This window comes from Dipteris shenzhenensis, chromosome 31 (assembly GCF_047967505.1).
Source record: "Dipteris shenzhenensis isolate YYH24624 ecotype China chromosome 31, Dip_SZ_1.0, whole genome shotgun sequence".
Taxonomy (NCBI): Eukaryota; Viridiplantae; Streptophyta; class Polypodiopsida; order Gleicheniales; family Dipteridaceae; genus Dipteris; species Dipteris shenzhenensis.
In genome coordinates, this window is record NC_141626.1 from 922501 (window position 1) to 975514 (window position 53014).

The 53014-nt window shown below is 40.7% G+C and overlaps 2 protein-coding genes and 1 non-coding gene across 7 annotated transcripts; 1 reads left to right on the plus strand and 2 right to left on the minus strand.

Moving 5' to 3' along the window:
- Positions 1-14496: 14496 nt before the first annotated feature.
- LOC147880876 (co-chaperone protein p23-2-like) lies at positions 14497-16100 on the minus strand. Of its 5 annotated transcripts, none has more exons than XR_015540447.1 (6): positions 15976-16100; positions 15605-15791; positions 15325-15493; positions 15097-15163; positions 14946-14988; positions 14497-14808 (listed from the first exon to the last, which is right to left on the minus strand). XR_015540447.1 is itself a non-coding variant. In XM_087369723.1 (6 exons), exons 1-6 carry the CDS (start codon positions 15978-15980, stop codon positions 14780-14782), a joined length of 429 nt encoding a protein of 142 aa, XP_087225849.1. In that variant the 5' UTR covers positions 15981-16100; the 3' UTR covers positions 14497-14779. The 5 variants fall into 5 exon arrangements, 3 of the variants coding, with proteins under 3 accessions (XP_087225849.1, XP_087225848.1, XP_087225847.1); XR_015540446.1 differs by having other exon boundaries at positions 14937-14988; XM_087369723.1 differs by having other exon boundaries at positions 14937-14988; positions 15126-15163; positions 15325-15442.
- Positions 16101-34807: 18707 nt separating this feature from the next.
- On the plus strand, positions 34808-44020 carry LOC147880877 (Sec23/Sec24 protein transport family protein). The gene is made up of 5 exons (XM_087369724.1): positions 34808-35395; positions 36097-37917; positions 38109-38225; positions 43200-43271; positions 43484-44020. Exons 1-5 carry the CDS (start codon positions 34865-34867, stop codon positions 43619-43621), a joined length of 2679 nt encoding a protein of 892 aa, XP_087225850.1. The 5' UTR covers positions 34808-34864; the 3' UTR covers positions 43622-44020.
- An 8376-nt stretch (positions 44021-52396) lies between these two features.
- LOC147880878 (U6 spliceosomal RNA) lies at positions 52397-52498 on the minus strand. Its single transcript, XR_015540515.1, has one exon. It is a non-coding gene; the product is annotated as a U6 spliceosomal RNA (small nuclear RNA).
- Positions 52499-53014: the final 516 nt, after the last annotated feature.

Below are 53014 nucleotides of genomic sequence, written 5' to 3' on the forward strand. Positions count from 1 at the left end.
ATCGTATCTTTTCATTAATCTCAAGAGCCCTCAAATATTATTAGATTCAAATCTATTTCTTCCCTTCATAAATCTAATAATCACACCCATCTCAAATGAAATATTCCAAAATCTCTTATCTTTTCCAATCAGCTCAATTACTCCATAACGGAACCAAAGTATATTGCAGGTGAGTCTATTAATCTTGCAGAATATGAAGATTTGATGGTATAAGCAAACATATATAATTCAGAAAGGGAGTAGAAGGTGCACCAAATCTGTGTAATCATCCTTCTCCAACTCCCTCATATATTCAACTAGGGGAAAAAGTGAACAAGGATATATATATGATCTCCAAAAAAAATAAAATTAATGTGAATCACTAAGCTTCCTCAAAATATCCAAGTGTATGGTGTACCCATACCTAGGAAGGTCTCCCTGCAAAAAATCCCAGTGTTATCCAAAGGTTGTATACAAAAAAACTAATGTTATAGGTTTACATAAATGTATTTATTCATCTTGCCAGTAGTATTTAGTGTGCCATTATAATAGTCATAAACCTTCGTCTGCAAATCTGTTTGAGAAGTGTGCCAACTCACCTGCATCCATCCACGAAAAGGGCAAGTTAGAACGAGAACTTTTTAATGTGAGACTGTAGGCCTCCATGCTAGCACACAGTTGCTATCCATGTCACCCAACTTGATTTGCATTTATTCTCATTATGGCACTTGAACTTCAAGAATATTTAATAAATGTCAGTAAGAATACTCAGTAAATGGCGGTAAAACCTTCAGTAGATGGTCATAAACTTATATGAAATTAATGCCCGGTCATCAGAGAAGAAGTGCTATAGGTTAGTTTATAACTTTACACAAAGGGGAGATACGCTTATCTACTGCGCCTATTGCATGCATGGAAGTGAGCTCGCTGGCTCTCAGGCCCGTCATCGCTCCTTCTTGAATGACAGGGGTGAACTATTACAGTTCCCGGTCCACGTATTACTGGACTTCCAATAGGTGTCATTCGCTATAATGTCCCAGACCGCGGGTCTCCTACATATTTCCTTCGTTCTCTCGAGGTCTCACCCTTATCCATCCTCGAAGTCACTGAATATATGCAACAGTACGTTACACTGGGATTCTTGAGCAACGATCTACTGAAACAAAATCACGTTGCTAAGAACAATATCACGCAAAGCTACATAACTTGGTCTGTCAGGCTTTATATTTCGATCACATAGCTTCGCGAGAATAATTCATGGAGGGCTTTCAACTAATTCGTGGTCCAATATCACTTTTAGTACAGTCACGGGGCCCTGAATTCCATCGATGCAGTTAGAAAGCTCCCTTAATCATATCACCTAGTCTACGTGAAGAGCGCACTGTAAATTTATATTCCTGTGATATATCACAAGCGTAACATTTACTACCTATCTCTGGTCGTGATACGATTAATCACCCAGGCTCTCGAAAAGTAGGATGTTATCCTCAGTATTTAGTCGTGGCGCACTGTTAACACATCAATAGCGCGGGTTGGCTCAGCTTTTGGTTATCCTAGGGCATGTTTATCGCCCTCAACCAACACAGAGCTGCCTTCCAAATGGTGTTACACAGTGCTTGTCGTTGAACGACTTAAAGAGGAGTACATTCTACATCATTTCAATGTTGAAATGAGCAAGAGTTAGCTCAAAGCACACTTCCTGTAAAAGACGTAAAAGATCAGGTCCAGCATGGAAAGAACATACGTTGATCGTCTTCAACATGCTCTAGGATACCTCTATTCGTGAAGTGTATCAAAATAATAGCGCATCTTCTATTATAACCCGAAATAGCAGAGATCTCTATCCCCTCAGTAAGCGATTCACGTAAAGGTCTAATAGATCTCTCCCCTCTTTGCACCGACAAACTACACTATTTCGTAGTAGCTACTGGTATGGACGAAGGACGCTTCGTTCCTCCTACTCTTATGGGGGGTATCTAATGTTGCTAACGGGAGGCGCGAGTCACCTTATGCATCGCCATGGCTCCTATATCAACGAATGAGTCCAGGCAATTACATACCTGTGAGATAGCCATTCCGCGATCCATGTGTTGAGTACGTTGCTTCAGCGTGTTTGTTGTGGGAACTCGAGTCCCCAAAGCCATTCACTAGCTCCTTACATTAAGACTCTCCTGCCTTCTCACTCCTTTACTTCCTTGGGTATAGTGTCTCTTGTGTTTTGAGCTTACCAGCGATATGACTACCTTGGATGCTCTCTTCTCTTGGAGTTTGTGGGAGTCTTGTTCCTTTCGAGAATTCGTGGCAGTACTTGGCCCTCATTACTGAGGGCTGCAGTACAGCCGCCTCCCATTCTGACCAAATCTTTGGCCCCAATATCCTCCTTTCATCTAGTATTTGGCACAATTAATCTTCTGCCGTATTTTTATCCTCACATTGGTCAATTGGTTGGTACTTCCGAATAACCAGTTGGAGCCATCGAATATCCAAGCCCTCGTTTTAATCCTTTGTATACATCTTTCCAACATTAGATAGTCGTTGGATTACTTGCAATTCCTTTTCTCTCTATCCCATAACTCTATCCCTATAGTAATACTACTCCATCCAAAGAGTATTTAATCATTATATTATCCCTTGTAAGAAATCCAACTTCCCCGGTCATTTTCATCTGGAATCCCGATTATAAGTATGTGTATTTCTTATGGTAATATTCTTGTTTTATTGAAAACAAATCACTCTCAATATTTTCAGTATGTCTATGCTTTCCAATATCATTTATACTTCGCCTTGGTATCTACTAGTCATATATTGCCAATGTAGACATCCCAATAATTGTTTCAGTGTTTATTACATCAAATAACTATGAGATGGTGTCCTTGAAATGGAAAAGCCTATATCTTACCTTCCTAAATGTTTATCGACACTTTATAAATTAGAAGGGAGTGTGTGTGTGTGTGACCCACACACACACACTTTTTTTTTTGTGAAACCAGTAACTATATTATTAACTTGAGATCAATGTACATGATATTAGACTCCAAAAGAGAGCCTAATGGAAGAACTCAAAAACAGTCAGAAAACACTTCAAGGCTAGTCGCATCCAAGTCCCTCACAGCATAGCTATCATGTAAAGATTGCTTGAGGGACATTCTGAAGAAAACATATGCCTGAGGAAACTTGTATCCCATCCTAGAGTACAATCTCTGTGTCCAAATAGTCCAGAGTACCCAAAAGTGAGTCCAGTGAAAGAAAAGGAGGAATGGAGACATCTGGGATGAGAAGCATCCAAACATCTAGAATAGTTTCCCAAATCTGATAGAGGGAAACCGAAGCCGCAGCAAATGAGAAACATGAGTGATCAATAACCGAGAGTGCGGACAAGACCATAACAAATGGGGAACTATCTCACGGTGATAAGAACAATGGGGGCAGGAAGAGGAAGCAATGCGACATGCTGCCAATTTCACCCCAATGGAAAAAGCTCCCACTATACATCTCTAAAAGAAAAGCCTCTATTTCAATGGCAATTTGGCTTTCCAAATTTTCTTGAGTCATGATTGCCACCAAGATAGAGGCCTATCCAAATTCCAAAGATTGTTGGCATGCTTATCAATCCATGGTGGTGGAAGAAGAAATCTGTAAACCATCGAGGAGGCCAGATTATGCATTGAAAGCGAACAAGTAGTAGGGGATAAGGAAGTCAAATTCTAGTCCAGCAATCTGTCCTGTACAAACAGTGGAGGCACAGGAACAAATGGCTGCAACATAGTTGTAAGTGTCTCCAAATGGCTGATGATGCACACCCAAGGGGAATGTCCTGCAAGCCTGTGGGAATGAAAGCACATAACCATGTTGATCAACAACATCTCCGATAAATCTTATGCCTAGTTTCATAAGATTATATGCTTTGATAGGCGCCTGTAAAGTAAGAGGCGATTCAAACACCTTGCTCCAATGGATACTTTCCAAGCGAAAAGAATTACCATGATTGGAAGAAGCACCTGTCGATTTAGCATAAGAGAGAATTCTCTTCCAATCATGAATAAAAGCAGTAGAGACAGGACAACCAGGAATTTTCCCTTGAAATGTGGTCATGATTGCTTCCCAGTGATCTATAATCCAATGCCCATATGCATGGGACGTCATGTTTCCACACATAGCTGCTAACATAATAGCCCATGGCTATTTTTGCTGAAAAAAATCAGCAATCATAGTGCTTTTTCTATACTAGTGCTTTTTCTTGCCAGCATATGAAACTGAAGATTGAGAATATTCAGGCCCCCATGAGTCTTAGGAGAGCAAACAGCCTGCATGGGAAGAAGTCGCAATGCCTTTTTGTGAGATATGCTTTTCCAAAATATCTCCATAGCCTGGGACATATAGGAAGCCAAATGCTTAAAAGACCAGGGAAGAAGAGGCAAATAAAATTGCACGTATGCCATAATGATAGACTGGACTATCCGAAGTCAAACATGTAGAGGCCAAGTGGACAAATGCCAGTATTCCAGCTTATTGTTGATCTTTTGAAGCACCCATTTGAGCTGTTGTTGAGGGGTAATATTCTAGCCAATGGGATATCCTAGATGCCTCACAAGAGTGTGGGGAGGGAGGATGTGGCCAGGCCAGAGAAGTGCATGCCAATCGGCTTCTTTTAATGCTAAAAGATTGGATTTCTAAAAGTTAATATGCAGTCCAGCAGCTATGCCAAAATCATTCAAAGTATGCATCAAGTGAGAGAGGTCAGTTTGAGAATTCTTGGGCATGAAATATGAATCATCAGCATATGCCTGTGCTAGAAACAACTATGCCCCTGGAATTTGCAAGCCATGAAGCTGCCCTGTAGTTGTAAGATGGTCCATATGCAATAATAATGGATGAGTAGCAATGGCATATAGTGGCAAACTAAGAGGGCAACCTTGTCTCACTGAGCGGGTCATAGTCCATGCTCTTGACAACCCACCACCAAGCAAACATTGCGCAGTGGCATGAGAATAGAGCCAGTAAATAAAGTGGACTAGCCAAGGGCCAAATCCCAATTTGTGCATAGTCTGAGAAATAAAATCCCAATGGACAGTATCAAATGCTTTGGCAATGTCGACTTGCAGAATGAGAACATCTTGTCACACACACACACACACAAACACACACACACACACATACATACATACATACATGCATGCATGCATGCATGCATGCATGCATACATACATACATACATACATACATACATATATATATATATATATGTATGTATGTATGTATGTATATATAGTTATATTTGTAGATCTATAGATATGGATATATAAATATATGTAATTTTAATGATGTTCGATTTACACTCATTTAGTCTTTCAATGTATTCTTCTCATTTGCTGCTCAAGCTTTGATAAGTTTTGTTTGGTTACCTAACTTATTAAGTGCTCTTATTGGCACCTTTCCTAGATTTACGTATTAATGAAAGTCGATTAGTACATTTTTTCATAGAATTTGACTTTTTAGGAATGTGTGTCTAACATTGATTGGTTAAGGATAATAGTTGGTCAAGAGTGTCATATGTATATATATGTTTACGTCGGCATTTGCAGTTTTAGTTCTTTCTTAGATAAATATTTAACTAAATAAATATAGAGAGTTAGATTTTTGAATATATATATATATATATATATGGACATATAGATACTTATTTGTATATATAAAGATAGATATTTTATAGACATATATATTTGTCCTTTGTGTAGGTTTAGTTTTTCTAGTTGCACGCGCACACACACACACACACACACACGCGCACGCACAAACACACACACACCCACACACACACACACACACACATATAAAATAAAACTAGATTTGGTCTTTCTTTTATTTGTTAACGTTCTTTTCCTTGATTTTACGGTATAGTTTGTGTGTCTTGTTCATCAAAAAGTATTTGATTATAGCACATAGCCATGATTTAACATGAGCAACTAGTGGATTGGAATTTTAATCATTTCCTAAGAAAGAGAGGTGCTGTGATATTGGGAAATGCATCTTAACTAGTGATGACAAATACACTCTTCGACAAATTCTACTTCGCATTGGACTGGGTACTTTCGATGACACATACAAATGGGCATACCTAGTAATATTTCATTGCAATGTCAAAACACATGACAAGACGAAAATCAAATGGATGTACACTAGACATAACATAGTGAATTGTGAATTTTCGATTAACTTAGTTGTGACATGGATAACAGCTGGGGGGGATGCACTCTAAACCTTCCTTCCATGCATTGTTCTAACAAAATGTTATGTTGGATGGTGGCAGGTTAGTATCTCTTGTTCAATTAATATGAAAAAGCTCAAAAAGTTCGACAAGTAGACTGGGGTATTTATATCATCAATATTATTTCGATTGAAACTAGATTTATTTCGACGAGTATACTGGGGTATTTATATCATCAATATTACTTCGATTGATAACTAGATTTTGGGGAAATTTTTGTAATGACATATTAGAAAAACAATTTATCATTCGATGCAAATACCGCATGACAATGGTTTGCATGTCTTGTAAATGCACATGCACACATTATATAGTGTGTGTGTGTGTGTGCGTGCGTGCGTGTGTGTGTGTGTGTAGTAGACATTTACAACACCCCTTTCCATAGTGAAGAGTAGACAAATTTGGAGAAGGAAAGAGAAATGTTTAATAGATAAACATTGCAATAAACATCCCAAAAAAATGAGTAGCATCATTAAAGGATGAACAATTTCTAAAAAAGGAAATGTGAGCAGTAGAGCTTTGATAAGTCATTGGCAGCATCACTTTTATTGAAGAGGGGAGTTTGCCTACTTGCCACCATCCAACAAGAAAAACATAGTGAGAACCAATTTAAACTTTAGTTGGGAAGACAGGTGTCATAAACACCCCTCCCTTGTTATCAGAGTCATAATAAAAATCAAATACTTGACAACAAACTTATAAAGCTTAATGAAAATTAATGTGTTATAAGGAAAGAGTCTAGAAGAAAGGGATCATACTAGGAAACATTAGAAAAAAGATCATAAGTTTGAAGAGGGTAAAAAATGATATTTAAGAGAGAGCAAATAACAACATTTTGGACAAGAAGGTTGGATGTTACAACTAAAAATAGCTAAAATAAGTAACACTTTTAGGGGGAGTTTTAAAGATAAGCAAGAAATGTTGAAGATGGGAGAGTAGAAAAAATAGCTTAAAGGAAAAAAATAAAGAGTTAGTTAGTCAAAAAAATTAGTTTAAAGGAAAAATTAAAGGGTAAGTTAGTCAAAACATTAGTGGTTAAAAGAATAGTAAGCAAAAGAGAGAAAAATAGTTGGAAAATAAAGATACGTGGGCGAGGGGGAAATCAAGGTAAAGTTTAGTTAAAAAAGGGGGACACGTGCTTTTATGAAGGGGGGGCAGAAAAAGGAGCCAAAGGCAACAGTATTGAATGGACCTATAAGTCCATTGTTGCAGAAATAGAGAGAACCACTGAGGAGAAGTGCAAGGAACAGGAACTGAGTCGAGGTGCACGAAAGTCGAAGTTGGGGGCGCGAGGGTCAGCCAAAAGCTAGGTCACTGAGGTGTGGGGAGGTAGCAACACAGAGAGGTCAAGAATGCGGCAGGACAGGGTACTAAGGAGATAAAAGGAACCTGGTCACCAAGGACGAAGAGAAGAGGGTGGAGAAAAGGGGTAAGTAAGAGGGCTTTAAATATAGGTATGGAGTAAGGGGAGAAGGGGAGAAGTCGGGTGGAGTACATGAGGTGAAGGTGAGTCATCCATCGGTGGGGAAATCAAGGCGTTAGGTAAATTAGCAGGCACGGAAGATGAGGCACAGCATTGGGAGCCACGAGATCCAAGCCACGTGGAGGGGAGGGGGTCTAGTTATGTGAGTAGAGATGTGGGGGGTAAGATCAAAGGTGTGGTTGGGAAGGTAGAGAGAGAGAGAGAGAGAGAGAGAGAGAGAGAGAGGGAGGGAGGGAGGGAGGAAGGGAGGGAGGGAGAGGGAGGGAAGAAGGGAGAGAGAGGGGAGAGAGAGAGAGAGAGAGATAGCGTAGAGAGATGAAGAGAGAGAGAGAGAGAGAAAGCGAGAATAAGAGAGAGGGTGAGAGAGGGAGAGAGAGAGAGAGAGAGAGAGAGAGAGAGAGAGAGAGAGAGAGAGAGAGAGAGAGAGAGAGAGAGAGAGGGAGAGTAGGGGGGTTTGGGGGGGGGGAAGTTTGGTTATTTAGTTTAGTTAGTGTAGTTAGGTAGAAGTGTAGTCAGTTTGGCGAGGGAAGTTAGGGAAGCAAGGGTGGTTCGGAGGTTTGGTTAGGTAGTTAATGTAGTTAGGAAAAAAGGTGTAAATAGTTTAGGAAAATGGGGGGCGAAAATTAAAAAAGGGGGGCAAAAAAGAGGAAGCTATTAGGGAATAAGTAGTAAAAAAGGTTTTATAAAATACGCGGAAGGGTGAGGAGATTTAAGAAAGGAAAATTTTATGAAAAGAACCAAAGAGTTTGGAAGTTTAGGAAGATTTAAAAAAAAAGGGGGGGGGGGGGGGGGGAGAGAAGAGAAGGGGGGTTGTTTTGGGTCTAAGGGCTTGAAGGAGATAAATTAAGGGAAAACTTTAGAAGTTTAATATAACTTTAGATTTAGATATTAGAACATGGAACTAATAGAAAAAAGGGGGGAAATGGGAGAGTAAGTGTAAATTAAAAAAGAATTAATAAAAAGAAAAATTAGGGAGAATGGATACAAGAAAATTAGGAGAAAATTTAGAAATTTTTTAATTAATAAAGTTAAAAAAAGGGGGATGAGGGGAGTAGAAAAGGCAAAAATTTAAGGGAAATAAAGGATAGAAGTTAAGGGAAAATGTTAACGGGAACATTAATGATTAAAAAGGGGGGGGGGGGAAGGGGGGGAAATAAAGTAAATTTAAAGGAAACATGAATAGGAAGTGTGTGTGAGTGTGTGTGTGTGTGTGTTTGGGGGGGGGGATTATTTTTGCTACAATTTTATATGGAATTATCTGATAAATTAGGAAAAAGAGTTACCTAATTGAAAAAGAGTCGGTAAATGAAGGAGTTACCTAATTGAAAGAAACGCATGATACTACTTAATGGCATTACCTGAAAAGGACATTTAGAAACACAAACAAAAAAGAGAAATATGTGTCTTCATTTGCCTTCCCATCATCTTTGCTCTTTGTTCTCTTGCCATCATCTTTTGAATTCTCCTTGTCCTCCACTACCTAGAGGCTTGACAAACAAGAAGAGATAAATATGTCCCCATTAAAACTTTTTTGCACAATAGCAACTTGCCTATAAAATTTTTATCATGCCATTGTCTCCACAGAGCTCCTACAGTTCCAATTTCACATTTTTGGGCACACTCATTGTATGCCACCATTGGCTATCAAATTCTACCATCCCCATCCCTTGAAGACCTAAGTCACAATATTTGAAGTATCACTTTCTTGTCACGATGGATAATGGTAAACAAAGAACTTAGTCACAATTTTGAAGCATTGAAGTTGAGTAATGGGCAGATAGGTTTTAAGCAGTGAGTAGAGTCATAGCACGATTGACACCCTGATTTATTATTGATTTTTGGAGAAGCTACTGCTAACATTCTCACAGTCATGATTAGTGTGGAATACACTTCTGTGCTACTATAGATTATCAATCAAACCGAAAAATCTGGTGCTACAAATTTCTCTATAGGCTGACATGAATTAATGCCGTGAATGTTCAAGCCAAGTGAAAATTTGAGCACTGGGGCTACTCTTAAGTTGTGCACGTCTGTAATTTAGGTGATTGCAAGGTCCAAAACTTAATGTAGCTTTATATGTTATAGGACGAGTATAGGACTCAATCTACCTCATGCACTTTGTGTACAATAGTTTGAGTGTTGGCTAGTCTTTTAGTGTAGATAGTGGCTATCTTGGTCCACAGGTTAGGTTAGTTTGCACCACTATCAATTTTGTATGATACTAGATTCGTGCTGCATAGAGGGGCAGCAAAGCTTTGGTTCTCATAGACTATCTTCATTGACTCTCGAGTGGGTTGCGATTTGGAAAGGTTTGCTATACCACTGGACAAAGAGTGAGGCACTAGACAAAGAGTGAGGCAGCAAATCTTCTTCGTTATCTTTGGCAGTAAGCTATGAAGGTCTTTGACTGTTGAGCCCACAGCTCAAGAATATTCACTCAAGAAAAAAAAATTTGGTTAGAATGTGCACAATTATGAGTGAGGGGTGCAAAGTTAAGATGAGAGATGGCTAGATGAAACCTAACCCCTCAATGACATGTGGAAAAAATACAAAGGGTCTTAATTCCACGTACGGAGTGGGTAGTTCAATATCAAGGTATATGAAGCCTTTATGGAGAAGACCTCCAATACCTTGGATCCTTTTAACGGGGTCTCTTTGAGTGGCTAGGTGGTTGAGGATTCAAGCATCCTTTGTACATAGCTCCACCAGTGAGTGCCACATGTCCATGTATTTGAACATGGTTTCAGAGCTATAATAGCTTTGACTATCCTTGAGTGGAGGTGCGAGTGAAAGCATGCCACCACATGGCAGTAGCAAGGTAGATGTAGGGGTGCTTCCAAAAAGGCATGACACAAGGTAAGAGATTACAAAAGTGGGCACATGCAAAAGTAGCCAATCAAAAGTTGTTGAAGCATGGCAGATAGCAGTGCAGATGCATAGCAAGGATTGGTGTCAACCAATGAAAGAGGCAGTAGATGAAGTGTGAAATACAAATGCAAGTCCTCCAAGAGAAGCCATGCAAGGAGTAAATGTGCTAATTAATCTGACAGCATGCAAAGAGGAGATTCACACAAGGTCAAGCCAATGATGAATTGGAGCCCACTGATCGCAAAGGAAGCACATAAGGAAAGAAGTCAATGGCAATTAGAACACAACTCATGATTGAGGGGGCTATGAGAATGTGCACCATCATGAGTGAGTGCATGAAAGTGGAACCTCACCCTCAATGGCATGTAGCAAAAATGTGAATGGGCTTAATACCACATACGAAGTGGGTAGCCCAAAATCAAGGTATATAAAGTCTTGATGCAGAGGACCTCCAATAGCTCGGATCCTTTTAAGGGTATGAGGTCTCTTGGAATGACTAGGTGGCTGAGGGTTGGGGCATCCTCAATACAAAACTCCACAAGTGAATACCACATGTCCACATATTTTAACACGTTTGGATTTCTTGCATATCTCTTTCCCTCATGGATAATGATCCACGTGAACACTTCACCATGCTAGCACAACACCTTGGTGAAATAAGAGAATACCATGGCCTTACTATTGTATCTATTGTGCACAAGCATTATAAATAATAATAAAATTACACCTTCTAAAGCTTTAGTAACCAAGGAATGGGCGACATTGTGGACTTGCAAGATTGTAGCCCTTACTAAGGGATTTCCCATTCCTAGGTAGAGTGGAAAATGCAAAATTGTAGATACTTTATGGTCTTCTTGTAGGTTTTAGATCTCAAAGAATTGCAAACCTTGAAAGGCAATCTTGCAAAAGAACTTCCACGGTTGAGAAGAATAGATGCCTTTAAAGATGAAATCAATGACAAAGCCAATAGATATCTGCCTTTCAAAATGAATCGAAGATACCCCGTATCATGTGTGCTACAATTTTAATAGATTAATATTCAAATGTCAAGGCCATAAGTTCAAGCATAAACTTTCCATACGATCGGATGGCGAGTCAGTCAATAAGGCAAACAACACGATACGATCACAATGTGTACAACACTATATCATGATATCCTCCCGTTGCTAATGCAAGAAAATGAAGGGAGCAAGTGTGGTGCATTAAATTGATTGAGTTGAGGGAAAGCCTAATTGGACCTCATGCAACCTTACTGTGAAAGGGAAAATCAATAATGTGGCTAAATTTGAAACAATATCCAACCTACACATTCATGATAACAACTCAACATCATAACTATTGGTGTTCCTATAAAGTAAAAGTTGGGATATGCTAGCTCATACACAAGAGGAAGGGCCCCCCTAACCTTGTAACAAAAATCTTAAATGACTAAAACAAAATTAAGAACTGCACAAAACTAGGTCAATTGCTTTTCTCTCACGACCACAAACTCTTTGAGTGCTAATGATACTTATAACATTGAAAACATATGAAAATGCTAAAAATACAAGAGATGATCCCTTTATGAGTTTTTAAGGTTTTTGAGTGCTTTGTGAATGTTTAGCATGTACTCTTAGAGAAAGGTTTATTTTTTCAATGTCTGTGAAAAAAAGAAAGCCTTAGAAGGCTATGACGGTGTTCTTCAACGAGATCTCTATCAACCTCTATACCATTCAATATTATGTAGCCCATTCAACAAACACACCAAAGAAATGAGCTTTTCATCCACACATTGACACAAACAAGTTGACATGGTACCAAAAATTCCATACATAAGAGGAAACCACCCAAACAACTCACTCTAAACACAAACAAGGAAACATGTATTGCACCATATACTGGCCAACATACACACAAAAAATTATCACTATGATCTCACCATCAAATAATCCAAACAATATTATAAGCTTGTACAAGGAGATAAAGGTAATGCTTTTGTAACACACTAGACAAAATGGTCAATGTAGTAAAATTATCATTACTCGCCTAAAATTCATGGTTCTAGTGCCTCTATAAAGGTAACATCCATACAAACTTTGATATCGATCCTTCCATTTATGATAGCCACGAAAACGGACCAAAGCACAAGTGACCTCAATTTCTAAATAGAGCATGCATTTCGACCACCACCAAAGCAAAAGTCTCATTTCTCCTATACTATATGTAAAGTCCAAACTATGCAACACCATGAGGTAACATGCCAACAATACTATGCAAATAATAAATGGCCTTTAAATAGAAATGGAACATTTTCAAATCAGATTCTAGGTAAGCAATGCTCATCATCAATTCACTCAATCTGCAATTTGTAAAATCATCACCCAGAACAAATTGTATGCTCAAAGCCAATATGCCCAATCAATGCTTTTAAGATCAATATGCTACACTTCGAAGCCAAAATGCAATGTGCTAATGAGTCAAGCTTTGATAGAGATGAACAAAGGATTAGTTCCCCAAAAATAACATGCTTACATTCAATCAAACAATTTTGTACAAATGCGAAACTTCAATATGTTGTGGTTGGGATTTGCTCATGTTATCAAAGTCATGGAGGATGTGTCCTCTCATGTGAGACCAATGTCTTATTACTTTCCCTTACTCCTCCAAGCATCTATACAAGTACATTTTCATTTCATGTCACACAATTGCCAACTAGGTCATTTATGATTAGTTGAGATATATAACCCAATTGCAATTGTAGTCCTTACATGAAGGCTATCAAGTTGTCTATTATAATATTGCGAATTTTCCCATTTAAATAAATGGTTTCACAATAGTCTTGACCATTCTTACCTTTAAATTTAAAATATTACATGTTCTCTAAACAAGTTCTGTTTCACAAAACATGTATGGATTGTTAAAAAACAACCAAACTTTGAGAAATAAGCAAAGCTGTGCACAAATTACCACACAGCAATTTGTTCACACTGTTCATCAAGCACAATGCAATGAGAATGACGAGCTTTTAGTGCATTAGGACACATTAAAAAGACTACACATTATTATTTTCATTCCTAATCATGTGTAGGTGTCTTCTTCAAGAGCTCTCATGTTATTGTTTTGCACTCAATGACTTGAAAGATTACAAGTAACATGAAATACAATAAGGTCACAACTTAACTCGTCAAAGCAAAGGTCAAAAATTTTATTTGAAGCATGTTTCATAAACCTTCGATATGTGTGTATTTGGTGGCCTTCCTACTGTCTCAACTAAAACTCTTCAACACTTTTTAACAACCAAGCCTCTCTCACAATGGGAAAACATATGAGCATCACAACTTACATGTCACAAGATTCCGCCTTAAGTATTTGGTGGCCTCCTATTATCTAGCTTGCTATTAACACACTCTTTAAGATACTCAACAGTAAAACATATGAGAATCACAAATTAATATCACTAGATTCTGCCTCGAACAAGTACAAGTTGAATAAGTAACCATTCTTTGCCTAAAAGATGGGAGCACATTCAGTGCAAAAACTTTCTGATTTAGACTAACAATTACACCCTAGATGTACAGATTAGCCAGCACAGGGGTGCGTTTAGATGCAAACATTATTGCCCTAAAAACAGTAAACAAGATAAAAGTTCAGTTGTGAGGCTTCAGCATGGGGAATAAAAGAGTGGAAAAATGAAAAAAGCAATCTAAGAATGGAGGGTTGAAAACGTGGAGACTATCAAAGGCCAAAGAGGGATATAAGCCGGCTGCCATCATACTAGGAAGGGCTATGCATTGAAGATGAGCTGCAAGGGATTGCAAAGGAGTCTCATACAAAGCAACAACTCAGGAACTCCTGAAGTGCGAGGTTAACAAACTTCAGAAAAAAGCACACAATCATCGGTAAACTGAAGAACAAAACTGGGCAAGCACAAGGTGGGTTACATGATCCTACTCATATAAGAACAAAACAAATGGGCATATGTTTCATTACATCGAGGTATAAGATTGTTGACGAGAAGTCCAAAACAACCTATGGCTATCTCTATGTACTTATATGCCTCTTTTATGTCAAATTAAAATACAAAATGATTTTTACTTCCTATGGAAAACAACCTGCTAATTCAGAACTCTGATCCATTTTTGGTCTATAGAATCCAGAGATCATCACAATATTGGTGTCCCAGATCTTGTGTGGACAAGCAGACACTAGCTCGAGTTTTGCAGGTCTGGAAGATCTGTAACCATTGAAGGGAAAACTCAGCCTTTGCAAATCTGCATCAATTCCTGAAGAGCGAGGACATAGCAGCACTGCAGCAAAAATCTACTTGGAAATTCTGGAAATAGCAAGGATCAGAACACTTACACAGCATACCTTCATCATCACTCTCCGCCTCTACATCAGAGGTATCATGTTGCTGCAAAAATGGAAAAGACACAAGATTACCTCGATTGAACATTTGACTACACCTAAAATGACAGATGTGATCACAGTAATATCCAGCTCAGGAGACATGAGCACTGACTTCTCTGGTATGCAGTCAAATCTTCATACCGAAAAGTCATCCATGCCGCCAAAGTCAAAGTTGTCAACTGAAAATCAACCACAAGGAAAGCCTTAGTGTGATGACTCCATCCTGGCAGTCTTCAGACTAGAACTTCCCAAGCCTCCAGATTAACTTCAAACAGCATTAAGCTCTCTTGGCAAGCCACAAGAAAAACATGAACTCTATTTTATTTCAAGGTCTGCTTACATTTAGAACCTTCAGCATCCTCCTCATCTTCGTCAACCCACTTGTTCCAATCAACCTTCAAGTAAGGCGGAGGCTTGCCCTCAGCCTTTAGCAATCTCTTCCACCAGCCCTTCTCTTGCTTTTGAATTATGCAAAAAATATGCCTGAGCCCAACATTTATTTTGCTAGACTGCGACAATCTTACAAAGGTCATTCATACTGGGAAAGAAAATAATTATCAAGCGAAAGCTAAGTAATTCTCACTAACAAATCCGACCAGAGAATGTCCATCCCTACATACCTCGACGTTTATCTTGTTGAACAGCTCAACTTCAATCTCAAAAAGATGATCATCCGCTCCTGCTGTAGCAGAAAAAACAAACTTCCCCTCTGGTTCAAGCTTTACTTTCGGACTTTTCGAATCAGGCAATTCCACTGTCAAGAAAATATGTTCAGATCTTTGGGCCCAAACTATCTCGGGATGCCGACTGTAAACAAGAAATCCATGTTAGCGATGAGTTAGCACCAAGCTTTTTACGATGAACAAAAAAGCGGGTGCACAGTTCATTTCCAGTGGAGAGAGGACAAGAAGTCGCACAGATTAAAAGAAAATGAGAAAGGAAACCCAAGTGAGAAAATTCATCCAGGACTAAGAAGCGCTGGGTTACCTACCTCATACTGAACTCTCAGACAAAGCTCCAACGCTCCACTAAGGGCAAAGATTTCTCCCCCTTCCCCAATTCTGGAGTGTTTTAGGGGAACGTGGAGTCGGCAAATGGTTTGCAATCAATGAATGTTTCCCGCATTAATAAAAAGTATCATGTCTTATATGCAACATTTAAAACTTATTTTTTATTAGGAGTGTCTAGCGGTGCCTCCTTTAGAGCCCATTTGGCAAATATGCCACAAGCCTAGGCATACGGAAGTAGACGTCCCCGCGCCAACGCCAATGCAAACTCGTACATCTGCCACACAATTGCCTGCAACAATGTGTCGTCTAGTCCTAGAACTAAATGAAGCCCCAAAATGCCCGAGTAGAGAGGAGGAAATTCCATCTCCATCAGCACACCTACAGTGTCAGCTAAAATCTTGGGGCTCTTCGTGGGAACTCTGTGCTCTTTTAGCAAATCGTGGCATTTCTACCATCATGGGAACAGCCTGTTAGAGGGAGTGCTATAGTTGAGGATTGAAACTCTTTTGTGAATTTTCACATGGAACTTTAGAAAAAATAACTAAGAAGAGTTTCAAATTGCCATTTATGGGATCATCCTACAAAAATTGCTTTTTAATAGCTCAACACTCTTTTTAAAATCATTCACTTTCTCTTTTGGAGCCAATATCTCTTGCTTTACCACTATACTAGGAGGTAGTCCCCACGCACACTTGTGCACTCTTGATACGTCTTGAGTGGCTAAATTAATGAAGCCAAGCACTAATCTCCAAAATCTGTTATTTGCATGTTTGTTCTTTGGCCATTAAAGTAGTGCTACTTAATCTTTTCAATCTATATTTTAAACATCTCTTAAGTGACTCATACAAGGTTGATCTCCAACATGAAATAAACAATCGCATAGTTTGTATCAATAGTTATCATTCTTGTTTTTTGGCCATATATGATGTCTAATGCAATGTGAACATTTAACTCAATGAGCAAACATTGATACTAGACTGTCTTCCGTCTTGATAGTATTATATTGTTTGCATCATTGTTTTTGCTCCTCAAGCACTAATCTCCAAAGTCAAATAGACAATCAAGTTTCGTTATTTACATGTTTGTTCTTTGGCCATTAAAGTGGTTTTTGATCTAGATTAATAACCTATTTTTAATATATATTAAGTGACTCAAGCAAGGAAGCCAAGCAGCGATCTCCAACATAAAATAAACACTCCTCTAGTTTGAATCAACAATTATCATGCTTGCTCTTTGGCCATATGTGATGTCTAATGCAATGTGACAATAGAGTACAACGAACAAACGTAGATAAAAAACTACCTCTTTCTTCTTGATAGTATTATATTGTCATCACCATCGTTGTTGCTCTCATCAAGGTTAGAGCTTAGCTACAAAATGATCTCAATCATTGGATCAAGTCATATTCTCTAGCAAAAAATCTAGAGATAAACAAATAAACAATAGTATAATCAAACACAATGTCTGATCTACACAAGCCATTATATCCAAGGAAAAAGTTGACTTACAAAACTATCAAAAGACAACTCACTACTCCACTCATTGTAAAAGACAACTCACCATTCCACTCATTGAAAAAGACAACTTAACCAAAATGGAGTAAATCTTACATGAAATCACTTACAATGAAGATGCTAGAGCAGATACAGGAATAAAATCAAGCTCATTCCACACCATCTTTCAAACCAATCACCTTAAGCTCTTTCTAACAGCTTTCAAACCCTCCACCTTTATAGATCTATGCATTTGAGTTGTCAAAGAAGCCCTAGAAGATGTGAATAGAGAATGCTTGACAATGTCAACCATAATTATAACACTAACCCAAACGACACACAATTCTTGACGTTGACATAGGATTCTACCAAAACTCTTCTACAAGGCAACTAGAGTACTTGAGCGTAAATTTTGTCATTTCTCTTAACAACCTAAAGCACAAAACACTTCAACATATTACCCAAATCCAAAGAATCAAAATCTTCGATCATCACAAAAGTACAAAAGCCTTTCAAATTCCCCAATATCCTCTAAGCCTAATCATCCTTGACAAAACTCTTATTCACACAACCCACAACCTCAAACTCTCTAAGGTTGACAACTAAATTGCATCAACAATCCCCAGCAACAACAACGTCTAGCTAAGACAAAAAACTCAAACCATCTGATAGCTTTATAGCACAAGATAGACCTCACCATAATGCTATCACCAAGAATCTCCACAAAAGCAAGCAAAATAATGCAAACTTGCACAAAAGCTCACAACCCTTACAAGCATGCCAAACACTTGACACACACCTTGCAGCTCTTACAAAGCATCATCCACCTCACAGTCCTCACCATGCATCTTGCAGCTCTTACAAAGCATGCAAAATCCTCACCACACATGTCACAATGCCTACATTGCACCTTATAGAATTCACTACTAACCCTCAAAACTCTTGCCCAAATGCTTTTAAATTAATAGGTAATGTAAAAACTAACTCACAAACAAAAACCACCAACTCAATGACATGCAACATAATCACTAATCATAGCAAACCCCAAAAGTTTTACCACATACACATGCACTAAGTATCCAACTTCAAAACTACTATCAGAAAAAAAACTACCACTTGCTGGTCGACCACTGTAACATGTCAATTTTTCCATTGCCTCATTGAGAACTTGATGACTAGCCCACATAATATGTCAATGTTGAAGGATCATCCTTTAGCTTGCTTGCTTCAATTACGCTTTGGCTAAGTGTCTCCATATGTGCTTAGTACATCAGCTACCTAGAAAGCAAGAGGATAATGGAAACCAATTGTAAGACGTGGCTCACTGCTTAGCTAGCTAATAGTAATATATTGGCTCGTTCCACAAATCTCTATATTTGCATCCATAGTAGTGATGCACCATTGACCTAGTAATTACCACAATGCAAATCTTGCCTACTGTAATGTATATAAACAATGGCAATCTTCCCACAGAGATATATCACCACCTATACCAATTCAAATCTATTCAATACCTTTGATTGAATGTTAACAAATTGGACATGTAAAATAATAAGAAAATATATCACCTCTTCCAAAATGACTTGGCATGCCGGATAAACTTCATTTCTTTCTTGATTATTTTTTAGCAATTTAATATGCTCTTGTTATAATTTACATGTCGGCCTTGACATGATTTTCATCACAAAAATAGCAACGCAATTGTGATGTGCCTTGATTTCTACCTCTTTCATTCTTACATTTACCATTATTTTGTTTGGCCCTTGGTCCTTTGGCTTGGCTTCTTGCATAACCTAGTTCATACCTACATTGTGGTTTTTGTTGTACCAGCATTGGGAGTCATCATGCCTTATCAACTTGTTACATGTGCCATAATGCTTGGTTTGGAAATCAATTTCTGTGTGATCTTTCCAAGAAGAACACTTGTTGCACCATTTCTTATCTAGACTTGGTATACCTTGGAAGCCCAATTATTTTAAGTCTTTGCTTATCTTGTTTCAACAATGTCTCTTCCTCATTCTTCTTTGTCTTCGCTTTGGTAGGTCTGCTCTTTCCTAATGCCACTCCACAAATTTGCAATTCCTCATGTGGTCGGATTAACAATCTCAAGAGACCATAGTTCTATCTGACTGCAACTTGTAATCAACCAAGCACATAGCAACTTATCATCTAGTGGCATGCTCAGGTAGTTAATGAGGGGCCACATTTTTAAGACAAAGTCTTGTATGGGTTTGTTCTCTTTCTGGTTCAAGTCACTAATCTTAGTATGGACATCCTCTTCATTGATCTCTTGCCTAAATCTTATGAGGAATGCCTCAAAGATCTATCGCCAGTCTGTAAAATAGCCAATTGAAAATCGGTTGAACCAATGTTGAGTGATTTTAGTCAACGTGCAAGTAAAGTAGTTCATATACTCTTCCTTGGTTATAACACCTTATATGGCACACTTGCAAAAAAGACCGCAAGTGACTATATGGGTCTTCATCTCATCAGCACGCTTGAATTCTTGAAATTTAACCTTGATTGGTTGCACCAACTTTGCCTTGTTGATCACTGCCAGTTCTGGGACAATGTCTGCTGGATTTGGATCCATGGATCTGGATCCATCGGATTGAACTGCCTTGGTTTGGTTGTGACTCACAAGTGCAGCAGGTCCAATTGGTGATAGTATTTGTTCTCCATAATCCCTTACTTTGGCCAGGCTATGTGCTTGGCAACATCCAATCACAATCGTGCTCTTTTGTTTGTGCCCTTGGACTTGTACTGGACTCCAAGTTTGAGTTGTTTGCCTTTTAGATGTAGTTCAATTAGACCTAGGGCTTGACACACGAAATGGAATACTTTAGAAATAGCTCCTCATAACCTTTGTGCCTTGATTATAGCAACTATGCTCCTAGCTTGATTCTTGTTCCACTGATCATAATCTTGGTTTTGTTCTTGCTCCCCCTTTGTCTCGTGGGCAAATCTTCTTCTTTATTCCTAGTGTAAGGCACGTCTTACCTCCAAACCAAATGTTTGTAGTTAGATGGATGTGCTCATGGCTAGGCTTGTAGATGGGCTCGCTGGATTCAGCATCTTGGCTCTAGTCATCCCACGACCTTGAGGACTCTGCTACATGTGGTAACTCAAGTCATGGGTGTGACTCTTAGTGTTAGTGTAGTAGTCAAATGCCATTTCACAATGCAAGGGGCCATGTCATTGCCATCCTTGAGCTCCCATTTGCCAACCCTTTGCTACTTGCAATCGTTCACGTTGGCTATCCATTCTTGGTTTGGAAATCATCCTAGATGTTCATCGGTCCATGTTCTACAAGTTCCAACTGCCTTGGTGCAAGTGTTCTTCGCTCTTGGTTGCAGACCTAGGGCTCATTTCGAGCATGCATCATACATTGGTCAAGGCCCAAAAGATTCTATAGGCTTCTTAGTGACACTCCTCTATCCAGACACCAGTTATCAAGCACTTCTTCAAAGTCTTCAAATCATGTTTGCTACTTGAATGTATCTTTTGTAATATTAAGCTATATCAAAGCAACTGTGCTTGTCTCAGCATGAGTTGTTGCTCAAAGTGTCTATCTCAATTCTCCACTCATACTTTAGCACATGTATCCCCAGAAGGATCACCGAATGTTAACAGTCTTTTTTCTCTCCCCTCATTGATCCACATACCCAATGCTGGAAAGGGATCATGCCATGCTTGGTGAAAATGGCCTCTCTTGCACTCCCTAAAATTCTTGTTGGAAAGGGATCGTGCCTGCTTGGTGCAATGGGTGAAGTTGCCAATGAACTTATAGGGGGGTGGGCAAAATCGTGCAGAAACAAGTGGAAGAGCAGAAGTCAAATTATGAGCAAACAACAAAATCTATATATAAATTGAAAAAGCATGTATTATTAAGGGACCTTGGTTTGTTACAAACAACACTAGTTATAAAGTGGTACTTGTGCAACAAACAGTGCAGGTGTATGCCTTGACCAAAACATAGGTTTCTCTCTCTAAGCAACAGGACTTCACTCTCACAACTAAAATAAAGACAAGTTACAAGCACAGTGTGGTGAGACTGATAGCCCCTCGACTCTCACTCCTCTCTCAATCACCTACAATTCCCTATTTGACTCATTGGGTTGGTGATCCAATCTCCTACATTCCCTCTGAGGTCCTCTGTCACCACGATTCTTGTTATACTTCTTGTTATATTCTTGTTGTTCCACCTTGCTGCTCGGACGCTAGCCACCTAGTCCTTGGAGCTATGACCGTGGTGTTGGTGCTTAGTGTTGTGTACTTGTTGACCTAGATTCAACATAGATATGTGTGTGTGCGTGCATGTGTGTGTGTGCATGCACACATGCACACTTTTTTGTGTGTAGGTGTGCTTGCGCATGTGCATGCGTGTGTGTGTATGTGTGTGTGTGTGTGTGCATGTGCATGCGTGCATGTGCATACTCGCGTACGCATGTGTGTGTGTGCGTATGTTTAGATCAAAAGTCCCATCAATAATTGAGCCATACAATTAATTCTATCAATTGGATAAAAAGTTAAAAAAGGAAAACATATAAGGAAAAAATGTTTGAGACATCTAAGTTGAAAAAAGCAACAACTAGAGTTCCACCAAAATTAAGAATTTTTAATAATATTGAGTTTGACAGATACAACATTGAAAAAAGATGTCGAATCCTCAGGCAGTCCAGGTTTCGAGGTCAAGGTTCACTTACCTGCCACCATCCAAACAAACTAGGTGTTAGAAGATCATAGTTACATTTGGGTAGACAGGTAATGCTTGTTTTCCCCGGCTTGTTATCACTTTACCTAGGAATATAGACACCATATGGATTCTTAGATAATCATAAAAAAGTTTAAGTCACAAGTGGAGTAAGGAGCGAATGAGTGCATGGGTTGAGAAGGGATTAGAGGAGGTATGGGAGGATTAGTGTGCTTGGTGTGTGGGGTGGTTAAAAAGAAAGTGTAAAGGGGAGGAAGTATACGTGTGTGTGTGCGCACGTATGTGCGTGTATGTGTGTATGTGTGTGCGCGTGCATGTACACGCTGACACCGACCTCCAACCTCACTGGCGCATTAGCAATTTTGGCACTACTACCGCAGTGCCCACGTCGACCAACGGATCCATCCCTTATACCTTCCCATGGAACGTCGATGGACCTGGGCCGAGTTCTGCGAGCTCCAACCGGACCCCAACATCTTGTACAACTTTTTGAAGTACAATTTTTCGAAGGAAATGACACAGAATGGATTTTTCTTCTGCCTTCAATCATTCAATGACACCTACGGCTCCGTCCCCACTGATCCCACAGTTGTTGCAGCTGTCCACTTCAATCGCCTTATTCTCTTACTTCTCTGAGATCTCCCCACCCACAATCGACCGATTGATGACAAGCTCCACAATCTCAACAATTAGATTGTCTTCAACCCTGACATCGGCCCCACTCAGTTTCAGAACCTCCATCTCTACCTCCGAGTCTGCAATCTCCATGGCCATCACATCCACACATACGAGGACATGCACGCCACCCATTTTTGGAAGTTCTGCTCGTACTTGACCTCGATCACTCCCTGCCAATTGGACTGCTATGCAATCCTCAAGATGGTCCTCTCCACCCACCTCCTCTAGCACAGCTGATTTGAGGGCGGCTCAGCCAATAGGAAGGGGGGCATGTTAACATCCACATAATACATTCGCAGAATGCGTGGTGTAATGAGTGATTAGAGGTGATTAGGCTGCATGCTTTAATTCAATGGTCGCAGCCATGGAGGGAGTACAGTTACAGGCTTTACGGGGTTTGAGCCACAAATGGCTCAAGATCGGCCTCGCCACTCTAGGTTTTGAGCCTCAAATGGTTTAGGACTCAGATGGGCGAGGTTAACACAAGCGCTATCTGGGACTCGATTAGGAGCCTGTCCTAATGCTAGGCTTGTCCTAAGCACTCTTATATAGTTAACACAAGTGCTATTTTTGACACCCAGAGAGACGTAACAATAGAAGAGAGAAGAAAAGGATAGAGAAGACACCTTGGCACCCTACGGGCCTAAGAGCCTTGTGGATGTAAAGAAAGGGAGAGTGCATAAAGGAAAATGGTTGGTGACTTGTATAAAAGGCCAAATGGTTGACTTTGGTCTTCATTGTTGTATGAACAAGTTTGGAATACAAGCTCCCTCTTCTCTTCCAAGAGTGTCTTTGGGTGTTCTCTTGTTTCCCTTGTAGTGCCTTTGTGGTTGCCACTCCATCCCCCCTCACTCTCCCCTTCCCTCCTCCTCCTCCCTCCCTTGTCCCCTCTCTTCTCCCCTTCTCCCTCTCCTCTCCCTTCTCCCCCTTCCCTCTTTCTCTCGTGGAAACACATTGCAACACTCCGGGAGCCGCTTGAGTGACACATGCAGATGGCTTGTGCTTTGCACTGCTCTCACAAGGAGTAGCTTGGAGAGGAGGCTCCATCGGCATTCCTTCGAGATCCCCACGACACGTGAGTCACCATTGAGACTACACAACCCCTAAAAGGCTCCATTGAGTAGCATGCCATCATCACTTTTCACTTTTGGAGTCATTCTCATGTCCCCCTTCCTCTGACTCCTTGCCACATTGCCCATTTCATGAGGTTGACTCATCCTTACCATCACCACTACCTCTTGTAACATTTTCTCCCCATCTTTGCCAACGTTCATGAATGTTAAGGCCAACCTCAATGTTCTGGTACATGCGGCATAAGGTTTTGAAATGCTGGGTAGCCCTAATGCCCGACGAACCATTTCATACATGAATTGATAAAAATGGTACTCCTTGTTTGCATGCAGCCATCCGCTAGTCTGGGTAGCATTATTGAATTTGTCCATAAAATCTACCCTATCACAGATTCATGTGGCATGGAATCCTATTTTCCACTAATTTAAGATCCATAGCCTAGATCAAGGGAGTTATTGCCGGATCTAAAAAACCCAATCCATTTTTGCCACGCATGTAGGAGACATTTCTCAAGGTGTACATGACAATGCCCTCTTCATGGTACTCCTGGATTAAGCGTGACAACACATTCTTGCGCTCACCAACAAAGTGAAGCTGAAAGAATGTTGTTGGAAAGTTAGATTAACGACTAAGATGAGTGCCATCTTCTCACAAAATAATATGTGACAACATAATGATACTCACAATAGCTCGGTCTTCATGCAACGGCCCATCCGCTATTGTCAAAGATGTGTCCGCCTTTATTATCACAAGAGCAATTGTGCCAACAACTATAGAGATGGTCCCCCTGGCTGTACGAATGATAGAAGATGCCCAAGGCACGTAGCAAGAAATTGTCGTCTCAGGAAGCATTCTAAGGACACTGTCAAAAGGTTCTCCTCTAATAACATTCGTAGTTGCATCTATGTGAAGAGAGAAGTTGCATGTTCCACCTTCACCAATAGTTTTCTTAACAATGGTGGGACCCTCAATCCAATAGAAGGAGTCAATGACTAGGTTATCTCTATATTGTGGCACAACCAAAGTGATTGTCACAATTGTCATTGTCAGTGAAATTAGCCCTCAAACAAGTGGGATACGATGCCTCCCTAGCCTTATAAGTCCCATATTTTACTAAAAGCCTCCCCTCAAATGCAAAGCAAAATCGTATGAACTCAGACAACTCTGCAATTTGTAGTACTTGCTCCAAGCCAACGTACAACTGTGTTAGATGAACTTCAACACAATTTAAAAAAACTCCCTTATTTGGGATCCAAATTGAGCCCATTTTGAACCTTGGTTGCACACACCAAAATATCATGCTACAAGGTATTTTTGTGTCCATCACACACCATTTTGGCATCCCTAGCACTCGCTTGTTTGTGCACTTGTGTGGGCTAACTTTTTGTACAAATGGCGAGCTAGTATTTGTTATAAAAAGGGATGAAGCTCAGTTGGTGGAAGAGTACAAGCTAGAGAAGGTGAGCATTTGTATTATGAATGACTCCTTGCAGTTTGCTCGAGGACAATAGAAGCGAAAGTCCTGTATGTTGCCTCGAAATTGGGAATGAATAACAACCCCCCAAGAATCTGCTCCAACCATTATGTGCCGAGGGGTTAAAACCTTGTGATTTGCAGATTATGTTCATGTGTGAGCTGGGCTGCGCCTCAGATTGATCCATTTGGGAGGGAAGGGGTAAGGAGAGTGTAGAAATTGGAGGAAGTAGGAGAGGGTGGGAAAGTAGAGGAAGCTTCGCTACTGGGGTTGGGTATTAATTCTTTGGCTAAAAATAGATCACGAAGTTGACATAGCACGAGGATTTGGCTAACATAGAGTGGATGCTGATGATGGTGAGTTTTGAAGAGAATTTTAAAAAATATCGATAGAGTTTCAATACACAGAAGAGTGAAGAGCTAAAATAACGCTCAGTCCTTCTTCGATTCCCCAAAATCATCATCTTGAGGGAAGGCCTACTTCATGATGTTGGTCTTGAGGGAAGGTGTTGAGAGACCAATCTCAACATCATGTGATCATATGTGCATAGAACTAACACTGATAGAGTGCTATAAAGGAAAGGGTTAGATGCCTTAACCCTAACCCTAAATGGGTTTATATATTCTACATTTTCAACTAAATCTAGAATATAGTTAGTCATTTGTGGTGTGCTCTCTAGCTGTGCCCTCTCTCCTCATTTCCACTCTTCTCCTCTCCCCTCTTCATATTTTGTCACATTGCTAATGGGAAAACATATATTACCATTTAATCTTTAGAAATAACAATCTTTATAAACACTCCTATACGCACATCGCTATAGTTAGGAAAAATCCACCAGATATTTCCGCTTATCATAGGATGCATCGAGCATGGGGGGTCCAAGCCTCGTATCTCCTAACCATGGAGAAGCCTCTCCACTATTCAAAAGGCCAACAAGACAATGAAGAGGGTTTTTACCACCTTAATATATCTAGGGATCATAGTTGCACATATTTGGGATTTTAATGTCGAAATCCATGTCTCATCTGTGAGAACCAACTCTCAATTAAACTATGCCATACAAGGGTTTGGGCCACACAAGAACCATTTTCCAACACCCCCATGGGCCAACTACCAAAATACAGCCTGCTCCACATAGGTTAAATTGACTCCCTGTAAAGGTCAACCCACATAGGTTGTTCAAGAGCCACTATAAATGCAACCAACCACACACAGCGACTCGGTTCCTAGAGAATCACAATACAGTTTGTCATCAAATAAGTAGATGCCACTAGAGCACATGAGGGCATCACATCTTGCAATGTGCATGTTAAGTTCAACACAATAACCTATTAGAAAGTTTCCATGTGCAGATGCAAGAGACCAAAACTATTAGAGTTTGTAGGGCTGCCCCTTCTTTGAGACCATGTTGGAAAAACCACCAAAGCTTGCCACTTGTCACAAGATGCATCGAGTATAGTGGGCATCCCAATACCCCACCCCCTAGCCATGTAAAAACATCTATAATGTCCAAAAGGCTGATAATAGGACAATGAAGAGGGTTTTTATCACCTTACTATCTCCAAGGACCATAGATGCACATATTTGTATATGGGAGTTTAGTTCGAAAATCCATGTGTCATCTATGAGCACTAGCTCCAAAGTACACTATGCCATATGAGGGCTTTGGACCACACAAGGACATCTTTTCATTCGCTACACTCTTTTACCCAAGTTCATGGAAAAACATAGAAAAATATTTAATCTTTAGAATTCATAACACTTCCATACACATATTGCTACACAAAATGAAGCTTGCTCTTTGCTAAAGTGTCAATATACAAGTTTTAATACATAGCTTCACCTAAATATCTATCTTGTGAAGTAGATCAAGTTCTAACTCAAGCTATTTGTGAAATATTAAAAATGAGCATATGTAGAGCATAATCATTTTCTTAAGAGATTGCAATGGATCATTGAGGTTTACAAATACAATGTTGATCAATTATGCAAGCAAGTATGACAATACATTTGAGCCTACTTATTGAAAGCAATTCAAATAAGGTTACCTTCTTAAAAATTTCCACCCACAATTGAAAAAGGGGAGAGAAGAGAGAGAGAGAGAGAGAGAGTTGTATTAATGTCTTTGGAAGGCCTCACACTCCTATGAGACTAAGTACAATCAAGAAAGTAACTCATACAAGCTAGTGCTTCAAATACATATTCGGGGGCCATGGAGGCTCTCCGATGGGATGCATAAATGTCTCATATTTGCATCTATTGTGCCATCTCATGCTGTGGCAGGGGACATGGTCTCCGTGATCTCTGTATCTAATGTGCCATATAAAGAGTGACACCTTGGCTCAGACTATTATATCCTCCAAGTAGTGCAGTGATGGATTAGACCTCTACCATGTGTGTTTTGGTTAGCCTCTACATCATGTGTGGTGGCCTTGTTACTCCACACTGTCTCTTCCAATTGATCCATGCCACCTTCATGTTGTCTCCATGCCGCTATCTCTTCCAACTAGTCCATGCTACCTGGGTCTGCTGACTCGATGGCAAAGAAGTCATTGATGTGTCGTCGTTCTTGATTTGTTCTTGATTTGTCTCCTATGGAAAAGTCACCTCTTGCTTTATGATATGCTATGTAAGGTCTTTGTGTGTCGCCGCATCTCCATCAAATAGAGGCCAATATAAACCTACTAGTCATGGAAGTACATCAATTGGGAGAGTGGAACAAACCCATGTCCCTCCTAAAATAAATGGTGCTACCATCCTCGAAGGGGTGTCCAACATTGAAGATATCATTTAAGTATTTGGGCATCCTCCTCTCACTTTCTAATATCCTACTTTTGCACCTTCCAAAGACCTCAATGGGTGATGGGCATCTACCCGTGGTGGCAAAGGCCAACATGGGAAAAAAACTTACAAGTGGGTAATTGTGTACTATGCTGATCTGAAAATTATGTGCTGCTCTCTTTGCTTCAGCTTTGATTTTCTTTTCATTTGCCACTAAATCAGCCAAAAATAGCCAAGTATAGGGGCAAATGGGGCAACAAGTTCGTGTCATGCATTTCCCAAGTTTTATTATCATATGCCAAGAAGTTTGTGTCATGCATTTCCCAAGTTTTATTATCATATGCCATCAAATCCACTTCCAATACCCAAGGTTTCTTAGGGGTGACTATGGTAGTCAAAAAGCTGGTCTGAATAAATTGCATCCTGATCTTCATTTGACAGCCCCTCCATGTTGCAAAAGCTATGCTGTTTCAGGAAGTGAAAAGCATTTCAATCCCAAATTATATGGGGAAAATGGATCAGCTAGAGATGGTAAGTTGGAATAAACAAAGAGATTTCTCATTGTCTCAGGCGGTTTCTCAGCAGCAAAGCCCATTAAGGTAGTATTGTCTTCCTCCATTAACTGTTCTAATTTTTTTGACAATTGTTTGATGAGCGATAAGGTCTTCTTGATGCTTCCCTTGCCCAAGACCAATATTCAACACCAATCACTAAATGAAAGTTGCATTAGTAACAGCTTTATAGAATCTGGGTGGTCTCTTAATTCTTGTGAGTCCAAGGCTATGATAGCCTCATGGACCCTTTTGTTGAATATAGACAACACAGCTTTCCAACCCAACGAGGGCAAGGAGGGGTTCCACATAACCAACCCCCCCAAATCTTGATGCCAAGAAGAAAGTTGCTGCAAACAGAAAATCATTTAAGTCCACCATTAGACCAAAGATTTTTGTAATCTCCAAATGGTGCGACTTGTGTGTGTTTTTCCTTACCACTAGAACTAATTCCACAAACTCTAAACTTCAAACTTGAAACTCCATTCCTCATATGTATATGAGATCACCAAGCTGTAGGAGCATGTTATCAAAATCAGTCAAAAGTAGAAGCCACCACGATCTCTCTTCTTTTCACATTAATTTCCAAGCAAGGGGAACATGATTTTAGTTTTGCAACCCAATCCTCCTATGTTCAAAAGCTAGTATTTTCTCCATAAGAGCCTCTCCGTAGTCAAAGCGAGTTGTTGATTGATTACACATTGTAGAATTTCATACGAAATTCAGAAATTGTACTTGTTCATATAAAAAAAGATAGGCAGGGTTCCTATACTTCATATGTCTAACTCCTTTTGCTGCCTATATGAAATCACACAAAAGTAATAAAACTTCTTTTTATGTATGTCCAAAAATGCTCCAAAGGAGTCCCGCCATGGGCCCTCCACCATGATCAAGGTATCATATTGGTTCGTCTCTCATCCTAATAGCAAAACGTCTATGCCATTGTTGTCCCATTATCCCTCCACCATAGCTACCATAGATGTCTTCAAAAAATCTTGTAGAGAAATCTCATAGTAGGAAGGGCAAGTACATAGGAAGTGCTCCTCTAACTCCACCTCCATCAATGTCCATAGCTTGCAAATCCATTGGTCTCTAGGTGTGCCTGTGGCTCCCCCTGCCTCGATCCTTAGCTCATGGGATGAGACCCACACTATTTAGTGGCAACCCTCAGTGTGTGTGAGACCTATCCATCCTCCTGATGCTAGGGCCTGATAGTCACTCCATCCTCTAATACTCTCAAAAATTGATCTTGGTAGAATTGGATCTTGCTGGGCAACTCTTGGTTTCCCCACCCCAAGTCCATGATATATAAAGCTCACCCCATGAGCTAAGGATCAAGGCAGGGGGAGCCACAAGCACACCTAGAGACCAATGGATTTGCAAGCTATGGACATTGATGGAAGTGGAGATAGAGGAGCACTTCCTATGTACTTTCCCTTCCTACTATGAGATTTGAGGATGGTAGCACCATTTATTTTAGGAGGGACATGGGTTTGGTCCACTCTCCCAACTGATGTACTTCCATGACCAGTAGGTTTATATTGGCCTCTATTTGATGGAGATGCAACGACACACAGAGACCTTACATAGCATATCAAAAATGCAAGAGGTGACTTTTCCATAGGAGACAAATCAAGAACAACGACACATCACTGACTTCTTTGCCATCGAGTCAGCCCCAAGCAGCATGGACCAGTTGGAAGAGACAATGTGGAGTAACATGGCCACCACACATGATGTAGAGGCTAACCAAAACACACATGGTAGAGGTCGAATCCATCACTGCACTACTTGGAGGATATAGTCTGAGCCAAGGTGTCACTCTTTATATGGCACATTAGATACAGAGATCACGGAGACCATGCTTGATCTGATGATACAGATATTGCTATATGCCGATGACATACATTTCCTCTTCAATCATAGGCCTACGCAAATACTGCTATATGTAGATGACATAGAAATCATTTCCTCTCAGTGGCAAGCCTACATAGACACCTAGAGGCCCTTGAGGTGTTATGCAAAGAGCCTTATGAACACCTAGATGTGTTATGGACACACACACACACAGACCTGATAGGCCCTTGGCAAGACCAAGGTTATAATCTTCAACAACTAGATAACACCTCACAGAAAATAATTCATCATCGGCACAGCTTCACTTACCAAGGGGAGCCAAAGATAGCCTAAGGTCATAGAACTATCTAGGGGTAGTCTTCCTAGGGCTAGTTTTCACAATGACTCATGATAGCAACCCTTAGTGCATGTGAGACCTATCTATCCTCCTGATGCTAGGGCTTGATAGTCACTCCATCCTCTGATACTCTCAAGAATTGATCTTGGTAGAATTGGATCTTGCTGGGCAACTCTTGGTTTCCCCACCCCAAGTCCATGATATATAGAGGTGGAGTAGATCCAATTGTATGATATGGGTAATCTCATCTTGCACGATCCAGAGTGATGGTGCATCTAAGCTATACTGAAAGGGAGGAAGGTGGCCCATCTGAATACCCTAATTATCAAACCATTTGGATATGCAGGCCGAGGCTGTTCTAATGCCACTCTAGGCTAGTCATCTGGGTTCACTGATAGGTTGCTTCCTTAGAAGAATGCTACATATATGGTTGTTGGCCTCGCAAGTGTGTCAAGTAGCCATACCTTTGTTGAGGGGTCTTGGAATTGTGGTTGAAAGCACTGTCAGTCACACAGTAGAGCTAGAGCTCCCTGTGTGAGTCACGCTCTAATTACATGAGTCATTGTGAAAACTAGCCCTAGGAAGACAAAATGAGGCTACCCCCTTTTATAGGGATCTTAGTAACACAATGGGTCAGCGTTAGCATTAACGCGTTATTAGTGTAGCGATTGGCATTAACACGATGATTGGCATTATTAGAGTAGCGATTGGCATTAGCAGCGTTATTATTGCAATGGGTTAGTGTTATTAGCAGAACGGGTAAACATTAACCTTAAGGCAGATTTGTTGTGTTAGGAAGTCATCGCGTTAGGCATAAAGTAGCGATTGAAGTTATATAGCAATAGATTGCATTATTAATGTAGCGGGTTAGAGTCACTGCATTAGGCTTATCGTTGCCGTGACTACAATGTTAGCAGTCGTTGTTGAGTTAGCCTTAAAGCAGCAGGGTGATTTTTTCTTACTTGTTCAGAATGAAAGCCTTCAATGGATCTTTTCAGAATTTTTGGTTGTGTTACATATGCCCATGTGCATGTGGAGTTTTGACACAAGTTGTCCAATAAGGCACTTAAATAATTTTTTGTTGGGTATAGTGCACAAAGCAAAGGCTATCGTCTCTATAATCCTGCTTCTTGCAAGATTTTTGTGAGTAGAGTTTGCCTGGCAGGACTTGTAGTATAGTAAGGCACGTAGGGGGGGCTCTTTCTAATGAGACAGGTTATGCAGGTACCCTTCTTGATGAAGAATAAATTTATGTATATTTCTCAAAAAGCTTCCGAGCAAAAATCATACAAAAAGCCTCCGTGCTTTCCTCCATGCACCCTTTTACAAAAAGCCCATCCACCTTCTAGAATAGCTGGCTTTTTCTAAAAATAAAGCTTTTTTCTAGCTTTAGTTTATACACTTAGCCAAGCCACTAATATTCCAAAATTGTGAGTGCATGGGGAAATTGTGTTTGATGATGCTTCGACCATGGCGTGTGAAATGCAGCAGTGGGATCTATGGACCCTTGAATTAGAACTTGCACAAATCCACGGCCCTAGTCACCTAAATGGACTTGTGTTGAACTTAGTGGAAGGGTGCTATATTCACCTAAGGGTAGACTGGGGACGTGGAGACTTCCTATTCTCACCTATGTCGTAGACTGCCTATGTTTACCTAGACCCAATATATGATTAACGAAATCAAATTTGCGGGGACTTAGTGTACCTAGCCTCTCTCCAAGCCATGTACTTACTGAGTGCACCTATAACGAGAGCGGAGAGCTATGCCTTGGAGTTGTAAACGATTGGAGTTATCAGTTCATGGGTGTGGAATTATGTAGGTCAGGTTAACGGCATCTATTGGGAGCAGTATAGCTTTAACATCTTCATAAATTTGAGGAACTACTCTAATGTTTGGGGCACTTGTGGAAATGTTTGTGCCTGAAGCTGGTACTTGCAACGTGGGTGCGGCGGTAGGTTCTTGTGGTATTGCTCCATTTTTAGGAGTAGGTTCTTGTATGTTAACCGTGACAACTATTGATGTCGAGGTGGAAGTAGAAGCTATATTCAGTAGTCACTTTTGGGGACCCATCGGTCCTCACATTTCTCCTTTGATGCGGGAGGTTCTTGTGTCAGTGCTCCCATTTAGGAGCAGGTTCTTGTGGCACTATTGCCATAAATATCGACATCTTCCCTTGCAACATAAGAATTTGCGAGTAAAAGGGAGTCGCTTGTGGCTTTGCCTTAATGATACTTTTTCTTAAGGGACTAGCAATAGGTTCTTGTGGCACTACCTCCATTTTAGAGGCAAGTTCTTGTGATGCTATTACGGCCATTTCGTTAGATGAAAGCAAAGGCTGCTTGATGTAAATGGGGAATTTACAAGAAGTCGGAGTGGCTATGTAGCAAGACTTAGGCACCTAGATATACGTGTTGCCTTCCTAGTAGCCTTGAGCTTAAAGAAGCCTCTTATGAATCCACATGAGGTGACTTTGTCGCTTCTTACTATTTGGTGCACGGCTCCTTCTTTGAGACTTCTTTGGTTTGGAAGCTTGCACCTAAATCCATGTGGGAAGTAGAGGTGGAAGCAAGGCTATGCGTTGAGGTTGATCTTCCGAAGATTGAAGAGTATTGGGGCTAGAAGCATACCTTCTGGAATCTAGTAGGATCCTTTTCCTTTTGAGAATAGGTAGGGGTAGGGGCCGTCGATGTGGTAGATACATTTGATGATGGCCCTTTTGCTTTTCCTCTTTAGTGCCATGATGATATCGCCATGGAAGGATGTGGGCACCATCATGGTGTTAGCAAGGGGGGTGGATGAGGAAGCTTCGATTGTACATAGTGGATTTATGGCTTTCTTGTAGACGTGAGTGGGCCCGTTATTGGCCTTATGGGTCACATAAAGCATTGGGTCTCTTTGCGCCCGAACCAATTGAAATCATTGAGCTATGACCATCTTTTGTCAATGTTCCAGTGCATTCCTGCTAATCGATTCGGCAGTTAACTACCTGGCACCAGGTTCTTCCGAGGATTACCTGTTCTTCCATGGCACCTGCAAGCATCACATAACATCTACTTGCCATGCTATGGTTATTTACTAATATTGGCAATTCCACACAACCTATGGTCGGTGAGATCTAACCGTTTACTCGACGTACCATGACAAAAGAAGGCTTGAGTGTTACCTCAGATGTCAAGAGTTGGGTGCACACCTCATAGGATATTAGGTTGTGACTTGCACCGAGGTCCAAGTGGAGCAAATAGTCCATGAAGGCTTCTATGCAATCCACCTGTACCCTAGCCGATGCAATGATTAGATCATCCATGGGGTTTAACCCTTGCACGGATGCCTTGCAAATTGTTACGAGCCCTAAGTTTTTTGCCTTGGCTTATTGCTAGCTTCCTCTAGTGCTTGCCATTTCATACGTGCCAATTCTTTTTTCAGCTCCTTTTCCCGATGGATAGCTTGCATCATTTATAGCATTGGGGGCCCATAATAACATTTGAGTTTACTACTATTAAAAGGGTGGATCCATCTCAACTCCATCAAGGGTTGCGATCCGCCGGCATGACCCTTGTGGTGTGATTTCCACAACTCGATATGGACCCATATCACGATATTTTGACTTACGTTTCGTATTCCTTATGCGATATAATAACGCAAGGTCACCTTCTTTGAGGTCCTTATTTTGGGGATTATGATCAAACCACTTTTTGTGGCAAAGTTTCTCAATCTTGATGCCCTCAATATTTCATGCCTTCCCAACTTGACCAAGGAGTGTTTGGTGACAATGGCCCTCCATCTAGGAACTCTTATTTAGGTAGGTGATCGGGAGCATAGGACAGCATTCGAAGAAGGTGGTGGCCGCATTTTGAGCTTAAGAGACAGCAAAAGAAGTTTGGGCAATAATACCAACGACGCTAAAGCCGGCTATGGAGGAGCCGCCTCCTTCATTCTTTGCGGGCATTGCCTCTGCCTCTGCGGATAACGGAGAGATCCCATTGTCGAATGGTGCTGCTACTACTACTGATTGGATCCGCTACTCCCAACCAGAATCGTCTTCTTTTATGGATAGCAGTAATAGATCGCGATCCTTGTCGCAGGAGGCAGATGGATCGGTTGCCGATCATGTTGGAGGAGGGGTTTCGCAATCGTTTGCTCATCGCACCTCGCCCTCTCTTCCGGACTTCAAATCTGTGACTCATTTTCCGGGTCCCCCTGGGCCTCCGGTATTTTCCTCACTACGCCCTACGACAGCTCCAGGGATTCCAACCCTTTCCTCTTCATTCTCAAGCTCTGCACCGTTTTCAGAGATCCCAGTCTCGGGAATGGACAACCGGCAACCCATCGACACCAATACGACGCAGCCAGCTAACAATGGTCCATCTCGGCTGTCCTACGACCATTTCGATTCTTCGAGTTGGTCGGCAGCATCTTCGTTCGTTCTTTTTTCTGCCCACACTGTAAGTGAAGGCTGCTTAATTGATCTACTATACGAGCTGACCTTGGGCTTGTGTCTGCTCACCCTATCCTTTATAGTGAAAGCTGCTTAATTGCATCTAGTATACGAGCTGACCTTTGTGTTTATCGTCTATACCACTACCACTCTGACGCTGCAAAAATCCCTTTGGGAATGTCCATGGGCCACAAAATAAGCTTACCATCATCAACTCTAGCTGTTGGTGTATTCATTCAACCTCTAAGCCCCCACACCCTCTCTCTCTCTCTCTCTCTCTCTCTCTCTCTCTCTCCTTCCTCTCACACACACACACGTGCACGCACGCACGCAGAGAGAGAGAGAGAGCTAAGCGAATTTGCAATTATCTCATTGAGAACTTCATGGAGCAAGCTTAAAAGATTGAGAACCAACGAGATTGGCAAGCTAGGCAAAACCTAGATCTTATGAGAGTTGCAATTAGTATTTTTCTACTTTCTGCGTGTCTCATAGATCCTGTGGACATTTATAAAACGTTTAATTTGATTTTTTCTCTCCCTGTCGCTTTGCCTTGAAAACACAGTATGAACCACCGTTCATGACAACCTTATCATAACTTAAAAGAGTTCAATGGCAGAGAAGTTCACGGTGTGTTTCAAAATTGCAATATTTCCTGCTACGGGTCCTTTATCCCCAATGTTTGAGAACATTTATATGTTTTATGGTTAGGTCACCAAAGACAAAAAAGCTTTCAACATCGCGAGTCTTGGATTTGGTGCTATAGTTTGTCCTGGGAGGGAGGTGATCCCTAGCCCCCCTACCGTAAGACGCAATGCTTTCCGATGTCAAAATTGTGGAGCATTTTCTAACCTGTATTGTGGTATAGTCCCTAGCACAGGCCAATGGAAGTGTTCCTTTTGTGAGAAGATGAACAGCAGTGCCGGTGAATATAGGGCAGCAAGCAAAGAGGATCTTCAAAATTGGCCAGAACTTGTAACCTCTGTGGTGGATTATGTTGAGGTCAGCACACGCCGTCCAGGGTTTGTGTCTGTTTCAGATACGACAATGGCAGCTCCAGTGGTGATCCTTATTGATGAGAGTCTCGATGATGCTCACTTGCAGCACTTGCAGAGCTCGCTGCATGGCTTGCTTGATTCATTGCCACCAGCAACTAGAGTTGGACTTATCTCATATGGAAAGACTGTTTCAGTTTATGATTTTTCCCAATCTGGGGTGGCAGCTGCTGATGTCTTTCCTGGTGACATTGTTCCAAATCAGGATTTGCAAAAGACCTTACTGTATGGAACAGGGGTTTATCTTGCCCCTCTGCATGTCTGCCTCTCAGTTGCTCAGGGTGTTGTTTCATCATTGCGTCCGTACAGAGGAGGTTTGAGAGAAGAAGCAAGACATCGATGTATTGGCACAGCTGTAGAAGTTGCCCTCTCCCTCATCCAAGGCCCAGGGACTGAGGTGCCTCGAAGTATGGTGAAGAGGTTGGGTGGCAGTAGTCGCATATTACTTTCTGTGGGAGGTCCTAATACCTTAGGCCCAGGATCTGTCCCCCACTCGCAAAGCCACCCGAATTATACATACCTGGAGCGAAAAGCTATTAAGCAGATGGAGCATCTTGGACAAGAAGCTCGACGTCAAGATACTGTAGTGGACATCCTCTGTGCAGGGACTTGTCCAGTGAGAGTGCCAGTGTTACAGCCTTTAGCTAGTGCTTCTGGGGGTGTACTTCTTCTTCATGATGACTTTGGTGAGACATTTGGTCTCAATTTGCAGAGGGCAGTAAAGAGAACTTCAGGGTTTCGAGGCATGTTTGAGGCACGGTTTTCTGATTGTATTACTGCGAGTCATGTAATCGGACCTGGAAAAGAGGCATCTCCTGATACTCGTGAATCTTTCAAGAATGATAAGTCTGTAGTCCTGGAAGTGTCTAGTTTGGAAGAGTGTCAATGCTTTTCAATTATCATGGAAACGAATAAGGATATCAAAGAAGAGAATGTATACTTTCAGTTCTCGGCCCAGTATACCAACCTATATCAGATGAATGTAACTCGTGTCATCACTGTAAGACTTCCAACGATCAGCAGCTTATCAGGCTATCTACAAAGTGTTGATGATGAGGTTGCAGCTGTTTTGATTGGCAAGCGTACTGCAGCTTTTGCCAAGGGGGCCTCTGATGCTCTGGATATGCGTGTCTTAGTTGATGAAAGAGTCAAAGACATTGCATCTAAGCTGGGGAGGCAACTGAATAAGTCAAAATTGCGCTGCTTTCCCAGTGGATTGCCTAGACTAGCAGAGGTTCTGTTTCATTTGAGGCGGGGCCCCCTGTTGGGCAGCATTGTTGGTCATGAGGATGAGAGGATGGTGCTCCGGAACCTTTTCTTGCAGGCATCTTTTGATTTGTCTCTGCGAATGTTGTCTCCTCGAGTCCTAATGCACAGGGAGGGTGGTACTTTTGAGGAGCTACCTGCCTATAATCTTGCAATGCAATCAGATGCTGCTCTCGTACTTGATCATGGCACAGATGTTTTCATCTGGATGGTAAACTTACCTACCCCCCACCCCTTTTCAACTCCGCTTCCCTGCGAACCCACATACGTCTCCCCCCCCCCCCCTGGTGCTGTTCCCTTTATAGAAAAATGAAAAAGGAAAAAGAAAAAGGAAGTGAGTTTGATGTCATACACATAATTCTTTATACAGACTGACCAAATTTTGGCACTTTGACAAAGCAGGGGTCTGATCTGGCAGCTAATGAAACACTCAGTGCAGCTGCACTAGCAGCATGTAGGACACTTGTTGAAGAGCTTACAGAGCAACGCTTTCCGGCTCCTCGGATTCTCTCTTTCAAGGTAAGTCTCTCTAATTAAATAAATAGCTGGAAGGAATCAACAGATAAGGGATGTTGGATTGCTATTTCCATAGGAGAGTTCTAGTGGTGAGTTTGGCAATGTTCACAGTAAGCATCTAGGTTAGTGGACGTTTTCCCTTTTTTCCATTGCTGAAGTTGTATTCGGCCCATATTGCAGATGACGCATCTACTTATTCATGGTGCACTTGCTTATCTGCTACATCTTCTGGTTTGATTAATCAGCCTTCTCAATGTGCAGGAGACTTCATCTTGATAGATTCTGTTTTTCATTTCTTTAGCCCTGACAGAAATTCACATTTGAATAGATGTATGTTCCGTGCAATCCAGACATAATCAGAAACTATATGTCCATATATGCAAGGATCTAAACCCGCCTCGCATTGATTGTTGTAGTGAATGGGGATGGTGAGGTTAACATTCCACCCTTGGTTGTGGTTTAGCTGGTGCCATTTGATGCTTTCTTTTTTGCAAGTTGGGGGGGCCTCCTCTTGTGAGAATTGGGGTTGAGGATTGCCCACCCGGCTTTCCTCTTCTCAAAGAAGATTTCCCCAACCTAAGTTTATGCACGGAGAAGGGAAGGGTTTTCAGTTGATTTTTGGGTTTACATGACGAGGACTCTTTACGCCCACTTTACAAAATGAGAATTGGAAAACATCAAAGGGCATGGCACCACTCTTCCCTCTCCTACTCTCCTTTCCCTCTTTGCATGTGCTGCCGCCTGTAAGCTGAGATGTAAAAGGCCATCTTTGGCTGTCAAGTTTTCTTTCCCCCCTTCTTTGGTTGATGCTCCCCCTCTGTCCATCTTGTAGCTGCACCTAGGGCCACACCCTTTCGCACACACCAGGCCCTTTTGGCATGTGCCTATCCAAGGGCTTTTCAATGCCGTCAGCCCGCAGGGTTGCCTGAAGGTAGCCCACCTTATTCCATCCCTCCTTCAGGCCCTTTCTGACCCGAGGGTCTTTTACGGTGCCTTTATTGGGGCTTTTCGCCACCCTTAGGTAGCGGGTGTGTTTGAAGGCAGCTCCCCCGCGCTTTTTCCCCCTCACCCCACTCCCCCTTGTGTGGCGCTCCTCCCCTCCCTCTTCTAGCCTTGCTCTCCCTTTCTCGCCCTTTTTTCTTCCCTCTTCGTAGAGACTTTTTGGATACCAGGAGGACGATTTTTGTTGGTCACCGGGTGTGGATATGAGACTGAGACCATTTTGGTCTGGCCAAAGGAGCTTAGGGAGTGGATATGAGATGCTGTCCATTTTGGTCTGCCCAAAGGAGCTCTCATGGCATCGTCAACCCCACCACCATTTAGACACCACTTTCCTTGAGGGTAAGCAACAAGTGGACCACACAGTACATGAGCTTTAGGGTCGTAGGGGGATGCCTTGTTTGTCTCACACCCACTGCATGGTGGGCCTTCAACTGAAGCTGCTATCCTTCACAACACACGTTTAAATGACACATGAGCAAGATTAGGAGACTCACTGTGATGCTCTCTTTATATTGGGGAGGAAGGGCGTTGTGCCCTCCAATTTTTTGGGATCATAAAACCGACTTGTTGATCAGCCCACAAGCGGGCATTGCTTACACATATCCTAACACCCACTCTCAATGCCCACTCTCAATGCCTCATCTACTCTCTAGAGTAAGAGACAGACATTGTATCCTTGGTTATATATGGTCAGCAGCTTCTTGTTTGTTTAGCCTTTCGATTAGTGGAGCTTATAGAGGCTGAATTTGTCCACTTTTGCACCAATTGGCATGGAGTTGAGCCCCTTTACCATTTGTATTCTGTTGTGAGGTTGGCATTAGGTGGTTGTGAATTCTCACAGGTACTAGGGTGGTTTTCTACAAGGGCAACTTCTTCGCCTCTTTGAGGATGGTTTCATACAGACCTCTCACATGCGGTATAGATTGATTACTCTGGGTGCTCTATTTGGAAGAGCCTTAGTGAAAATTTTAGAGGCATTCTCCTTTGTCAAGCAATATATTGGTACTATCAGCTCATCTTCTATCACCTCTTTGATGAAATGATAATGAATCTCAATGTGCTTTGTTTGAGAATGGAACACTCAGCCAATTCTTTGCAATCGCAATGCACCAATGCAGTTTCTTGAAAATATCTGTATTTTGTAGGATCTATCTAACCGAGAAGGATTCACAGATGAGAAACGAGCTGCTGGGTACTACTTCTCGGTGTCATGAGAGAGCGACCATTGGCTCTTCCTATTGAGCCATGAAATGATGTAGACCCTGAATGAGATCATTGACCCACTGTGACCTGAGGAGAAAGGGGCAATAGGTCTGTAGGTTAGGCAGGTCGGGCAGGGAAAGCAGCTGCTGCAGTCCTCAAATAGAGTTGACTGCCAGCAAATTTACTTAGAAGTTAATATTGCCATACAAGCATTTTGTATGCTGCCATCATGTGTATCCAACTGATATCAACTATGATGTAAATGGTCAGAGTGACTATCTAGTAGTCTTTGTCTCCATCTCTTACAATGCACTGATAATTGTCAAGTATGATAGCATATCCTCTTCTACCAATAAACAGAATGCAAATTATTCTTTATTCATACAACATAAAGGGCATTCCTTATGACAGTGGTATCACTGCATTGGTAAACTCTGAAAGGGACTCAGGTAATCATGAGGGGATAAATTAAAATAATCTCTGCAAACATGTGGATCAGGCACTACACTTGAAGTCTAGTGTGATGAGGAGATTGAAAGAGAGAAGTCAATCTTTGCCTATTAAGCTGCACAAAAAGCAGCATCTAAGACTTAACAATCTACAGTCAACCATAAAAAAGGCAGCACCAGTCCGTGCCGTGTCAGAGATCCTTGCACCAAGTTCTAGCAGAAACTCGCGGCAAAGAGACTTAACAATCTACAGTCAACCATAAAAAAGGCAGCACCAGTCCGTGCCGTGTCAGAGATCCTTGCACCAAAGTTCTAGCAGAAACTCTGCAGCCGTCAGCCCACAAATTCTGTAGCTAGTTTCTACAGCAATCCATTAATTGTCACTCGTTGCAGCAGATTGATCATTGTACCTCTACAAAAGATGTATGTTCATCGGAAGGGGCTTTGAGAATGGTTGATGTTAATGAGTAAGAAAAGTACATGGAGGAAACATTAGTTTACGTTCAGTGATAAGGATGCCAATGTGACCTGAAATGCTGTTCGATGTTATTTTGGAAGCACAGGAGGAGGCACAGTTGAATCGAAGAGTTTTTGGGATTTTCCTCATCTTGTGTAATGCTAGAGGAAGCGCTCAAAAGCATGCACATGTCTGTTTTTCCTCACTGAGGATGACTCAGGGTCCTGCACAGTTTTCTCTGAGGACAATTCGAGACATTAGTTGAAGAGAATGTCAGAGATTCTTCATGCTAGAATATGTTTCATTGGTTTTTAAGGGAGAAGATGAAGAAGCATCAATAACGATATCAAACGATCTCATTGCTAGAGCAAGGAAAGAAAAAGAAAGAATTAATTGGGGTATGCGAATTGAATCAACAAACTTGAAGGCATAGGCATGCTCAAATGGGAGAAGGGAACAATTGAGATTTGTGTTGAAGGAACCAGTCTTCCTGAGGAAAACCTTTTTTTAAAAAACATGAAATTTCTTGTCTCGAGCATCTTTACTATCATTCTACTTCAGGAAACCAATCAGGAGATTCAATCAAACAGCAAATTCTCGTGCCATGAATCCAAAGCTTGGGTCGCCCTCAAAGAACTCCTGTAAATCAGTGTTGAAACAGCCCTTTCGCCAAAGTGAGAAAAGATGACAGGGCTTATCTTCATCTATGTTGCCTCCATGTTCCACTCCTTATTTAGTCCAAGCTTGCTCAACCCTCGGCCACCCCCATCCCTCTCCTCCCATCTCAAAGCTGGCAAGCTTGCGGACTATAAAAAGTCCGCGACCTAAAGACACAAATGCGAGAGGAGGCTTAGAAGTCCAAAACCAACCAATTTAGGTAGGGGGAGAGTGTACAGGCAAGAATTTCCACACAAGCAACTATCGAATGCTGGGAGGAAAGACAAAAAAAGGGTGGTAGGAGACGGAGAAAGTGGGAGCAATTGGAATTGAAGCTAGGTTGAAGGCATGATCTCAAGATTCTTGCAAACAACACACAACTAAGGAAAAATCATCAGAAAAGCCTCATTAGAAGCGAAGAGCTCAGTAGTGTTAAGGTAATGAGGGAGAAGCATGTGAGATCTCCAATGGTGTCCGCTAGCAGCACGATGTTAGCTTCATGATGTCTCCGTGCTGGGGAACAGTATGGGCTCCGTCGATTCGTTGAGAGGGTTCTATTCTACAGAATCCTGCAGACAACGTGCATCCAAAACTTCTTTGCAGCTCAAGGGCTTCTATACATGTCTTGCAAACACTCCATGGCAAATCAAATGCGGCACCATTGAAGATGGGCCTCGTGATGGAGCTGTTCTTAATTACGGAGGGCATTGTCAGACTACTACACTGCCTTGTTCTTACTACTACAAAGCATTAAGCTCGTCCATTTTTTTAATTTAGTAGCAGGACATCGGTTTCAAAGTTAGGAAGTACCTTGGCAAGAGATTGCAAGGCAGAAACGAAAGAGACATCTACTCGAGATTCTAGAATCTTTAGAAACCCAGATGGCAGCTTATGCTTGGGTACTGATGAGAAGGCAAGCATAGCTTTGCTTATTAAGTTTTTTTTAAATCTAAATTTTTATCAATTACTTGTAATTTTGTTAAAGTAGCTTACAAAATCCCTCTTTATCTTGTTCTTTCGCTTGTTTTATAAAAATTGTAACGTGTAAGATTAGGTATATGTGAGTCTTACGAAGGTGTGTGTGTGTGTGTGTATCCAAAAGCTACCCTTCTGAAGTTGAATAAGAACAGGATATAGCCATGTCATTACAACTAGCAAATTTTTCTTAAGGATTAATATTCATCGTTCTATTTGTCAAATGATCTCTAGGAAGGGACATCACAAGCGAGGTATCTGCAGGCAAGGCTTGTACCTGCACATAAGGACCCCCCCTATGAACAGGTAACATATGGATTTTCTTTCCAGAAAGCTTAGCTGGGTAAGAACATTACACTCAACACAGGTTCTTATGTCGACAATATCATGCTATGGTTGTAACCATCTTGTCTTATTCATGGCAACATGAGCAAGAAGGCTTCTATACCACATGAATTCACTGCACGGTTTGGCAGTTCCAGTTCCTCATTTTAGGCTTATCTGGGTGTTGTTTGTAGGAAGCAAGGTTTCCTCAACTGCGTACTTTGAAGCCAGAGCAGAGAGCTAATCTAAAGAGCAAGTTCTATCATGTTGATGATTTGAGTTTCTGTGAATGGATGCGGAGTTTAAAGCTTGTTCCTGCAGAGCCTCAGTGAGATTGCTTGCAGCTATCTCAATCTGGAGGGGACATTGTAAACTGCGGAGGTTCTCTTGCTTAATCCCAAATCTGGTGCTTCATTTTTTGTTGATCTTCCTTCAGTTTCAAAACAGCTCTCTCTCTCTCTCTCTCTCTCTCTCTCACCAAAACGTTGCATTTGGTTTTGTCAGTTTCTTAATTTTTAAGGGGGACACACTTAAATTAGTTGTCTCGCTATGCTCTTGGGATTCTTTTCAAGATTAGTCTCATTCTCTCTAGTTTTGAAGGTCTAAAATGGAGCAAGTGCATTGTAAGCAAAAATGTTGGCTCTCTTTTTTATTCTTGTGGATCTCCTCGTCGTGAGGTGTAGATGAAGTAGTATCTTGCAATGCTCTTGGGATTCTTTTCAAGATCAGTCTTAAGTCTCTCTAGTATTGAAGACCAAAATGGAGCAAGTGCATTGTGTGCAAACTCCTTTTGGTTCTTGTGGATCTCTTCCATTGAGCTCTAGATGAAGTTTGTTGTCCATAGAGATTGCTTCTCAACGTAAGTCTGATTTTTTGCATCTACTTGTATGCCCTTTAGATTTAGTCCAATCAAGTTTGCTTCTCAAATGCTGCACCTTAGTTCGCAAAAGTTTGTTGAAGAAGTGTCTCTGTATCTTTGGCATGTTCAGGAGGATAATATTTCTTAGATGTCATGTGGACTGAAGTGTCGTGGAACAGTGAGAGGACACTTCCCAACATATGACAACCCTTTTCACGATTTGTCTCTGTTGTTAGACTCACCTTGGTCAATCCTGTAGAAGCATGAATGAGTGCGTGCTTGTTGTCTTTCAGATGAGAAACAAAGACGTTTCAGAGAAATCAAACTAGGGTTCAAATTGACATGCTTCAATTGGGCACAAGGCTGCCCTCCAAAGCCTCACACTATGATGCGTCAATTATCTCTTATCTTGATGTTGATTGACTTTGTACTATCAGATTTTAGATCTGTACAGATAAGATAAGGGGCCTTTGGACACATTTGTGGGGCTTTTGCATAATCTTGGAGAAGACAAGAATAGTGATGCGTAGAATACATACGCTTACTTTGCCAGAGTCAATCTTTAGACCTATGAAGCGAGCTTCACATTATGGATTATTTAGGAGCGATAGTCAATAGTCAACAGTTCCTGTAAATAAATGTATGTAGCTTTTATTTCAATGTGCAAGATACAGGCCTTTTGCTTGATGTTTCATCTCGGAACATTCTTTCAAGTATTTCACTTTTGGATTTGCTGTTCTTCAGTAAAACTTAACCTCCAGCACGGTTGGACCAAGTCTAGAGCTACAATCTGCATCTAGCACGCCTCTAACATACATAAATACAATACCAATCCACGAAACCTTTAGTTTAGAGAAAGACAATGTTTTTCAAATAAAGGAGGCAAACAACGAGAATTGTTGGTCAAACCTGTCCTGTAAATCAGAGCAAGAAGCATGCTACCAAGCATCAATAAAGTGTAGTTTTTGGAGATAATGTCAATGCCATCATAAGTGCTAATTGAGATGCATAACGTTGAGAATTTTATGGGGTTTAGTCAAACTAGTACCAGACTTAAGTAGAGAAAAGATGAGATTGTCTAACCAATTCGACGAATGGAAGTTGCCATGAGGGGACGTCCTATGATAGTGTAGTGAAAAATAAGCCATGGTCCCACTCTCATGAAGGTGACTCTTGGCCTCAGCTGCGCATGATGAGCCCTAACATTGCTCTAAGTGTCCATGAGGTATGTATGATATCTTGCTAGATCATTGAGAGATTGAGAAGCAAAGGTCTACGTTCCACGAAGGTCCTTTATGCATTTGGCTTTCCAAATTTGCCAAGTGGTGAGATTGGCAATGACCTCTCAATGTTCTTGGTCTTGTTGTGAGGATCAAGAGGTTCACCAATACCCTCAAGGTGTGAATCAATCCCATCTTCCTCCCCCTCACCTTCTACAAGGACTCCAAATTAGTTGGAGGAGCTTAGAATGAAAGGAGTGGATGAAGGTGCCATTGGGATCAAGGTTGTCTACAATCTTGAACCATGCTTGAAACTAGAGCCTAATGTGGGGGGCTCAAGAGGAGGAGGTAGAGGGCACCCTCAAAGAAGGCCTATTGGAAAGGGGCCGAGAAGAGGTAGAGGGAGTCTTGGACGAGGGCCTATTGGAGGGGATAGTTTTGTGCATCTCATAGTAGGTCTTGTCTTCATGGGGCAATCTTGCTTGCAAATGTGGCATTCGGTCTTGAGACCAATGATCTAAAAGTTTTGTTTGAATGCATGTTCATTGGGTGTTTGTAGAAAGATATGTTCATCCCAATATAGAAGAGGGTAGAGAGACTAAGGAGTGCATACAAGATGACTAAGTGTAACTACATTGTATTCCAAAGAAACTAGAAGGTACGCTTGTTCACCCTTTAGGCTTAGGTTAGGTTAGGGTTTATCTCATGAACCCTACCTTATGGTGCAATTTACACAATTCTCCTTCCTCTTAAGTTGTAGTGGACAAATAGAGGGTCCTTTACATGAGCAACCTTTTGATTTCTTGAAAGTTGCATTATGGAAATAAAGGGTGATAGAAAGAAAATAAAGGTGAAAAAATATGCACAAAGAGCAAAGGTGTTAAGAGTGCAATGAAAAGTGTACATACATATTTGTACAACTTAACCATTACTTTCCCCATTTAAGTTGTAGACCTTACTTTGCCTTTGGGAAAAAACCCAACAAATAGAAAGGGAAGATGGAACTATGCCAAAAAGAAAGAAGTTATCTTGGATGAAAGACTAGTTGATTAGTCAATGACTATGTGCTACAGATGGTTGAGCCAAAGTGGAACATATCACAAATCACTGTGGACTATGAGGTTGATCAACCCTGTTGTGCAAAGACATATTTCAAAAGGTTGTGACAAACAAGGGTATCATCAAACCAAGACTAGTGGTAGCATTATAGAAGATATGCGAAAGTAGAATAAGCTCTATTGCATAATGGAAAATTACACAATGCTTTGTTGACAGAGAGATCCAAAGGCTACATAACATAAGGGGTTGCAGGAGCAAGTATAGTACTTGCATATAAGACACTATGCTCTACGATAATGGTCCATAAATTGAAAAAGGCTTCATAGCTTACTTGCCTTATAGTAAAAGGTTGTGGTAGATTCCATAGAGAAGGACTAGTGAGTAACACGAGCTAAAGGTAATCTATAATGGGAATGGCTAAACATCTATCGGCATCGGTTGCAATTGAATCTAACATAAGCTTATCAAGGCACTGTTTGCAAGAATGCCTAGCACCCTTGACTGCAAAAGAGAATGCATGAGTTGTCCAAGTCTTGGATGGCACCACAAAATTACATAAAGTATGGGCTATGCAAGATAGTCTCCCAATTCGCTCGATGGCAAAAGTTGATAATATCACTGCACGCTATGGTAGGATTGAATCAATGAAAGGTCCTCATTCTAAGGACTAATTTATTGATGTGTAGTACTAGAAGTTGAGCCTAAGAATTGAAAATGCTTGAAAACTAAGGTGAAGGAATCATTGATGGATGCAAGGATAAATACACCTTAGAAAATGCATAGGAGATGAAAGGACATGATGTTGATGTATTAGATGCAAATTTGTTGTAAAAACTAGCTGCTAGATCCAAATAATCATTACTATCAATTGAATAATCATGACGAGGAGAGCTGTCCCCATTGTGGATGGAACAAGTTGTCGCACACAAGGTTGTGCTTATTTATTCCTATGCCTTATTTATTTATTTAGAAAGTGCAAGCTATTGTTGTGATAGAGTTGTAAAGTCACTTCCAACATGTTTCAATATCATAGTCACTGTAGATGAGCTCATACCACAATTTTAGAAGTAACTTGAATCGGAATTGATTCCATTCTTGAGTTGATTCAAGAGACCTTTCAAGGATGACATTGGATGGAATTGCATGAACATACATGCTCCATGTTGTGGGAGGTTTACTTGAAATTCATTGTGAGGCTCAAGAGACCCATTGAATGACACTAAGTATGTCCCCCCCTGACATTGATAAATGGGAAATTCCTATTAATTAGTTGTGGAGAAAAGAAGAGGGGTGAAAAGGAAGAGGGCAAGGCCATGATTAAACTAAGGGATAAAGGGGGAGGGGAGGAGTTTCAATGGAAGGATAGTAGAGGGTAGGGGGCATTAAAGAGGAAGCTACATGAGATTGGGGAAGGGGGAGAGGGGCCACTTATGAAGGGGGCATTAAAGAGAAAGAGACATGCGCAAAGAGGAGGGGGAGGAGGGACCATTTATAATATTATAGTTACCTTTAGAGTAGCTATAGTACTCTATAGCTTAGTGGTAGAGCTCACATGTGTGAAACACAAGATTATGAGTTCAAATCCCTTCTTGAATTTCACATATAATGTGCACCCCTCTTAGACATAGGCTTAAAAGATTACTTATGCATAAAATAAAATAATCCATGCACAAACATAGGTTAATTAGCCACCATGGGCCAAACAAATACCAAATAGGAATAAATTAAATTGAGTGAGTATTGCTTGACTATAAAAGGCTATTGAATAATGCATTGTGCCCTCTTTTATTTATTTTTTTGAAAATCATGGTCCAACCTATGTGGATATGAGAGAGGTTTCTAGAAAATGCCTAAGTATGAAGCTCAAAAATACATTGAAGGCAATGGTGGCCTTTATTACAAATGGCATTGATTGAAATGAAAAGACTTCTAATCTATACTTCTAAAGATGCATGACTGGTGAAGGTGTTGAGGTATCTAGGAAGAGCAGTAGTGAATACTTGCTGTTGGAGGCCTATGATCCTTCGACATTGCAAGGTTCACAGAGATCACAAAACTCTCACAATGAACTCAAGAAATACATACACACTCAAGCTCTAAATGTCAGATCTAGGAGCTGTCAAAAGTAGATCAAACAAGAAGATCCTCTCCAAAAATGACTTTAAAGTTCTAGAAGGTGCCTGACTCAAAGTAGGGCTTGTGCCTTGACAATGCAAGGGCTTGAATCAATCTCTACAACACCTCTTACTTAAAGACTATGTAGAAGATTGAGACAGAAAGGATGAGAGTGAGAAGTGCACACAAAATGACTGATTATACGATACGTTATATTAAGAAACTAGTATATATACATGTCACCCTTTAAGGTTGGTGTTTGACTCATGAATCTTTGGATTGTGACTACTAGCTGGGGCTCTTATTGACGGGGAAGCCGCCCATCCCCATCACAGATCTAGATGTCTGGCACACTTATGCATGCTCTCTCTATGATGTTCCAAGTCAGACGCCACCTGATATGTTCTCTATGCCCATGCCCACTACCTCTCACTTGTTCACTACATAGAGTGTCTGTTTTCATAATCGGAGATCACCACCAAATAATGAGGGACTATGCGCTGAGCACATCACACATGGGAGGTCTTGACTCCGGTTCTAGCACAATTGTTCAACCATGCAGTATGCCGCACGGCTTCCCACCTACCCGGAGCACTACCACCATAGTACCAATACAAAAGGTAGTCGACCCCATGGACATTGGGAACTACCGCACTCTTATGATTGGCCACTTTCTAGCTAAGATATATGGATCAGTACTAGAGAGGGAGATCAACAGCCACACAGAGGGTCATAGGTAGCGGGCTCTTGGGCAAGTAGGTTTTTGGAGACAACACTCCACGGACTATTCACCCTAAGGGCCATCATTGAGGAGGCAAAGTCGAGATGCCAAAAAGTCTACACTTGCTTTGTAGACTTTTTGGAGACAACACTCCACGGACTATTCACCCTGAGGGCCATCATTGAGGAGGCAAAGTCGAGATGCCAAAAAGGCCTTTGACAAACTGTGCCATGTTCTTGCTTAATTAAGAGATTGTAGGTTTTGTAGCTCCCACAGGTTATGATTTGGGGGGATGAGCCTATATGAGTCCGTCAGAGGGAGAGTACATGCCCTCTAAGTTAGCTAGGCTTAGTGTCATAATTCAAACTCTTAGCACTCAGTCTCCCTTTGAGATCATTGCTATAGCTACTATAGAGGGATAAACAAGAGTGGATATATCTTGAGGGCCTATCCAAATGCATCCTAAATGGTGTAGAATCTAGGACACTTTTAGAAGGCCAAAAAAGTGAATGGAAAAACTGGTCTACTTCTGGTCCTCAAGTACTGGATTCAATAAAGGCAACAAGGGCTAATGAGTGCCTTTCTATAGGAGGGGGCTGAGCTAAAGAACTACAATATGTATAACCTCTAGAGAGTCAAAGTCTAGTTAGAAGGAACCCCTACCAAGTAGCATGATGTCCTTGAAGTGGCCTTCCTAGCTAGAACAAATCACTACGATGTACCAATCACATGAATCTAGCTTCTCAAGGATGGGAACCAAAAGATCTACCTATGTGTGTGTGTGTGTGTGTGTATTACAAATTCCCATCAATAATTGAGCCATACAATTAATTCCATCAATTGGATAAAAAAGTAAAAAAAGGAAAACATATAAAGAAAAAATGTTTGAGACATTTAAGTTGAAAAATGCAACAACTAAAGTTTGCAAAAATTTCGATCAAAATTAAGAATTTTAAATAATATTGAGTTTGACAAACATAACATTGGAAAAAGACGTCGAATCCTTAGACAGTCTAGGTTCTGAGCTCGGGGTCCGCTTACCTCACACCATACAAACAGGCTAGGTGTTAGAACATCATAGTTATGTTTGGGTAGACAGGTAATGCTTGTTTTCCCCGGCGTGTTATCACTTTATCTAGGAATATAGACAACCACATGGATTCTTAGATAATTTAAAAAAATCTAAGCCACAAGTAAAGTTTAAGTCACAAGTCTCCGGAGTAAGGAGCGAATGAGTGATTTCACGGGGGGTACATAAAAGAATAAGTCATAGTTGGAAAAGTATACATGTGTGTGTGTGTGTGTTTGTAAAGAAATAAGTGTATGTGTGTGAGATATGTTTACTAATCAAAATTATTTTTTGTGGGTATGTGTGTGTGTGGCCCACCCCCAACCCAAAGGGTAAGACCACATGGTGGGGAGTAAGGCCACCATGTGGAACTCACTCCCCACCTACTGATAACAAGTGAATAAAAGTGGATTTGTATGATAAGTGTCGAATGAAAAAATGATGCCACTAATAAATGCGTAAACCACTTCAACAAAATAGATATAAGTAATAAGGCGGATCACAAAATGACTGGGGATTATCCATGCTTAAGAATTATCCAATGGATGTGAATTAAATGCATGGCACTAGCTTGATCAAAGGCTAGTTGGAAAATCAAAGTGTGTTTTTAGATTAAAAATTTCCATCAATAATTGAGCCAATTAATTCCATCAATTGGATAAAAAGTTAAAAAAGGAAGACATACAAGGAAAAAATGTTTGAGACATTTAAGATGAAAAATGCAACAACTAGAGTTTACAAATTTTTTTATCAAAATTAAGAATTTTTAATAATATTGAGTTTGACAAACATAATACGTCGAATCCTCAGGTAGTCAAGGTTTCAAGGTCAGGGTCCACTTACCTACCACCATCCAAACCAACTAGGTATTAGAACATCATAGTTACGTTTGGGTAGACAGGTAATGCATGTTTCCCTCGGCTTGTTATTGCTTTACCTAGGAATATACACAACCATATGGATGCTTAGATAATTAAAAAAATTTAAGCCACAAGTGAAGTTTAAGTCACAAGTGGAGTAAGGAACGAATGAGTGATTTCACAAGGGGTACATAAAAGAATAATTCATAGTTGGAAAAGTATACATGTGTGTGTGTGTATAAAAAAATAAGTGTCTGTATGTACGAGATATGCTTACTAATCAAAATTATTTTTTGTGGGTATGTGTGTGTGTGTGTGTGTCCATTCTTTGCACTAATATCTTCCTTCAAGCCCTTGGGCTTGTCTTGTGAAAAAGATATGATCCTTTTGGTCAATGTGTGGAGTAGGATTAGACAAAGTCATTTCATTGCAAAGGGTGGAGAGAGAGACTAAAACTCAAGTACAAGCTGGTAGGGAGCTCAAGGTCCCAATGCTTTTGCTTTGTCTCAATGCCTAAACCTAATTTTGGGATGGATATTCCTGATGCACATTTCTTGCCATTGGCCTACTTAGATGGGTTTCTAATTGAATTATCTTTTACATTATACTCTATCTCGCATTCGCTACCTCTCCCCTCTTACTGCCATGCAAGCTCTAATATATGTTCACTAAACCGTATTTTGTGTGACCATTTATGCCATGTCTAGCATTTGTGTGCTTATGTAGTTACTTATTTACATACTTTCGAAAATGGGTGGTTTGTTGTCTTAATAAATTGTTTACTCCAAGTGTTTGCCAACAATGCCCTCCTTTAAATTTATGCATAGTACCTCCAATTCTCTCTTTCTATTCTTTTTTATTGGATTTGAAGACCATATGAAGAAAGTGAGACAATTGAATGCATGGAATTCTTTTCAAACTTGTATTCGTTTGAAGGATCTCTAAGCACTATGTCTTCAATCCGTGATTTTTAAAAAACCCACATAATACTTTGGAACGTGTTGCTTCATCATTCCTCAGTTGGAGTGTGGCTTAATCATTCTTTGTTTTGAGTGTTTGGAATTTGCTTGTATCTCATGACTGCAAATTTATGACCTTTGTTACCATAGTGCAAGAAGTGGTTATGTCTCCTTCCTTTTTTTTCCTTGTTACAATTACGTTGGTCTCTGATTTGCATTATGGAAGGGAAATGGAGTTCATGATTTATACTTATGGCTACATATGGGAATTTTGTTTTGTGCAGGGGCCATGCTAGTCTTCTCTATATGGTTCCAATTTTATTAGATGTCTTGTATGAGTAAATGTCATTTACTAAGGTTAAAAGGTTTCATTCTCTTCAATCCATAATGAGACAGGCGTCTCTACCACTTTTCATACATTCAAACTCTACAAGCTTCTAGGAATAGGATTTTGCTACAAAAATTGATTTGTATGTGCTTTCATAGCACCCCTCGTTTTTTCTAATTCTCTATGGATTGGTCATTCTATAGGGTGTTGGTCATAACATCCTACACCTACTCTTCTAAATCATAGGAATTGTGTTGGTATTTCCTTTTTAAGAAGTGGTATACTACTCGTCTACTAGTTGTGCACACATTAAATGATTTGTAATGCCTATGTTTTGCACTCATAGAGTGGCACAATGGAAACTATGTGCATTAACTCCTCTTCTGTGGGTTTCTTTGCAACTATTTGTAATGTAGATGTTTTGCACTCCTAAACATGAAATGTTTGTGCAAGTATTGGTCTTATTTTTTCCACACAATAAATGCTACTCCACTCACATGCTTAGACCAAAAAATTCTTAAGTCTAGGCTTCGTT

What these genes read in the sequence shown, in the direction of transcription:
- LOC147880876 (XM_087369721.1), bottom strand. An exon ending in GGATGCTGAAGGTTCTAAAT is followed by an intron (nt 15,164 to 15,324) that starts GTAAGCAGACCT and finishes GTTGATTTTCAG; the next exon opens with TTGACAACTTTGACTTTGGC. An exon ending in TGATGATGAAGGTATGCTGT is followed by an intron (nt 14,809 to 14,936) that starts GTAAGTGTTCTG and finishes CAATGGTTACAG; the next exon opens with ATCTTCCAGACCTGCAAAAC.
- LOC147880877 (XM_087369724.1), top strand. Translation starts at nt 34,865, where the DNA reads ATGGAGGAGCCGCCTCCTTCATTCTTTGCGGGCATTGCCTCTGCCTCT. An exon ending in TTCTTTTTTCTGCCCACACT is followed by an intron (nt 35,396 to 36,096) that starts GTAAGTGAAGGC and finishes TTTTATGGTTAG; the next exon opens with GTCACCAAAGACAAAAAAGC. An exon ending in AGGACCCCCCCTATGAACAG is followed by an intron (nt 43,272 to 43,483) that starts GTAACATATGGA and finishes TGTTGTTTGTAG; the next exon opens with GAAGCAAGGTTTCCTCAACT.